The sequence below is a fragment of the Phaseolus vulgaris genome, chromosome 2 (assembly GCF_051622355.1).
Source record: "Phaseolus vulgaris cultivar YP4 chromosome 2, ASM5162235v1, whole genome shotgun sequence".
In the NCBI taxonomy this organism is placed as follows: Eukaryota; Viridiplantae; Streptophyta; class Magnoliopsida; order Fabales; family Fabaceae; genus Phaseolus; species Phaseolus vulgaris.
Window position 1 is genome coordinate 40,564,907 of NC_143499.1, and position 72,089 is coordinate 40,636,995.

Genomic DNA, 72,089 nt, shown 5'->3' on the forward strand with positions numbered 1-72,089 from the left:
TCCCACGGTGGTCTGGTTTGAAAACAGGTTATAAGAATTAAAGATAAAATAGGAGGGATACATATCTAAAACAGAATTGAACAGAACAGAAACCTACATGCTAAACTATTTATAAAAATTGCTGCAAATAGTCAGTAGCTTAAGTGGTTACCAGATCCAAAGAGTGGAATGAAAACGTACAAAATTCATTACACATGAAAAGTTAAAAAACACTAGCGTAACACAAACATTTAATCCTATCATTTTTAGAAGTTATCATAAACAAAAGTAAGATTCAATGACTTTAAGCCTGTTAAGAAGTTATCATAAACAAATGAATTTTTTTGTCTTGCAAGAACCCAAGAATAATGCATTAGACGGTTAAACAAGTGCACAAGACGGTCAAAGAAGTGCTCGAGACAATTAGAAAAATACATCAAACAGTTTGTCTAATCCCCCAACAGAAAAAAAAAAATAAAACAACTTTCTTGCAGGAACTCAATGTTTCTGAAGTATCATCCTCCTTGTGTTGTCATAGGAGATCTCAAGGAAGGAGTTGTTGAGACCCTGGAGGACTAGACGATATGTATTTATACTGTCTAATGAGACGAATGAAACAAGACGGTTCATTAAACGAATGACAAATGGATGGTCAAACAAAAGTTGTGAACAAGTCAATGGTGGTATACTTAAGGTGTGTTAGTGAAGATATGCCCCACAAGTGGGTTGAGTTCATTATCTCTAGCAGAATTTTGGTACAACTTCAAATTCATACATCTATAAATGTAACTCCTTTCAAAGCTCTTTAAGGGTATCTGCCTTCCATTCCAGTTGTGGTTCAGAAGGATGAGTCTTTGGTTGAAGTAGTCAACTGTACTATGAGGACATGGGAGGAAATCTCAAAACTCTTCGCACAAATTCGAATGAAGTGGTACACGAACTTGAAGCGCAAAGACAAACAATATGTTATTGGAGATATGGTTTGTCTACGGTTACAACCTTACAAGCAGAACTCATTAGCAGCACAGTGTTACAGTCCATTTAAGATTTTGCACAAAATGGGGAGCAATGGCTTGTCAGTTAGAGCTGCTAGCAGATTCAAAAGTCCATGATGTTTTCATGTTTCGCTATTAAAGAAACAGCACGAGGATTACTCAATATCCACCCACCTTCCTTTTCTAGATGAGGAAGGACAATTTCTTCCCCAACCTTTAGCAGCCTTGACACGAAGGATGAAGAAAAAACGTAACAAACCCATCACTAGTTTCAAGCAGTGGAAAAAAAACAAATCCGGAGGACTCTGTGGCACGAGTTACCGGTGATGCAACGACAATTTCTTGACTTCGATTCGCAGCAATCAACTTAAAGCCTTGTGGACAAGTCCCTTTTTTATGGGAGGGAAATTTTTCATAACTCTTTTAACAGAGTTAGGGTTTTTTGTTTTTGTCAGTTAAGGTTCGTGTTTTGTAAAGTGGTTTGTATTTTGTAAAGTATGTTTTAAAAATAAAACAGAACCTTGACATACTCTAGGGTTATATATAACTCTCAAGAGTTGTCATTGTTGGTTAACGAGAAAAGAAATTCAGTTTACAGCTAAAGAAAGTTGTGTACCTTCGAGTGAGAGTGTGTCACCGGAGTGAGTGAGTTACAGTGGAGACGTCAAGAGAGTCCTGTGAGCAAAGGCATGTAGGAGCCTTGCAGGGAAGAATAGCATCTAGGGTTTTTGACAAATAAATCATAAAAAGGCATTCAAAATGTTTGGAACCGTGTATTAAAAACAAGGGCATTCCTATAAATATATTCGAATGTAGTAAGAAATTTATTCAGTTCCTGCGAAACCCAGCACGTGTAATGTGCCCTAAGTAATAACCATTTCTCATGTAAGAAACCAGGTGTTTCAAAAATGTGGCATATTGAGGTGGAAATAGACGTAACACTTGAGGACAATTCCTCCACAAGTAACAGTTCAAACTCTGATGAACTGAAAAGTTAATAATCCAGGGAAGGGGAATTGCAACAAACATGCAGGCATATAAAACTTAATCTGAAAGAGAATAGAGGAAATGACACTTGCAGCAGCACTATTTGTCTCAGCCTCAATATAATCAAAGCATCTATAATGTTTACATGTTGGAAAAGGTGCTTATTTGCTCCACAAAATCTTGAACAAAAGCCAAACGAATAGTATGCCAAAATATGTATTCAGGCAACTACAACCATATCCCAGTTGAAAGCATACAACATTTCCTGTGCTTTTTATAAACGGCCCCGCTTTTGCATAAAACATGACCCCATTAACCCAAATACTCACAGTCCGTATATGGAAATTCAGTATCCAGAAACAACTTAAACTTGATTCTGATGCAACTTATATATCTGGTTGCAGCTCAAGAAGAACAAAGATCCAGCTGAAATATTACAAGAAACAACCCAACCCATTGCTTTTTCATATAATTCTTCTTTACAGTGGCATCTTTTGTAGTTTCAACTTTGCTTCTGCAAGCCAGTTTTCTTGTAGAAAGTCACTTCTTAATTTTGAGCTTTCCTCCTACTGATCCCAGTAGTTTCTTAGCTGAGACATGTGCAAGAGGAGTTCATCTCTACCCAGTCCAGTGACACTGCTGGTCATAATCCATGGGGGATGTTGCTTATAGTTTTGTTTGATTAACTCTTGAAAATCCCTTATGTTCTCGTCAGGCCGTTTCCCCTTTGCCACTTTCATTTTGTCACATTTCGTGAACACAAAAGTGATTGGTATCTGCAATTCACAAAAGTTTTCAATGGAATTCAGACTTGTTTCAGTACCTCGACAACATTACTTTAGGGACTGAATACACAAGAGGCATCATACGTACTGCAGCCAAAAAAATACAAAAAGGAAGCACCATACATTATTTCGTCCAAGCCAATTTGCACAATCCAAGTCAATTTTTTGAGGTGGAACACTGGCATCAATAAGAAGCAAAACAGCCACCAGAGTATTTCTGTTCAAAAAGTACCCTTTTGTGAAAGAGGACCAATCCGTTTTAGCAGTTTCAGATGCTTTAGCAAAGCTGCATAAAAAACAGTATTTCATATGATTAGTTACCAGCAATAAGACCAACCACTTGCCCTAAATCCTTTCCAATCTAGGAGGGCGGTGGAAATACAGGGTAATGCCCATATATAAGGAATGTTGTATGTTTCCCTGTATAATTTCATTCCAAAGGCAACGTAGTAGTAAACTCTATATAAACTATAAATTTTTGTACCCAATGTAAAATCTACTTAAAAGTTAATTATAAAGTCAAAATCAATTCCTCAGCAAGCATGAAAATGTGAATTGAAACATGCACTTAACTTGGATACTGAAAGCATGTTTGACTAGAAGTGAAAAAAATAACTTTTATGTTGACTTGAAAACATCATACTCCCTCCATTCTAAAAGAATAATCCTTCTAGTTTTTGAAACTAAATTATACAACCATACTGCTACATAGAATTAAAAGTAACTAATGGCTTGGGCATGCTTGGTTAGGCTTGTAGGATGTTTCTTGGTTGGCTCTTGGATAAGTCTTGGAAGGTTACTTGGATGGTTCGTTATTCAGGTTTGGCGGAAGCTATAAAGTAGAAAAGGTTTCGAGATCTTGATGGTGTAAAGGCAATCATTGTTGAAGTTAACTTCTTTTAGAAGCTAACCACGATTATCACTCAAGAAAGGGCAAGGAATTAGAAAGAACGTAGTGTCACATATGATATAAGCAAGTATGGTGATTTGCCACATGAAAGCTAGCTCTCAAAATAAGAATCCTAAAGATAGAAGCTTTCTACCTCCTCCAACAATGAACTTTGAATCTAATGTGATCCTAAAAATAAAAATATAAGTTCATTTCTTTTTGTTTTAAACCTAGAAAGAATAAACTAGCAATCCCTAGTCTTAGTCTATTCCATGTTTTGTTTGGATATAGGACTAGGGAAAGAAAGCTTTTGCCTAATCCCTTTTCATCACACTCTGCTTATATAGACGTACACATTTCTAGAATTTTTATTGACTGAGAATTAGAAAGTTTTGAGAAGGGTGTGGTTCTTCTACTTTCTTGAAGAGTTATTACCTTGAGTATTACTCATACTCAAGATAATTTTGATTGAATGAGAATTATAAAGTTTGGAGAAGAGTGTGGTTCTTCTTTCTTGAAGAATTCTCATCTTGAGTATGTGATACCTCAACTGATGATCTTCCATCTCCATGGCTTATCCTTGAGCGGGGCTCTTTATCTTATCTCATGAGTGGCGCATTGGTATCTAATCAAAGTGCAAGGCAGCAGACAATTTTCTCTCTTAGGGTCTCTTATCTTGTGAATTAGGTCACAAATGGTGATTCGCCATAAAAAGGAAGAAGGATCATCACTCGAGTCTCAACTCAGGATAAGAACCATCTAAGAAAGAAGAAAAATCACACTCTTCACAAATCATTCTAGATTTTATTATGATCGAAGTTATGTACAATATGGCCCAAGCTCTCCTTATTTAGAAGGAGAGAGGAGAGTGTGGAAGAAGTGGTCAAACACTCTCCTTCCCGCCCTTATATGTCCAAACAAATCTAAAGGCTAAACTACCAAAAGAATAGCCAAGCACATCATAGGCCATCCATGTATCCAAACAAAGATCTATTGCATGAAATTTTATTTTCTTTTCTCTTGAAAAGATGAAGAGATTCTCCTCATTCTCCACATTTAGTCAACCTTATTCCATGTTCTTCTTGAAGTGAAATCTTCCTATCCATGATCACATCACTTAAAATGAAAAAGCCACATGAGTAGTTATAATTTTTTTACATGGTGACCGTAACCGCCCAAAAGAAGCATAAAAAGAGGAAACAGAACACATCGACTGACCCATAACCAGGCAAGTCGACAAGGTACCAGCTTTTGTTCACCAAGAAGTGATTAATGAGCTGCGTCTTCCCTGCAAGCATCAACCACACGTTATTACGCAAAAAACTCGAAGCAGAACAAGAATTCCTTTTAAAAAGGGGGATAAAAAAAAAAAAAAAAAAAAAAAAGAAGCTTAACCTGGTTTCTTGGAAGTGAGTGCAATTTCTTTCTTGCGAACGAGGGAATTGACGAGGGAGGACTTGCCAACGTTGGATCGACCGAGAACGGCGAATTCGGGTCGGTCATCTCTGGGGCAATCCTTGGCGCGACTGCTGCTCTTGACGAACTCTACGTCCTTGATTCGGGAGTCGCCGGCGTAGGGTCCGACGGCGATGTTGGAGCCCGGTAGGACGGCGGAGTCGTCAACCTCGTGGGGTAGAATGCCCGGAGGAATGAATAGCTGCGTTTCGAAGGAAGCGTTGGTTGAAATTGAACGGGAAATAGGGTTTCGGAAAGAGGGTTTTGGAGGGTTGGGAATGGAGAGGGAAGAAGAAGAGAAAGAGAGAGTGTGCGAGAGAGAAGGTGAGAAGAACCTCAGCATTCCACTTCTCACCACTGTTATCATCGCTTAACTATCGCTACACTGTGCCAATAAGATGTGAAATATATGTGTTGAATAAGTTTTACCATGTTTTTCAAGTAATGATTGAAAAAGGAGATTTTTTTTAGGTAAGATTGAATAAAAATGTTAATTGCTATTGGGTCTTTTTTATGTTGCATATAGAAGCTGACAAACACTTCAACACATAGTCTCACTCAATTGCTGATGTTATTATACTGGAGAGAAAAAAGATTCATGGTTATGGTTTTTGCCATTGTTAATGGAAGATCTTGGGTGTTACATACACATCCATACATGATCACTTGAAGGCATGTCCTTTATTTTATTAATTATTTTATTTTATTGTAGTTAATGTGATTTATTTCATTAGTTGATAAACAACAATATTTCTCTTTGACAAAGTTTATTCTCATATAGGGAGAAATAAGATAGATTAAAGAAGTGAATGTAGACACTTTGAAAACATTTTATTCAAGTTGTTTCAAGATATACACATTTGTCCAAATAGGTTTACAATATTAGTAAGTTATTAACATTTTGTGTAATTGAAATAAGTGTTGGTTTAAATCTAGATTCATGTTTAATCTTAAGTGTGACACACTTAATAATATGAGTGAAGCATTTACAACTTAAGTGCAAGGAGTATACCAATTATAGCAACATTAGAGGATATAAAAGTATACATGATGGAGAGATGGGGTGAGAACATACAAGAGATTGTTTTATTTATAGGAAGCATTATGTGAAGAATTCAAGTTGAACAAAGAATTAAACTAGGTACTTGGTACACTTTTTGATTTATTTGGAGTTTTTTTTACTTTAATCATAATTTCTCTGATTGAATTTCATTTATTACTTAAACATTCTAAACTACTTGTTTTAATAAATAGTTGGCCTCATAGTTCTTTCTTGTTCAAGGGGTGAGGCAAGGAAATTTTCTATCCCTTTCTTTTATTGATGGTTTAAGAGGTATTGAGTAGGAGCATCGCAAAACTTGTTAATGAAGGAATCTTCTTAGATGGTAGGATTTAAATCATTTATTTTTTTCTCACTCACATGTTATGTTGATAACAATATGACCTTTTGCAGATATTACAAGGAATCTGGTCAATATCAAGATTGTATGAATATGGCTTAACTTCAAACTAGATGGTGAAATGTGAAAAGTCAAAGTTTTATACTAGTAAAAACATTTTTAGAAACAAGATTGATATATTCAAGAGCATGTTTGATTTTTAACAAAGAATGTTTACCTTTTGCTTCCTTAGGTGTACAAAGTCAAAGTTTTATACTAATAGACTAACGGATTTAGGAGTATACTTGATTTTTAACAAAGATCTTAGCTTTTACTTACTTGGGGAAACTATTTTGGAATAAGGTCATTCTATCTTCTAAAACCTTCAATTTTTTAAACACTCTTGCATAAGAGAATATCTACAGAAGACTTTATTAAAATTTGTGGAACCACAATTATTTCCTTTTGCTCCATTGGTACAACTTTTATTAAACTACTTATCACTTATTTTTTTTCACTGTCATTTTGCAGTGAGCTTCTTAAAGTGGCTGATTAGCATTAGCACAATAACACATCATTCATTCTTACATTCTTGCAACTTAATTGGAGTGACTTGGATCATTATGATGTGTTTCTTCCATAACTCATTTTATAGTTGGGATTTTCAACACCAGGAAAAAGATCAAATTTAAAAATATTGTCACGACATATTAACACATCAAAAGCATCATTTTTTTCTATTGTTAATACCTTTGGTTACTTGTGTACTTGTTGTATGGTTTCTGTTACATCAGAATTTAATATTCTAAAATATTTTACTGTTTCTTGTAAACCAAGGAAGATATAAAAGTCATCCAAGTATGGTGAACAGTTAAGGAACAGATAAGATATCATGAATTTAATAAAAGGAATTAAGTTTATAATTTTTTTAGAGAAGACAATATTGTTAGTTTAGTTATGTTATCATGAGTTTAGCTTCTCTTATCATTATTATATAGAGATAGATGAGGTCTTCCATATATTAGGTTTTAGAGAATTTGATTTAGTCTCCCAATTTTGCACTTCCCTTTCTTTTGTATTTCCCAATTTTATCAATTTTGCACATATAATTGATAAAAGTTTTATTGCTAACCTAATTAGAATAGTATGCTGTATAAAATAATGCTATACAATTCACCTAATCTTTGATGAAACTAAATTATCATTTTTGAGTGACTAAGTAACGGAACGACAATTTACTCAGGAATATAATGACCAACAAAAACTTAAGGAAACAGTATCTTGCATAACTTTCCTTCTATTAATACGAAATACGAAAGAACAAGTCTTGGATATTTCTTTCTAGTATGACAGAGAGGAAGCATATTTTCCTGTGTAGCAGAATAACAGGGTTACCACATGAGGAATTTAGTGGCAACACATACTATAATTATTGAAAATTTTACCATATATACAGTAAAAAATTAACAAAAAATGGGCAATTGCGGATAGTAAAAAGAATGAGAGCATCTGTGTGGAAACAATACAACACTCATCTTGCACATTTTTCCCTCCACTACTGCAACGAATGACATTTTGAAAGTGGAATTTAAAAATAAAATAATAATAATGATGATATAATCACCCAAACAAAACTGTCAACTTGGTTCCATCTCTCTACTTCCAGCTACAACTTTGCGGTGGCGCCGCTGACCAGCTCTTCGTTCTCTTCCACGCCTTCCAGGGCCTCTTCTAATGGGTGAGTTCGCACCCTTTTCAGGTGATGTTTCAAGCACAGGCAATGGAGGAGGATATGGTAGAGGGGGTGAACTGTGACCAAAGGTATCAGGTGGAGCCAGGCGCAGTAATAGATCTCTGTGATATTTCTGTAAAAAGGTGGTTGCAGTACATTTTCATAACACAACTAAATTTGGTGGAGTAAAACACTGCTATTATTATAAAAACTAATGCTGGAATATGTCAGATCCATCACAAGCAATGTAATAAATGAATCAAGTACTTTTTTTCTTATCTAGGTGTGAAAACATTAAAAGAAACAAAGAAAAACAATGAAATAAAAAGATTTCATCTGTGAGTAATCATCAATATGGAAAATGTTATCATTTGATACATTTGCTTTTTAAAGGTTGCGCACATGCATGTGCACATCTTTATTGCATTCAGTAAATGGTTTAACTGTTCAGCATCGCGCACATGCATGTGTTAATCTTTATTGCATTACTAAATGTTCGTCTGATCAGAATCAGTATGTACCTTCTGGAAATCAATGCAATAGAAAGATATTGAAATCCTGGCAAGATAGAATAATTACCTGAACTACAAAGTTGCGTCGTTCACAATCCAAAAACATGTGAAAATGAAAATCTACCCTCGACAAAATTTTGTCCCTGACTGTTGAGAAACTAATCTGGTCCCTTGAAGTAAATCGGTCAACTTCATTGAACCAAAGACAAGTAAAGAGGTTGCTTATAGGAACATGTTCTCGTACTATCACACATCCTTCAGGAACATCTGCAACTCAGACATGATGTTTGGAGTTTGTAAAAAGTTTAAAACAAAAACAATGAAATAGGAGCATCTCATCCCAGATAAATACAGGAAAGGCAGTTTAACCCACCACTTATAAGAGGAAGCTTGGCCTCTGTATATGGGGTCAATCCCTCTTTCTTGTAAAACTCAATCTGAAAGTCAATGGAGGCATTTTCATACTTTCCAGCAGCTTTATTTGCCTCAGCCTCAACCAATACATCAAAACGTCTATAATGCTTTGATATTGCAAAAGTAGCATTCTTTCTCCACAAAAACCTAAACAAGGGTGAAGGGTAGTTTAGGTGTCAAAAAATGTATGATGGAAAAAGAAAAGCTAAATATAGGTTGTAAAAAGTCAGAAAGAATATAATATAAGTATGAAATATGACCCCAAATTAATTACATTTTGGTCAACACTCCACATTAACATACATATAAATCTAGTAAAAGCTCAGGCTTGATTTTCATAGAACAAATACAGTATATATCAGTATTTTGTTCATCCAGAAACATATTATAACACCTTGGCTAGCAACTCAAAATGGAATCTAAACTCGGCACGGAGCTGTGGTAAGAGAAGAATTATACAAAACCAATTGCAAAACCAACAATTTTGTGCAGAGTGGATATACCCTTACTCGTATACTTCAGAGACAAATTCAATTTAAAGGATAATTTCCATAACTGACAACTCCTTTTACGCCAGCTATCTATGAGCACTAATGTCAGAAATATCAATTTGAAGAAATACCTACGCCACATGACAATAATTATCCTAATTTATACAATGCAAAGGCAGAGATCAAGACTTCTGATCCAAAATTATGTACAGGAAACATGTATTGATTTTATAGCCAGTAATCATGGGATTCTAGTATCTGTTACCGTACCTCTGTCACCCCAAAACAAACAATTTTACACTGAGCAGTCATGGATGGTATTTTGGGATCTGCTAGCAGGTATATCATGCAGACTACATGAGAAGTTTGTGAAGAAGGAAAATGGCTCATGTGTAGTATCAAGCTTCTGTTTCTTTTATTTTGTTTCTCTTTAGGGTTATTCTTAAAGGACTTCTGGCTCATGTGTAGTATCAAGCTTCTGTTTCTTTTATTTTGTTTCTCTTTAGGTTATTCTTAAAGAACTTCGTATTCTCCATTTTTTTCCCGACTTTCTCAATAAAAAGAAAGGGCACATAGGTTGGATTGGTGCATCAGGTGTGTCTGGACTGGACCCATGCTGCTGAAAATGTTGAGTCCCAAGTACAATGAACATACTATGTAGGGCTTGTGTTGGGTATAGAAAGTTACACAAGCAGTCCATAGGGGAATTGAAAGTGCGACTAGAATAGAATTTAATCTAGTTGATGATTAAGTTAACCTTAGTTTCCACTGCTATGCTCTGAAAAACACTATTTTATTATTGGCAAGCAACATACAATAGTAAAAAATCTACAGCTTGAGTATTGGCAACCATTACACGTCATCTATGGACAATCTGAAGGAACTTTCTGTCTCCATAGATTAAGATGTTACCTTGGGCAAGAAAGAAATTCCCTGCTTGGATTTCCAGGATTTTCGTGTTAAGCTATAAAATCCAAGAAACGTATTTTTGGAGCAACAAGTACATAATAAGGAGATATATGTGAGTTGCACCTTACATCTTTGAGGACAAACCATACTGGATTGTGAAGAGAATGTCTGTCTATGGACTTAGAGAGATAAATTGTGACCACAGCAAAACTATGGGTAGCACTCTAGTTAAAAGCAAGAGATGCATACTGATCAAACTCATATCACCTAGTCCCACGGTGGTCTGGTTTGAAAACAGGTTATAAGCATTAAAAGATAAAATAGGAGGGATACATATCTAAAAGAGAATTGAACAGAACAGAAACCTACATGCTAAACTATTTATAAAATTAATCATAGGAGGGATACTTACATCACTTTCACATATACAATGAATAGGCATAGTGGTATATTATATACAATATCAAAGAGACTCCCCGGACTATACCTTTCAAGAATTTGATATGGATCCACAACAAGCTCAAGCTTCCCATCAAGCCATATAGAATAGCGAGCATTTGGAACCATTCTATGCAACAGAAGCTTTGGAATCTGTGGAAAAAGTAATAAAATTTAGGGACGAGAAACATAAATGCCTATGCAAAATTTTGGTTTTATTCAATTCATACACAAGATCTAGCCTATACTAGGAGGTCTATTGATCTATGCATCTACCCTTCCCTTTGTGTGTATGCAAATAAGTATGGCAGTATTAAGCCTCAGAAGGTAGATTAACCAGAGGTGAAACCACAGCCAAACAATATTACTTTCCAACAGCAATGACCAGATCATACTGAACCACATAGCTATTTAAAAAAAAAAATCAGAAACAATAATGGTTAACAACCCATGTACTAATTTCTATTTCACACATGATGGTACTAGTAAAATGTAATTCTGACCTTTCCTGTCCGTCTTGCATCTGCGTAAGGAAGATTCCGAGCAACAATAATTCTCCATAAACCAATCTTCTTGCTGCTTCCCAGCCTGCCAGAACTGCCCAGATATTTTTCTGTTTCTTCATCTACGAACATAAGGAAGCACACGGTCTTCCTTGAATAGTCACTGACATTTTTTGGCTCGTTTATCTCGTCAAAGTTTCCTGAACAATAAATTTCATTTACAATCAATTATAAGCTTATAAACAAGTGAATAAATTCAGAAATCACGTAATACAGACCAAATATGGCTGATGCAACAACCACTCCGTTACACTGCTCCATTTCAGAAAGGTCAGCTTCATCAATGTCAAATCCTGTTTTGTGGCCAGGTTTAATTCCTCTTAAAAATCTGATTGGTATACACATTCATCATAGAAGATGGAGAGTGGATCCATGTCAGTGAAAAGGAACAAGAATGTTTTATTACTAGCACAAAAAACTATAACCACAAAAGAACATTCTTTGGTAGGTATAGATGTAAATTATAAGGGAAAAATTCAACAAAAAGTAAAACATACCCACAGTGTACACTCATTGACTCTCGTATATCAAAAGAATCATTTCTCTGCTTCAAAGTAGGATATCCACCAAATTCAGAACCACCAAATTCTCCATCTCTACTTAAATTTTCCTCATAGACATATGTTAAATTCCTAAGGACCGGTGATGGTGAGGGAAATTTTGGCATCAGTCCAATGGCTTCTTCCACAGGAAGGTAACACACCGGGCATGCTAAAACATAAATCAAGCCCGGATATTCAGGAGAAATACCATAAAAGATAAGCAGTCAAAAATATATCAATCACAAATTTTCGAACAACTAATTTATCTATACAGGGATGATGGGAAGAACTATCAAATTATTAAGTGTCAAAAGGTGTACAAAAATATTTAGGCATCAAATTAGTAAACTGGAACTTACGACGTGGCCCAGTACGCTTTTTATCCGCAGGCGGGGGAGGAAGTGTAAAGCTATTACACGGATGCCCTGGAGGAAGATAGTAGCCCAAAAAATAGCCAGGGGGTGGAGAGCTCAATTTTGTAGTTAAGCCCATTGCCTTTGTCGTAGAGATCTCAGATGTAGAATCACTTGTAGACATGCTTGCATTATCACTAATGCTTGGTACTGTGTTTCCTTCCTGAGAATCTTCACCTGAAAGCAAGCCACACGACCACCATCATGCTATGTTCTGAATAAGGTCAAATTCAAACGACATATGAAATCACAACTCACAGCACATTCTAGTATACCCAGTTGAGCCAAACAAAAGAACTAGGTAACAATGGCATATCACCACATAAAACATTAATGATAAAATTGAAATCCCCCTCCCCACAGGTATCCGACCAGTAATTCTGTTCAAGATAGTATCAGATACTAAATACGGACATTTTTTTCAGCAGGTGATCGAACTAAGCTTCGTTGCATTGCGGAAACTATTACCTTCCACTAGACCAACAACTAGGTGCTTAAATAGTAATAAACACATAATTACAATTTACCACAGCAACCATAAATAAATAAATGGAAGGAAAAAGGAGAGAGTGAGAGAACCTTTTCCAACATACAAAACCCAGATGAAAACTGCGGCAGAGATGAGACAGAGGAAGAGCATTCCGACCTTCTTGCGACCAGCGAACTTGCAGATCCAAAGGAATAACCTCTCCTTCTCCTTCTCCTTGAGCATCTTTGAAGCCTTGCGTGCAGAGCCGTTCTGTACCTGTTTATCCAAAGACCCATAACTTCCAGAACGAATTCCAATTCCCAATGGAGCAGACATTTATGCCCCACTCATTCCTCACCCTTCTCTTTCTCTCCACCCAGATCACGCATTCATCAACATAACAAAACCCAACGTCACCAATTCCCAATGCACTCACACCAATCCCACTCTCACTTCCAACTCAACAATGGGAAAAACAAATAAACAATAACAATAAATCAAAATTGATTTCCCTTTGTGGGTATTCAAGATCCCGAAATAACACAAAGAACAGAGCCAAATGAAACTCGCGCCTCCTGAAAAATCAACTGAAATACGTTCATATTACACTGAAAAAATCTTCCAAAAATGGAGACGAATCTAGGGTTTCTGATTGGTCCTGTAGGGTTTTCTGAAATCCGACACTAGGAAGAAATCCGGGATCGCAAAGTTCAAACTGTAAAAGAAATTATTGTTTATTTTTCCGCTGATCCGAAAGTAAGGAAGATGATCTCAGAGTCGGAGAAAATTTCCATTGAATATTATTTATAAGAGAGAAAATTACCTTATTGGGGAATAATCTTTTTTAAAAAAATAGAAACCTGAAAAATTGTGAACTCTGAAAGCTGGTCTGCACAATATTTGCCTCTTTCAGACACTCGTGCCTCACAAATTATGACGTGGAATGCAAAACTGGCACTATCCCTCCTCATATTTTGACATCTGCTAACTATAATCAATTATTGTCGTTAACTCCACAGTGCTATTATTCTTAATTATTATCATTAACTCAATGCTATTATAGTTCGATTAACTAAACAAAAATGCATCTGAAATCTCAACTTAATAATATTTTTTTAATTTGTTTGTCGGTATTCCATTTGTCCAATTTCTGGACAGTCATGATGCTCTGCCTCTCCCTATTAACATGGTGATTCATCAACTCATTGATGTTTGTATTAATACAAGGAACTTTATGGTGTTTTCAGAAAATATTCTGTGCCTACAATTTGGAAGATTGATGATAATGCAGAGAAGACCATTGCAGAGAGATTATCTCCACTCTTGTTATAGATATTGATGGATATGGATCCTGATAGCCTTTCTTAATCACTGCATATGATTATTTTATCATCATTGTAGACATGTTTGAACACCTTCATAATAGGCATGACAGAAACCATTTTTCAAGTATGAAAAAGTTTATCTTGTTCATAGAATTTTAGTGGGTGATTTTGGTTTTAAATTTTTCACAAAAATTTGAAGTGCGACAAATGTTGATCATCAATATATAGTTTCACACACGAGTTGACAGTCTCGGCATGAGGGTTGTGTCGGATATCTCACATTGACTAAAAATTAGAGTATTTTATAGTATATAAATAGGTGCAAATTTCACCTAATGAACCAGTTTTATGAGGTTGAGTTAGACTTAAAATACACTTTGTAATAATAGATGTCTATAAAAAAAAGTTGTTAAGATCATTTGTCTTTCATTTTGAAGTGTTGCATTGTGGTAATTATAAGTGGATGAGTGAGTGTATGATTCATAAACAATTTTTTTAATTCACGAATTATAGTTTCTATATGAATTGTTGTTTTTGTTTCAAAAGTTAAGGATGGCCATAAACTTTTACAAGGTGATCAATAACTATGTGTTTCTGTCCTCTTATTATATTTTTTTATTAAGGATAACATGTGTTTTTGAAATTTGCATTAAGACATTTAACTCGTGAAAGTTTTCACTTTAAGTGTAATATTTCTTTTTTAATTAAAGCTTTTATTAGTTATTTCATCGTTTACTTTATTAAGTATTTTTCGTTTTCATCCTTTCTTCTTTTTATTCTTCTCTCCCTCTTTATTTTAGGGTTATTACTCTTTCTTCATTTTTTTTAAACCACACTTTTTCTTCCTAGTGATTGTTTTTAAGCAATTTTTATGACATTTTTTTTCAAGGACTGTGATGAAATGAAATAGTAGTTCTTTCAATGGCTGGAGAAGGTGATTTAAAAAAAATACTTACTATTAATAAAAAAAATTAGAATTTTTTTAAATATTGAGAATTTTACATTAGATTATAATTAAAAAATATATTAAAATAGAGTTATTTTAAAATTGTATTGATAAATCATACATATCTTAAAATTGTATTGATAAATCATACATATCTCAATAGTTGTTAAAGTAATGTTTCTTTTAATAAATTGATAATAAAATTAAAAGAAAATGTTTTAAAAGAGAGGTAAAGTCCTTCTATTTATGAGTGTTGATAAATGTGAGTTTTGTTAGAGGTTTATCTCAAAGACATAATTGTATTCCATATAATTATTCTTCATTTACATTGTAATAGGCACGATCAAATGTACATCATTAATATGTAATTGTCTTTAATTTGAGACATAAATATTTTTCTTTGTTGTATGGTGCAATAATTTTATGTCATAAGATTTTTATGTGAGGCAATTAGTTCATGCACCTGAGTAAATATGAACTTGCACCATATGATATAATGATAAAAATGTTCTAAAATAATAAAAGGCGAAGATAAAAATACTTTCAGAAATTATTTTTTGAAATTCGTTTTTAGATTTGGATTTCTGAAATACTTTTTTCAATTCTTCTGAAAAATCCTTTTTAAATGTCTTTCCACATTTTGTTTCCTAATTATTTTTTTTCAAAACATATGTTTTGAATTTTAGATTTATTTTTTTAATAAAATTTTGATTTGTGAATTTTATTACAAAATTTAATTTATGAAACACAATAATCTACTATAGATTTATTTTTTCAGAAAGTATTTTTTGAATTTCATAATAAAGTATAATTTTGAAATTTTAAAAGTAGATAAGTGCAGGTCACAATTGCTAAGGTGTTGGAGGGATTTGTTTTTATGTGATTGTGAATAGTGGCGGGTATCAAATTAAGACTAAACGAAATAATTAGTGAGTTCAACAAAGATTAATATTACATCATTTAAAAATATTACGCTAATAATTTGTTATAATTCTGAAGAAATTATTTGTAAAGGTAAAAAAATAATATATTAATTAATAATTGTAGGAGATACTAAACATATTGTGATTGTCAGCATCCAAAATCTAGAGATGAAACAGCAGCATTGAGTAATTTGTTAGTATTAAGCTGAAAAGGAAAAAAAAATATTTTTCCCAATTTTGAGATCTTTCCTCTTAGGGTTTGGGTTTCCTTGAAACTTGTTAGCATATAAAATGATTAGGGTGTAGTTTTGAGATGAGGCTTTCTCTTCAAGATCTATCATCCAAAAGGTTGGTTTAAGTTAGTGCATCATCCTTTCATTCCTTTTCTGTGCAAGTTGCATCATATTTATCTGCTTTTTCAACATTACATTGTTTCTTTTGCAAATTGGTGAAACGTATTCTTCATCATATTTTGCTTCCTTAAGCAGATTTGGTTTCATTTTTCCTTTATGTTCTCTCCAAAACAACTATCAATTAAGGGTTTGAACGCAATAATATATATATATATATATATATAATCGGTCAAAATAATTGATAGGAGATCATTCAAGTGACATAACCAACATAAAATTAAAATATCTAATAAATGTATCTAGACACAACATGTTTAATATAACTACGATATAAAATTATACTTTAATTTTTAATTTAGATAGAGTATAAAAATTTAATATAACTTTATAGTTATGCACATCAACTAAAAACAAAAATATATATTAAACAATATTTATTATTCTCACATTGAATTTTAACTTAAATGTAATTTTTTACATAATTTCACCGTAGACAAAACGAAATACCTTGTTCATTGGCTATGACCGTTCAGTAGAAGTTGAGTATTTTCCGACCCTAATGTATGTATGGAAATGTTGACTAATAAGAACTATCCATTTTCAAATAATTTATGGTAAAAAAAGAGAGTATATTTTACACTTTTTCCATGTTTCTTGTACGTACATAAACGTATACTGGAGTGTACTGAAAAGCCTCGAAGTATATATTTTATTTTCAAAGTACAAAATTTAATTAAAATAGAAAGTTATTAACATTTGTTGTAATTTGTTGTTCTTTTAATTACGCCCAAATGTCATTTTATTTTAAGTTTTTTAAAATTATTTAAGTATTCACTAAAAAATATTATTAAATAAAAATCAATTTAAAAAAAAATTAGTTGTTATAATGACTAAATTAAATATTATTTTAAAGACTAAAAAAATTATTGATTTTTAAATTAGTTTCTATTATCGATAAATAGTTTTTAAATTGAATTAGCTAAAAAAAAAAAATTCTAACAAATTTAGAAATCAAAATTTTTTTAGTCTTTATTGACTTTAAGCCTGACTCAAGGCCATAAAATCAACTCATAGGATTGAGGATTGCACCCACTTATATATAATGAAATGTCATAATCTCTAGTCGATGTGTGTGATCTCCAACAGTCTTATTATTAATTTAGTCCTATTACTACTTTTTTTTTTTTACTTAAAATCAATAAATTTTCGTTCCATGTTCAACAAAATTACAAGTTGGATCAATTCTTCTTTTTTGTTTACTTAACTCAGCATAATTTTTTTTTCTCGAAATACCATAAAAAAATCAAATCCCTCTATCTATATCATAATCTCACATTTTACACTTTCAGAATTTATAGTGTGTCTTAAAATCTGTAATATTTTTTAATCATGAAAAATAAAATATTTGTTGATTTAAAATAGAAAAAAATTGACGATATGATTATTTTCTAATTTTAAAGACATGTTTATTTGAAAAAAAGTCTTATATTGTATTTCCATACATTTAATAAACTTGTATCAAAATGAATGTGTGATTTATCCAGCATAGGATTTTTATAAAACCATTATATTTATAATACACATTATATTAAAACTTTTCTTAAATATCTCTTAATGTGATCCTAATAATTCTGTGTAAGAGTATTTGCATACCAAAATATAATCATAGCAGTTACGCAAGTAAAAACAAGAGATAAATTAATTTAAATTGATATATATATATATATATATATATATATATATATATATTAAGAATGACCGGAATCACTTGCTCTTAGTTTTAATTTTTATTTTATTATAAATTAATTGTTCAGATTAAATAAATAATAAATGCACTTAATTTCCTTTTAAAGAATTATTAATATCTCATATGTGCCTCACATGAATATTATTGCAATAACCTCTCCTCTTCATTAATATATATTATGAAAAATTGTTTTAGTGAGAGTTTCACTCATTAAAAAAAGTTCATTTTCAAGATCTTACTTTACTTTATAATATATATATTAAATATAGTTTCATTATAATTATTTTAAAATTTAATTATAATATTATTATAATTAGACATATTTGAATGTAACTTGTTATAATATTCACATTATAATTTATATAAGTTACAATAATTAAATATGAAAATTTAATATAATGTTATAGCAACTCTAATATTTATTTATATTTTAATTTTTTTTTTAACAATACAATGTTTATTTTATTATTAATCTAAATTTTAATTCTTTAAAATATTAATTGGTTTTTCATAAATAGTTGTATAATAAATATGTGTACTATTATATTTTTCTATCATTACAACTATTTTTTCTCAACGTTAATTAAATTAAAAGTATACTTAAAAATAAATTATTCATATTAAAAATAAGAAATAAAAAAAACTTAATAAATAAAAAAGGAAGAGATCCGTAGTTAATAACCTCACGTATACGTATTGACTGACTTTTGGTATTTTAAAATTGAACTATTTCTTTTAACAAGAAAAATCAACCATTTTGATTAGTCAATTCTTCATACTAATTGTTAATTATATACTTTATCATAATTAAGCATATTTATGTCAAGTTGTCACCAACCTAACCCAATGGTTTTTTTGCAATCAATAAAATGATAAATACTTCAATAGGTTTGACCGGGTTGACTCAGCATGACATTATTGACATTGAATTCACAATCCAATTTGCATTAAAAAACACAAAAACAAAATGCATTTAGCCAATTTTGTACGTTTTTTTAATCTAAAGTTTGTGGAACGTTGATTCATTGACTGCCCTTGCATAGGATTTTATAAGAACGTTCATCCGAATCTAATATGATACAAATTTATAAATAATAAATATATGTTTGGAAGAAAAATATTTTATTATTGTAACACTCCATGACATAAGGATTAAGTCATTTTTACGTGCATTTTCAGATATATCTCTTATTTCTTAATTACTTAATTATATATATTTATAATATATATATATATATATATAAAAGGATTTACAAAGAAACTAATGTAATAAGGATTTACAAAAAATTAATGTATACAAAATGAATACTATATGATTTTGTAAAAATTACTCAATATATCTAAATTCAATATATCACAAGTTTTGTGGTATTCAATTTGTTTATAATATCTTTAAATGTGAGTTTTGAAAGACTCGTTTTAGGTATGTTATGTTAGACACTACCACTTAAAATAAGATTTTGATTTACAAGTAGATTGTAAAATAAATTATGAATGTAAGTTAATTGCATTCAAAGTCTATGCACTTACAAATGTTATAGTGTGCAAGAAATTTTCTTCAATTTGTCATCATTTGATGTCTTAATTTACATGATTTAGATCATCAAGAAAGCATGAAGATTTAAGTTAGTCACATATTTGTATACTTAATAGATATAATCATAAATTAATTAGCATATCATTTTACATATGTTAGTAACTTCAAGTGAATATATATCATATAATGCGAATTCACACAACATGACAATGCTAGTCCAATCATTACAATGTTGCCCCAACTCATAACATCACATTCTTACATTAGTTAATTGAACATAACAAATTATTAGACTTTTAATAATGTCACTTCAATTAAACTATGTTGTTTGAGCAACTCCCAATATTTTAGAACAAAAGAGATCACAAAATCTCCCTCGTTCAAGCTATAATGTATTGCTTAAGTGATAGGTGTCATAACTTTAGTGTTTAATAATTGAGCGATATACCTCTAAAAGAGAGAAAATCAATTTGTTGTGTTCTTCGCTTAAACCAAGAATCAGTTGTGTTTGAATAATAAAGCACGTCACTTGAGCAACATAGATATCAATTAAGCGATATAGCTCTATAAGACTTAGAAATCAAAACAAAAACTCACCAAATATCTCAAAGATCCATTGCATATGCGACTAGTTACACTAGACTGATGAGCTTCATAGAGAGGAAATGATCATTACAGTCTCTCTCTATCAAGTTTTGGCTTTTAGCTTGAGCAATTAGTGATATTGCTTAAGTGGTTATTATCTAGTCACCCAAGTGTAGGGATGACAATGTAGATTGGCCCACCCCGCATTTGACCCATCCTGCATAGAATATGTGGGTTGATTTTACTAGCCCGCCTCACATAAGGGTTGGCTCGCGGACCAGTCTGTATAAGAAATATTTGTTTAAAAAATTAATAAAAAATAATTTTTTAAATAGAAATTTAGATTGTTTTTATTTAAATGCATTAGGTAAATGGTCTCATAATATTATTCTCACGACACATACATAATAAGATGTGAGTAAAAATTATGAAATGTGAAATATAAGGTTGCATGAACAAAATATGGGGGTGCAAAAAGAAATTTATAGATTTTAAAGTTACGTGGGTCATGTAGGCCAGCTTGTCTTGCCCTGCAATTGGCCCGCGCAGGCTGCGAGTTAAGTGGGGGCGGGCCTTAGCATCTCAACAGGTTGGAATAGATAACTCACCCCACGTTTTCCGCAATGGGTCGTAGGCTAGCCCGCACTATCCGTCTCGCTTTATCATCCCTACCCAAGTGATATTGTTTTGCGTTCAAGATGTTCAAGTTGATAACTCTCATTTAAGTGCTTAAGCAAGATATGCAAAAATATTTTTTTTAACAAAGTTCAAAATGTATCCAAATCTAAAATTTCCCTATTTAATTATCCTAACAAGTTTAAAACACATAATTGAACTCAGTAAACACATCATTTTACTCACTTTAAGCATCACACCTCATTTTAACTCTCATAACCATTAAGAATGTTCAAACTAAAATCAATCAAATTCAATTTCAATACTCAATCCAATGATTCAACAACAATTACAATCATACACAAATCAATAAATTCATTATAATTTAAGATAACTTTCCTTATTTGACAGTTACCTATTCGTCCAACTATAATTATAAAAGAGTCAGATGACACCAAAATTCTAAAGTCAATAAATTCATTCTTTCTCAACCGTTCAACTCATTATATCTCAACCAAAACTACTCAGATATCTAAGGCCCTTTCTTTATCAGCATGTGAAAAGGTACAATAGTACAATAGACGTAGTAGTTATAATCAAATTTCAATTATATGTAATTTTTTTACTGTTTTCTATAATTACTTGACATTTATACTATTGTTATTTGATACTTTATTTTAAGATTTATATAATTTTATTCCTTAATGTATGACATTTTAAATCTTTAACAATATTATGTTTTTTTTTATAAAAAATAATTTAATGTATAATAGGACAAATAAATATAAGTTTTTATTTTGTAAATAAAAACTAGTCAAACTCACACATCCTCTTGTTATCCTTAATCAACATCCTCTAATGTACTTTAATTAATTGAAAACTAATTTTATTCATTTATTTAGGTAAAAGGAATTAAGGGTATTTTGATAAAGAAAGAAAAAAGTATTGAAAGAAACAAACAAGTTAAGAAAAAAAAATGTCTTAGATATAGACAAAAGTGATATATCATGACTTAAATGGATGAATGAATACATAATTTATTGATTCATTAGTGAGTGCACATAATTATGTCTATCAATACCTAACTTTAATGAGCACTTATGAGCTGATAAGGGTTGGTGATTAAGATTAGTGAATAAAGCATGTCTTTAGAAATTATAATGAATAAACTTTGACATAGAGGATTGGTCTTTGTTGGTTTTTGGTGCATGTTTTGGGAAGGACATTAAATAGGTTAGTTCAACCGTAGCCTAATTAATCTCAATCCTATGCCTATTATAGATCCATACATAGTCCCTGGAAATAAGTGAATCAAATCTACAATAAACACAAAATAAATATGTATTTTAAAGTAAAAGTATTATTATATATATGCATAACTTACATTTTATATTAACTTTTAAAATTGTATTTATTTAATGTTTTATTTTAATTAATAATATTTTTATAGTAATGATTCTTTAGATATGTTTAAATTAAACTAAAATAAAATTATTAATGATAAAATCATTAACCATGAAAGATTTTTTTAGAGTGGATTTATATATAGATGGTTTTTATTTGAATTTATGAAATTAAAGTTATTTTTAAAGATATTAGCTTTAGTTTAAAAACCTACACTTGCATTATAACTTATTTGATTTTTTTTAGAAAGACTAATTTTATTTATATTAGTATTTTATAATGTAACTGTAATTGAATTATTTGAAGATAATCTTTATTTAACCAATGTCAAATAACACTTTTAACTTTAGTTAGGATTAAATCAAATTTGATCAACTTTGTTTCACAAGTAATTTTAAGACTTAAGATATATTTTCCTTTTACTTAACTCCTCAAAAACAATATTCAATTTACATGTGTTAAATATATAGTTAGTGTTTCTTTTTGAACCATTATGAAACTCTTCTTTTGAGTATGATTGAGCCATTTAGTGGTAAAACTTGTTGAACTAGACATATTATTTCTCATCCTCTTCGAATAAGAGTGTTTTAACGTTTTAGGCTTTTACGCTAGTGTGTTAATTCCTTTGTTGTTTATGTAAAACATATTAAAACCTTTCTTGCTTTACTTCTTTTATTCCTTATTTTTTTGAAAATAACAACACATATATAGATATGTTCTCCTTAGTTACCTTTGCAGATAGCATGAACGACTCCACTTACAAGATCCATATCTACTTGTATTGAAACACTTCTTACTAGAATCATACGTCCATTTGGAATATTAAGAACCCTTAAGCGAGATCCTATAGTTTCATGAGATTTATCAAGACACTAAGTTAATTTTATGTGAAGTTACTAGACAATGATGATTGAACAACATCAAAACATCTAATTTTGAATTTGATTATAAGATTACAATATATTTTATGAACCTTAACAATAATGGATATCAAATACTATATTTGTGAGAAGTGTTTGGAATATTATTATTTTTTTTCACTTGTAAATAAACTATGAGGATAATAATTTTATTTATATTATGTACACTTCTTATACTTTTAGAAATTCAAGTTAGATGCTCTTAATAAAATATCTGTGTAGTAAATTTAAATGTAATGTTCTTAATAAAATGTTTGCGTAGTATAAAAAAAAGCGAGTTAATGTAATTTTCTTAAATAAACAAAACAAATGTATAGAATTTTAAAAATACTACAGTATTACTTCAATTCAAAACAACATTTGAAAGATTAAATATAATTTAGTCAATTATTAATAATTCATAACAATAATGTACTAATTTAAGATCTGTTTGTTTACACACTTTAAAATACATGCTTAAACTTTCCTTTAAAAGATTTTTGCTTCCCTTTCATCAAACCAAGAGGCACATTATGTATCGGCTAGATAAGTCAAAGAATAATGTGGACCCCACAATAATGTGAATAGTTGTTTTGTATGCATCTTGTTCTTTGAGTCTTTTGCTTAATTAGGTGACTTAAGAAAAAGTGAAGCAAAAGAACGTTGTTTAGTACTATATAGTTATTTATATCATGAGAAGCATCAAGCACCAGTGGTCTAGTGGTAGAATAGTACCCTGCCACGGTACAGACCCGGGTTCGATTCCCGGCTGGTGCAATTTTTTATTTTTTGCTTGATTATCTTAATTTTATATTTTTTAAAATAAATTAAATTAAAAACGTTTATTGACTGTTTTCCAAGTTATAAAAAATAGCATAAAATATACCAACTTTAATGAGTTGGTAGACTTTATACAAAATTAGACTACGTCATAATGCGTCACTACTGACGGAAAGAAGGCACAAGTACAGTGTTGATTTTTTTGTTATCTATTTTCGATTGAACAGTGAGTATTTCTTATATATAAGGTATGTATTTGGATGATTTTTTTTAACTTTTAATAAATTAAAATTAGCTTATGTATATACAATTTAATTCGTAAATGTTTAAGAAGATTATAAGAGAAATGTTGTGAAAAAGAAGGTATATTTGGTAAAAGATGAAGAATAAAAGGGAGTCAAATGCGAAATTCACATTCCGTTCCCATCTTGTGTTTGTTTGATGTGAGGCGTGAGTCTTCGTCCTTCAATTGTTGGCCATAGAATTTCAATCTTTCTCTCTCCTATCATTCATAGTCAAATTCTTCATATTCTTCAAACAAAATGCAAAAATAGCAATCCTTCTTATCCATGTCACGAGAAAAATGTTAGACCCAGAGATAAAAATCTTAGTTCTAAGTTCTTTCATGTCTCCTTGCCTTTTTATTTTCAATTACAATTTTATCATTGTAACTCAAAAATTTAATATTAATCATTCAAAGACCGTACTATAAGGATGTTTTGTTTGGTCAGTGTGAAATAATATTTGAATATTGCATGGTTTTTAAATTTTTCATTGACAATAAGTGAAAGCATGGTCACCCCATGTCCCCATGTATTTGTCTTTTCTAGCTTAAGTCAATAATACAATTTATAATTGGATTTTTATTTTGTTTTTTTGCTAATAGCTAAGGAACATGAGAGGCCATTAACAATGAAACAAATGGGTAAGGGTGAAAAAAAAACAAGTTGTTTTCCATTTGTTGTTTTTGGGGTAAACAAGGTACAACAAGTGGTGTTGGTTCGTACTTTAGGTGCGAAACTTTAGTGTAAAGGCCAAATGGTTAACTTTAGGAACCGTATCGTACCACGAAAGGAACCGTACCTAAGCCGAGTGGTGTAGTTGCGTTCAAGTATTCATTTGGGAAATAATAATAATATATTAATAAGAATAATAAATAAACATAAATAAAATTGGAATCCGTACCTTATTCTTCCCGATAGTGACACATGGATTCCTCCATTCACTCACTTTTTTTTTTTTTGTGTGAAACAAATAACAAATTTTAAAATATTGATAAAGCAGTGCTGCACTTATTATTATATTTTTGGAAAAATATAAACTTTCATCAATTTTGGAGTAGATTTTACGTAGAATCGTGGAAGAAAAGAAGTGAGAGAAAGAAACATATGATAAATGACAAAAAACGAAGAAAAATTATGAAATAATGTTTACATGTAGAAATTATATTTAGTATTGTGGACGAGTTCGGAAAATTTTAAAACTGACCAAATAACAATATTTACAAATTTAAAATAATTAAATTTTTATATCTATTTTTTTTTAAAAAAAACGGATCCTAAAATTCATTTGGAAATAAATTGACAGAATTTTACTAGTTACTCTATAATAGCTACTCTAAGTTAGATTAAATTGTTGGTTTTTTTGACAATTCTAATTAAAAACTATGTAATCTACTTTAGAAAAACAAAATTGAATATACTGTAGATGTATTTTATTTTATTTTAGTAAACAAGAGAGTTTATAACAGTTACATTACCAAGCAAAAACTTTAAAACTATATTAGCAAAAAAAAAAACCCAAACTTCCTATTTGTTCTCTCTTGTGACTTTTATTTTCTTCCTTTCCTCGCTTTTATCTGATTGATTAGCTTTTAATTTTTTTAGCAATTAGCATACGAATTTCATTTTGTGCACACCGACAGTATAATTTGTTATAATATCAGCCAATAAAATATTACTATTTATATAACTTTTCAAAATAATTTTTACAAAATTAATAAATATAGAGCACAGTTTATGATTAAATTGTAACAATTATTCACATAATATATTCCTTACATACAAGTATTAAGAAAAATTATTCTTAAAAAACTAAAATTATTACATAAACTAATGCGTACGCAAGTTCTTGTTCTTCTAAGAAAAGAAAAGGTGCAAATGCAACTTAGGTAAATCATTAATTACGGTGAGCGTATATTTTACCAATAACTAAAATTATTAAAAATGGTCAAACATTTATTTATTGTTTGGTAAACAAGTATTATGATCTTTAAAAATTGGATTAAAAAATAAAAAAAAATATATTTAACTTTTAATTTAAGTATTTATTATTATAATTATTGTAAAAATAAAAAAAGTTAAAAGAAAATTATGGAAAAGAGTGATTTTGATTATTATTATTATTTGAATGTTGGGAAATATAATGAGTGATAATAAATATTTAATACGCAGAAAGGAAGGAATATAAAACATAAAGTGGGCGTAATAACTGTCTTGCAAGTAACGATGAGCACACCCATCCCCGTCTCTACCCTACACGGTTTCCATTCACCCCACCAGAGGAGCAAAACTCATCATAACCGTTTCTAGTCCAAAACATCATGTTCCAAATTGGACAATCCACGGTCTCTATTTCCTGCGTATGTGATACGAAGTGTTTCACATTCCTATTGACTTGACCATTCTAAAATTGTATTCTCAAGCTAATTACAAAAAAATACAACAACACTTTTCTTCTTCTCTCCATTTCTCTCTCTCTCTCTCTCTCTCTCTCTCTCTCTCTCTCTCTCTCTCTCTCTCTCTCTCCGTGGAAAGTGGTATTTATTAGGTGCAGGATTTTTCTGTCTTTCCCACCATATTATAAGCTCAACGAGTTCTTATAGCAAAAACAAGCACACCCTTTGCAGCACGCTGATTTAATTTTTCTGTTCTTGAGGTAATGCAATTTTAGCATTCTACTCACACCCTTTCCTTCTTGGTATTTGGGGATGCTTCTTTTAAAAGAAAAAATTAAACTTTTATTTCTTTTCTACCATTTGGCTTGCCGTGATGTAATTTCTTTTGTTTCTGTATCCGGGTCTTCTAAATATAATAATAGTTTAATTGGCTTGTCACTCCTTAAAATAATGAGTATTATTGTTATTGATTAGTGTAGTCAATGGGGACGTATAATGATGGTTGTTTCTGCATTATCAACGTAAAAAAATAATAAGCAGCAGCAGAAACAGTATTAACAATCTTTAACTCATGGTTTCTGCTGATTTGAATTAAAGTGAGTTTTTTTTTGGGTTGATTAGTTTATTCTGGTATCTATGTGGGATTTGCAGGCATTTACGGAAGGTGGGGTTTGACTTTGCAGGTTAAAGGTGTCAGCTGTGGAGGTTACGGAAGGTCAAGTTTTTTATTCATTGGAGTTTCTGTTACCCCTACAGCACTGCATGTTTGTTGGCTTTTAATTGAGATTTTTTTCTCTTGGGGGGGCTTCCATCACCGAATGGAATTGGATCTTTCATCTCAGATCAACTCATTGTTCCTGGGTTCTGATTCCTTTGAGTGGTTTTCTCATTCCATGTGGGAAGCTTTTAATTTTTCATGGTTCAATCCCTCAGATGTTGTTGACGAGTTTGAGTAAATCTAGTTAGTCTGAGAAGGTTGTTTAAGGGACCACCCTTTTGGCTTTGAGACTTGTTCTCAGTTGTGGATAAAGTGTGATTTAGTAACTTGAAGGTGTTTCTAGTTTTTTTTTTTTGAAGAAGGGGTTGGGATAAGATGGATGATGATGGCAGCAATTCTTGGCTAAGGAGGACGAAATTCTCCCACACAGTATGTCACCGGTTGGATTATTCCAGTTCCAGATTAGGGTCTTTCAGCATTCAGCCAAGGTCACAGCACAGTTCCAGTGCGAAATCAAGGCCAGATGTAACTTTTGTTTCCAAACCCTCCTCGCAGGTTCTGAAAAAGCCCATAATGAGCAAGCAGAGATCTTTGTCCCCTTTGCCTGAAACCTCTCTCTCTGAAACCTTCAAGGAAGCTAGACATGAGCGGAAGAGGTTCTCCACACCTGGTCCAAGGAGGAAGGAGCATGATAAGAGAATCATGGGGAAGTTACTGAACAAGGATTCTCATGTATCCAGTTCTAAATCCCCTTACAGCAGTCCAATGATTAAATCCCCTTACAACAGTCCAATGACCAAATCCCCTTACAGCAGTCCAATTAGACACCTTGCTTCAATGAAATTAAGCGACAAGTCCAAACAGCGCAAGGATTCAGGATGGACAAAGTATTTTGAACATGGAGGAGGAAAGGTGACTGCTGTGGAAACAGCTGAGGAATGGAATGTTGATCTCTCTAAGCTCTTTGTTGGTGTTAGGTTTGCTCATGGGGCTCACAGCAGGCTTTACCATGGCATGTATGAGGATGAAGCTGTGGCTGTAAAAATTATCAGGGTACCAGATGATGACGAAAATGGAATATTAGCTGATCGATTAGAGAAACAATTCATTAGAGAAGTGACACTTTTATCTCGTCTCCACCATCGAAATGTTATAAAGGTAATCTATAATCCAATCCTTTACCTTGTTTTGTTTACAAACTTTTATTTACTTCATTTTAAAAGCTTGTGGTTCTGTTGTTGTTTTCTGATGAAAAGAAGATATGCATGTGTATTATTTTTTACACCTCAACTTTAAAACCTTTTAAAAGGAGGATAAGGTGGAACAAGAAGCGCAGCATACATCATACTTTTAGTGAAGAACAGCACTGCACGCACCTGATTAACTTTTTCTAAGTTTTGTCCTTGCTTTTGTTCTGATGCGGTCTGTTTTTCTTGTTGAATACAAAGCGGACATAGCCCTTATTTTGTGCTGCTAATTACTGGACTAGACCTTTTAGTTATGTTTAAATAATCACCCGTGAAAGTAAGAATACTGCATTATAAATTATAAATCCTTTAGTCTGATTGCAAACTCATACAATGTTGAGAGAATTTAATGTGATTAGAGTCTGGTACTTATACACTTATCTCATTTATCTTGATCTGATTACACAGTTCGTAGCAGCATGCAGAAAGCCGCCTGTGTATTGTGTTATCACAGAATATCTATCAGAAGGTTCCTTGAGGTCATATTTGCATAAGTTGGAGACAAAAACTATTCCTCTGGAGAAGCTAATTGCTTTTGCTCTGGATATTGCTCGTGGGATGGAATACATACACTCTCAAGGTGTCATTCACCGAGACCTTAAGCCAGAGAATGTCCTTATTAATGAAGACTTTCACCTCAAAATTGCTGATTTTGGCATTGCTTGTGAGGAAGCTTACTGTGACTTGTTTGCTGATGACCCTGGTACCTACCGCTGGATGGCACCTGAGATGATCAAACGAAAATCCTATGGGAGAAAGGTTGATGTATATAGTTTCGGGCTTATCTTGTGGGAAATGGTTACTGGAACTATCCCATATGAGGATATGACTCCCATCCAGGCTGCTTTTGCAGTAGTAAACAAGGTATGTTCCTTTGCAGTTAAGTCATATGGATCTGTAATGCAGATATAACAATCTACTAATACTTGTAACATCATTCTTCATTGCCAGTAACTTTATTCCTTGTAAAGTTTTGTATTGCTTTTGTGCTCTATGCATTGAAATCCTGTCAATGGTAGAAAAAGTTCCAAAGCCTCATTTATCCTACTAAATCGCACTTCTTCTATGGTTTCTTATCTTTCGGTGTTGTTGGTTGCTCAAGGCCACTGGCACATAAGAGTAATGCCAACTATAATTGTGTTCAATTAATGACACACATTGCTTACAGATAGACAATGCATACTATGTTTTGCAATCTTTGAGTGTATTTTATGAAAGTGACTGACCTCTCACATGTAGCAGGCATTTTTTGCCTTGTTCGCCAGGGAAACGTTGGTGCTTTCGAAGTTTCTGATTGTGAGGAAAAGGACAATTTTCTTTTTTTCAAAGCTTCCTCCACTTTACTTATATCATGATTTATCCACTCTTTCGATTTTCAGCCATTTTTTTCTCATATTTACTTGCTTTATTTTAGTTTTTATTTCAATGTTGAGTGATGATTGCCAAAGGAGGCATCATTCTCCTGGCCGAGGAAATCAATCATATTGCTACTGTATAAATTGTTCACACATAACCCGTCTGATGAGTAGTACTCTGTAATTTATAGCTAAACCAAATGTATTTTTGATATGTTGCTTAGGTACCTCCTTTGCTTTGAAAACAATGGCTAAAGTAATAGAAATTATTTTCATCCATTCTTGACTGTATTGCTTGCTAAATGAGAGGAAAAAAGATGTGGCATGGCATGCATTAGTTTATATGAAATCGTTATATGATATATCTGTTTCATCAAGTGATGTGGCACAGTAGTTGATAAGATTTCCAAGAATGGGGCTTGTTGAATTCTTAGGATCATCATATATAGGTTAATTGTGGGAAATATTTGCTAGTGAAAACTCTAATGACACGGTTTACAATGAAATTGTAATTTGTAATACTTTTTGTGATTTTGTATTCAGAATTCAAGGCCAGTTATTCCTTCAGACTGTCCAGCTGCAATGCGAGCTTTAATCGAGCAATGTTGGTCTTTGAATCCGGACAAGAGGCCTGAGTTCTGGCAGGTTGCTAAGGTATTAGAACAATTTGAATCTTCGCTTGCTCGTGAAGGAACCCTGACTCTGGTGCAAAACCCTTGTTGTCAAGATCATAAGAAAGGGCTTCTCCATTGGATTCAAAAGCTTGGTCCTGTGCATCAAAACAATGGTCCTGTGCCTAAACCCAAATTTACATGAGTCTCCGAAGTGGGCTATGTCTTTTTGTAGTATACCGGGTTCATTGTAATTAATATTGAATGGTTTGCTATACCCAAAAGAAAAACCAAAGGTTTGTTTTTTAGGTTCTCTAGCTGTAGTCCTCTTATGGTGTTCATGTGAGAGTAAATTGATTTGTAGGCTTGTACATTGAAGTGGAGACATCTTCTATTTTTATTGTTGTGTATACCACCAATTACAATTAAGTAATTGCAATAGGTTAAAAGTTTTCTTTTTTGGGGAGTGGGGGCACAATTTCTTCTATATTTGTTATAAAAGGTACTGTATTTTTAGTTTCTGTAATGTGAAAGTTTTAATTCTATATTTTTGTGTCATTTTCTTGACTAATGCAATGAACCTTGCACACTCAACTGGTGAGAGTGTAGCTCATAATTACTTATTTTGCTTTCTTTGTAATTCTGTTTTACTCTTCTGGGTCATAAAATTGAATCTAAAGTAGGCTACCATTCAACTTAATGATGTGAAATGGCAAAACTCTGGAACTGTAGCAACATTCAATTGCTAATGGAAAAGGGTGAACATGAGAAAAAGTAATGACATGGATGCAAGACATGATGGTGTATCAAACAGTCATACAAGATATTTGTTGAGATTCAAGGGTATTAAAGTAAGTAACAGGGTTTTAAGTAGCTGATATGGATCAACACTTTTTATTGATGATCACTTTTTCCCATCTAAAAACGTCTCATTATTCATTCAGTGACTTAATGCACAGGTAGTACGTTTTGGAATGCATGTGACGATAAAACTGTTTGCTTTTGGGGTTTATGCAATATATTCTACCTTCGACTACCTGTGGCTTCAACTAACTAACTAAATACTTGTACAATATGTTATTCCTCATTGAAAGCTTAAATATCATAAACTTTATTATTTGGTTGCTGTTTGTTGAGGACGTAAATGAGTCACATTCACAACACTTTACCCATAAATGACACACTGTAGGATGAGGTTTATGTTTGTGTTGTCAAATTATAGCTTTTAGCACTTTTACTACACAGGACTTAAGTATGTTCAATGAATCTGAAGGATTGCATGTGACTAGCTAAATTCTATTGGATCAGTTGGCTATGCTAAGGCCTTCAAATGAGTATGACAATTGTTAGGTAAAGAAAGGCTACGTTTGTTTGTTTGTTTAGGAGCATGTAGCAGTGTGACTAAGCAAGCATGCTAGTTGTATATTAAAATTTGATGTTGCTGATGTAATTCGACTAATCTTTTGTTTTGTCGAAATGCAATGTTTTTGGTGACCTATGCCCTCGGTTAGGTGGCCATGCATTTGCAAGGATAAGCATTATCACGTTATAAATTATTGAAACGTTATTGCAGTAGACCCCGTGATATATAGCTTCTTTTTGAAACTGGATTCTCTTTCATTGGGTTTTTTCTGTTCCAAATAGGACAAGAGTGAGTAGTTTTTGGGCTCTTTGGCAACTTGTTCTCAGGGTTCTCATGATCATTTTCATTGTTTGTTTGTTAATACAGAGGATGAAGATGCCACTAGTGACCCAAAAGTAGTTGCAGAGTGTTCTTGCATTTAATTATAACTATCATTTAAGCAGTGTTTTGTTGGCATCAATGAATCAAAGTTAAGTTTACGTAAGCAACATAATTTTATGCTTCTTTTCCTTTCTACTGTTTTCTTGGTAGTCAATAACTCATGAAAAGTTAGAAATACACACTCAGTTTTATAAATTTTAACAAATAATAAATGTGTTAACAATTATTCTATCAGTTTCTTCTATTTGTAGTTTTTTTTTAAGTTTAATATAATATTAATTACTACCTAATCTTTATTAAATTTACTTTCAATTTGTCATATAAGAGTAAAATACGAAATTTTATAATTATTTTATTAGGATCAAAAAAATTATTATATGTATTAGTTTTTACCTATAAATCTTAGGACAGACATCAAATATAATGGAAGAATATTTTTAAATTTGAAAGCATCTTTGTTGTAAAAGTTATTTTATAATATCTTAATTTAATTTTTATGAATTATTTTAAATTTTCTCTAAGTTTTTTTAATTTGTACTTCAATATAAGAGTCTTATAATTTACTTGATTGATAGCAGAAATGTATACTTTTAAAATAGAAAAAATATTCTTTTTATTATTATAGAAAGGTGTTCTAAATTCAAATCTTTGTAATTACTTTATTAAGCAAAAAAAGTTACATATCTTCGAATATAAACGAGCATATGATTATATCTTTACAAATGTAAAATGGAAAGAAAAAACTTTTCTAAACTTTTTTTACTAACTGGAATTTGGAATAATTTGTAATATTTTTTAATTCTAATTTTATATATTTATTTATCATCTATCTTGAAATATTTATTAACTTTTAACATAAAATAAGATTTTATTGTATTCTTTTATTTCTCTTCATCCATTCATAAAGTAGAATTTTATCATATTTTATGTAAGAAAAAAAAAGATTAATTTTATCTTTGCATCTTTTATATTACCCGTGGGTTTTAACTATTACATTATTTATAATTTTAATGTTATATTTCAAGATAATTGATACACATGTTTATTCACTAGTGTAGAGTATTTTGAAACAATCAAAATTTGGTTTTGGTGAGTGTACTCAATCCTATATAAGTTTTAGTCCTTTCTTCTTCTTTTCTTTTGGGTATTTGTTAAGGGAAAGTTTTACCAGTATAGGATTGAACTTTTGGAAGCTTGCCTGATTTAGTGGAGTTGTTGGAGATGATTTTCTAAGAGATTATTGCAAAAAAGAGTTGGTGAATTTGTAATTGTATATTTGTTGTTATAAATTTAAAATAGCATGGTTGATGAATATCGAAAAGAAATACTTAAAATCTTTAGAAACTTTCAGAAATGTCAAGTTTATGGTTTGAGGTTGCTTTGAGATTAAGTATTAGTCGAGTAGTGTATTGTTATTCGAATGTATACCAGAATGGCGGTTTTTTCTTCAAAAGTCACGTTCTGCTAAGAATTAAACGCTTTCAACGGTTACATCTCATCTCGGAAACTCCATCAATTGTTTTCGACTATTTAGAAATTAATCTTTTCGAGCTTAGAGGCAAGTGTATCGGTCGGTATTGGACGAGCTAGTAACGATCGTCTAAGGTAAATAACATCATAAAGAACACAATAAATAACGGTTATCATTAGTAGTACCACTAGCATTGAATAAATAACGGTTATCATTAGTAGCTATCATTAGCACTAAATAGTTAACGAGTATCATTAGTAGTAATCATTAGCATTGAATGAGTCAAGATGCAGCCCAAAAGATATGAGAAAAATTCCCAACGGAACAAATGGGAAAAAAGGAGACATTTGTATAAAAGGGGGACAGGACAAAGGAGTAAGGTACGTTTTTAGATCCCACTATAAGACACCCTAGATAGAGCACTGACTTGAGCGTTGAAGTACAATCGCAGATGCTCTCCCCAGTCGACCGAGTGCCAACATTAAAGGAAGGAGACAAGAAGATTACATCAACCACTCATCAACAAGCATAACTATTGTCTGGGTCCCTCACAGTCCTCACAGGTATAATTGGCTCCCACTGTGGGGTCAAGACAGTGCAATTTCCAGCAGCACGTCGCAAACAACAATGGTGCCGACAAGGAACAACGTCAACCTTGACCGGATGGCAGAAGAACAAATGGCCCTGATCCATGCCCTCCAAGCACAAATGGAGGAGTTGCGGTAGAAAAGTATTGCTGACCAACAGAAGAACAAAGAGGATCGACGTCGACATGAGGAAGATCGATGCCGACAAGACGAAGAAATACTCCTGCTGAAAAGGAAAAATGAGAACTTGTTACTATGAATCGGAAGTCCCGAGCAGGAAGAGCAATCCCGGACACCTCACCCTAAAACCAATCAACCCAGAGCCATATCACTAGGTCTGTCAACTCACCCAAATCCCCAGACTCACCAGAGCTCTAAAAACAATTTTGCCCCAACCGAGGAGGAAGACCAGAGAGGACACCCATTCACAGATGAGATAATCAATGCTCTACTCCCTCCAATGTGGAAAGGGTTAACCATCAAACCTTATGATGGTTCCACCGACCCAGATGAGCACCTGAATGTCTTTAAAACACAGATGACCTTATACACAACTGACAAAGCACTGTGATGTAAAGTGTTCCCTACCTCTCTCCAAGAAGGACCACTCGATTGGTTCACCAAAATTTCTACCAATTCCGTGGAGAATTTCAAAGACCTGACAATGAAATTCATCACACAATATGCCACCAACTGATCGCATCACACATCGTCCTTATCCCTCCTCAATGTGAAGCAAGAAAAAGGTGAATTCCTACAGACGTTTATGAACAGATTTAGCAAGGTATGTATGGGTATCAAAAACTTGATGCCTGAAATAGCCATTCATCACCTAGTTGGGGTCATCCGTTCGATTTACAGAAAGCTTATCAAGAGATCGGCCAAAGACATGAACGAACTAAGAACCTGAGCCACGAAGTTCATGCAGATTGAAGAACATGTCCATTACCAAAGGCACACCAAACTGAAACCACCGATAAGGAAAGCGAGAAAGAAAAAGATAAAGGTAATCGACCCGGACCAAAACGATCCGACCGATTTAGAGAAATTCGCAACCCCCGACTCCATAACTATACACCCTTCACAGTTCCTACGGGAAGAATTTTAGACGAAGCGTTACAAGCCAAACTCATCCTGACCTTAAAACAGTCACAAACCCTGCGAAATGCCGATACGTCCAAGCATTGTTAGTACCATCGCAACTACGGCCATACGACGGAAGGATGTTAAGCCTTGAAGGACAAAGTTGAAGAACACTAGGTAAACCCTATAGCAATAAGGAAGAAGTAAACCTCACTTAGTTCAAATGGAGTGCTATTTATAGAAAATTGTCGAGGAGAGAGGTTATCACATACATCACTCGATACCGTTAGATTCATCTTCATCCAATGGCTCAGGTCATTCGGCCTATGAAACGACACTTCATCCTAACCGTTGGATTTCTTAGATTAAACGGTGTCCATCAAATAGGCAGCTTAATTCCAAAAGGCAAACGTCAAATCACTAATACACATTTAATGCGTCCAACCATCACATCTGACATCAGGAACTCCAACAGTTATCTTCGGCTCTTCAGAAATTAACTTCTTCAAGCCTAGGGGACAAGTGTATTGGTTGGTACCGAACAAGTCAATCTCGGTCTCGTTTACCGACCGTCTGAGTCAAAGAACATAGGAAATACCATAAGTAGCGACAATTACAAGTAGCGTTGAATGAGTCAATGTGCATCCCGAAATATGCGGAAATAACTAAATAACTGAAAGATACACATTCCTGATATCAAGGAACCAATGTACATATAAGTTAATAATTGATGTTCGGTCCATCAAGGTCAAGACCCATAAAGTTATGCTATAAGTAGAGCCATTTGTGAATGAGTAAGGTACGTTTTTCATATTCTACCAGAACACACTTAAAATAGAATACTTACTTGATAGTCAAAGTGCAATTTGCAGGTAACTCCTGACCAACCGAGCATCAACATTGAAGGAATGAGACTTAAAGGAATCTGAAGATCACTGACACGCCAGCAATTGTACGCCTAGTCACCCCTCAACCTATACAGGTACAATTCTATTTACTTATTTTTTTAATTTATAAATATTTTTATTATTTATGCTATTTAGTTTTATTGTATTTATATACTTATTTATTTACAACCATTTCTGCTGAGTCACGTTCGTGACACTATCTTAGTTATTTATTTGATACTTTTATAATTATATTTGTTTATTAATATACTTATAACTTCATTTTATTTATTTATTTATTTGATTATTTTATGATTTTAAAATTATATTTCTCATGCGTTTCTAACCTCATTGAATCTTATTTAATGATTATCATTAATTATGGAGTATTTCCTAGTTAACCTTTTCTTGTTATTTAATATATATATATATGTATTTCATAATGTTAATATTTATTAATTTTATTTGATTATAAATAAATATTTTTTCTTCTAATTTTTTTTAATTTTATACAGTCATATATAAAATAATAATAATAATAATACTATTAAAAAAATAAGGATTTTTTAAAATTATTGTTGGAGATTTAACCTATTTTTTTATTAACCATGACTAGACTCATTAAAGCTATTAGTCACTATAAAATTATAATCAAATATTTTTAATATAAAATAAAATATAATATATTGATAAAATTGTAAAGATAATATATATATTATTTTTATTAATGTTCAATTTTTTTATACATGATAAAAATGGAAAATATCAATTTAAATATATAAGCACTAAATCTTTCAAAATAATTTTCTGCAATTATCACAAATTTTTTTTCAAAAATGTCAATTTTAATTATTTTTAAGAAGAGATGATTATGAACATTAACATTTGTAAGAGGCATGAGTCATTTTGAAAGAACAAGTAATATTATTTTTTACATACATTCCAAATTTACACCAATTCAATCAATATTTTGTTATAACACTACAAAAAAAATCATCACACATTGCAACTAATTTTAGAGATCAAAATAATTAGTTACTATTGAATTAAATTTAAGACTATGTTAGAGAACTAAAAAAATCATTGGTATCTAAAATAGTTTTTATTACTCATACAACTTTATAAGCAGTTTTTAAATTGGTATCTAACCATTAACTACCAAGTTTTATCTATTAATATTTTAGTAGCTAAAACCTTAGTAACAAATTTAGATACCAACTTAGAAATCATTTTATAAATTTTTATTAATAATAATTAATTATTTTTGTCTCTAAATTTAGTTGTTATTTAATAAATTTATTGTAGTGTAAATTATATAAATAAAGTAACAAGATAAAGAAAATAAAGATTGTAATTAAATAAAACACATGTTTCTTTCCAAAATAAGAAAGAAAAAAAATAAAAATAAAAATATATATATATATATATATAATTTTATCTCATATCTTAATTTTGTTAAAATATTGAATAAAATAATTACTTTTAAGATATAATTAAATTAATAATCAGGATACAATAAGACTTTTAATATTTAGTTATTTAACTTTACATTTATTAATAGATATTTTGATTCAATAATTATAATTTGACGAACTATTTCAGTTAGGTGTTATTTAAATTTACAAGTTGTAGTTAATTTTCGACTATTTTATAATGTAAATAAAAGAATGTGATAGATATGCACATAAAATATAAAACTTCTGTACAGAACTAAATTTGAATAATTTATTAACGATGCATTCAACTGGAAAGAATGTTTAAAAAAAAAGTGGATTAACACATGTTTGGAACTTAGAAAAGTCATGTTAAGTGGATAAATTATTAGGTGAGTCCAATCATCATATGTATAATCTTGATTACTTTTTATAACACGTAATTATATTATTAAATACTTTTATTTTAAATTTAAAATCTAAAATGAGACTCGTAGATTTGTAGAAACCATTGTTTAGGACCACTTTATAACTTTTTTTTTCATGAAATGAGTTTATGATGAAGCTAGAACTTGGAGTTTCAACTTCAACCTTGAAAATCACATATAGAATACCATATTAGACATGCTATTACTTGATCCCATCCTGATCCTGCCTGTTGACCGGAACGCTGGAAACTGCCTCGTCAAAGGATCGTCGTGCGCACCGCTTCAAACCTCCGTTCTTCTTCGAGATCCACCTCAAGAACCTGCAAAGGAACAGAGCGGCGCCGCTGCGGCCGATCGCACTCCAACGCCCAAGTCAGTGACCGAATCACCAAATACTAAGAGAACAGGAACCGTGCAAATTCTCTCTCACAGTGTGCTCTATAACTCGCAAGCGTAAAGAGTATAATCTGAACGCGGGTACCTCAGAAAGTTCGTTGAGAACTCTTATATACCTGGTTACTTTCTCTCTCCTGACAGTTACAGACTTGGACACGTGGCTCGCATCCAGTCGTACACGTGCCTTCATCTGGAGCCTCCTTGACTTGGGCGCTGCTTCTGACTCTCTTTTTGGCTAAGTTATTTATGCATGGTGCTGCCCAGTACATAGCTAACTTGGGAGTGCGATCTCTACTGGAATTGGCGAGTTAGGGTGCCTTCGTACACCTTCCCTGTGGTCTCGTCGGCCGCCTTCATAATCTGCACCACCTTCATCTCTGGCGATGTGCTTGCTCTGGCGATCTCCAATCACTAGGTCGCCTGAGTTTACATCTGGCAACTTCATCTTTAACCCGGTGATCGCCGATTCTGGGATGCTGGAGATCGGAACACGCCAACTTAATAACTGGCGACTTCACGAGCCCCCGACTTCCTTCCCTTCTGCCAACCTGGCGCCTTGTCAACACGCCTATACTGTAGCTGGATGTCACGTCATCACTTCCGACTACCAGGGCGGTACACATCCCAACTCAATTTTTTTTGTCATCCATTTATTTCAGTAACCAAATCACATAAAAAGAATTCTTGTGTTCAGATTCTGATTACAATTAAAGGTTTTTTCTTCTTACAACTCCATAACTTCTTCTCACATTCTATAAATTAAATTAAAAGATTATTTTATTCTTAAAAAAATTACATTTTGAATTTTACAATTCAATTTTTTTTTCTTCAATTTACACCTCTCAACTTGTAGAACTCGAAATGTATTTCTCTGAATTCTACAGTCTAAAATATATATTTTTTTAAATATTATGAATTAAAAAATTTAAAAATTATTTTTGGATTTAGAAATACATTTCAAATTCTATTTTCAAATTCTATAATTCATAAATATCCAGATTTCATTTCTGAATGTAATTTAAAAAAAAATTATTATGAATTATAGAATTCAAAAAATATTCTTAATTTAAAAATATCTTTCCGATTCTGTAATATAATTTTTTTCTGAATTACTCATTCCAAAATATAAAAACATCAATAAAAAAAATACTTTTGATATTTAAAAAAATATGGAATGTCACAAGAAATTATGAATGTGTAGAAGAAACCACCACAATTAAAATAACAATGAATCCGAAAGAAGTTGTTAAACCCCTAGATCTTCAATGGACCTTCAACGGGCCCAAGGTTAAGAACCCTTTTCAAGATATATTGGATCTTGGTGATAAGAGAAGAAAATAAATATGTTTTTTAGAAAAAGCAATATTTTGACACCCATGTATTTTAAAACAATTACTTGACAACTGGTGATAAGACAATGTAATAATTAAAAAAAAATATTTTTAATTATAAAAAATAAGAGAGAAAAAGGTAAAAAAGTAGTGGATATAAAGTGGTAGTGTTCTTTTTTAGTATCCAATAATTATTGGAGCTGAATATAAGACCTTTGTGGCTTATTAAAGTGAAGAAAATGAGATGTGAAAGGATTGAAAAAAATCCAGAAAGGTAATTGAATTATTAGTTGGGATGATGTTTGTAGTAATGTTTCTTATCTAGCCATATGCTAAAAACAAGGAATGATGAAAGTTAAAGAGGCAAAAGTGAGTAGCAATAAATGGCCTCTTGTGTTTGAAATCAACAACATAACATTCCAATTCTGCGAAGAGTCGTTTTCCAATGTTGTTTTTGGAGTGAGTAAAGCCACTTTTATATAAAGACCGTTCCTTCTCATTCACATGGGGATATCATGAGATGCGTGCACTTCTGCATGCAAAATCTTCACAAACACCCCCCCAAAAAAAGTTACACTATAACTTTGAGAATACCCCACTTTTTTCTTTTCTTTTGGGTCAAAAAGTTGAATAAGATTTTTGTAATTAGTTTGGATTTGAAGAGATGGGGAAGAAAGTGAAAAATCCGATTATTTGGATCAAGAGAAAGAGAATGGAAAGTGAATGAAAATGAAAGAAAATTAGGAATATTTATAAGTGATGTGATGAATGTAATTGATAATCGTAAAATATTCACATAGAAATAATTGTAAAAGATATAAGTAAAATTGTAAGTTTTGTAAAAAATCAACTAAAATTGTTATAAAAGTTCAACGCCATAATGATATTAAATATATAACCATACAATACATTATAATGGAAACATAGTTAAATTAAAATAATTAGGTGTAAAAACAGAGTTAAATTAAAATAATTAGGTGGAAAAAACAACAATATGAAAGTCATCAAATTTTTGATCAATTCTTTAATAAAACATCTCAAAACTTTTATTAACATTGACTTCACAATATTTAATCATTACTACAACTCCTAAATATCACCATAAATTTGTGAAACCATTTATATAAACTTGACTTGAACTCAAAATTTGTATAAACTCCTATGTATTTTCATTTTAGTACAATGAAGTTTTATTCAGTATGAACAGACTTGAATTCAAAAAAATCTTGTGTGTAGATTTTTTTATGCAATTTTCATTCTAATTTTGGCAAAAATTACAATTAAATTCTTAAATTTAAAGAACATTTATAGATTATTTTTTATACTTTTATACAATTTTTTTGTATGAAAAGTATTATTAAATGTACTTTTTATTTAAAATAAAAGCATGAAATTTGGAGAAGTGGTAAAAGAAAGTAAGTTGAGAAATGTTATCAATAAAATAAATATCATAAAGGGTAATCAATTAAGAGAATAATTAAAAATGGATTTTTAAATAATATCATTAAATATCCACACATATCTACCTATAAATGATAATTTTAGCATAAGTGTTAGGTGTTGCATTTAATTTATATATTTTAATTTTATTTATTTTGGTCTACTACTACACTACAAGAAAATCATGAAATAGAAACTCATTTTTAGATACCAAAATAATTAGTTGCAATAGTAACTAAATTAGAGACCATTTTAGAAACTAAAAAGAAATTTGGTTTCTAAATTAGTTTCTATTATTTTTTATTATTGTTAAATAGTTTCTAAATTGGTATCTAATTAGCAACCAAGGTTTTTGCTACCAAATTTAGAAACTAAATAATTGGTAGTTAAAACCTTAGTTGCTAATTAGATACCAATTTAGAAACTATTTAACAATAATAGAAAATAATATAAACTAATTTAGAAACCAATTTTGTTTTTAGTTTCTAAAATGGTCTCTATTTTAGTTTCTATTGTAACTAATTATTTTGGTTTCTAAAAATTGGTTTCTATTCCATGATTTTCTTGTAGTGTTAGTTCACAATATTTCACACCTAATCCGGAGCATAACACTAGTGGAACATCTTTCAATAAATGACGTTTCTATCTCTAGCAAGTTGCATGTATTTTTTTATGTCTATCTCTCATGATGTTCTATCTACACCATACTGTTATAATTTGATTATGTGAGATGCATAACTGATTATGCTTTGAAACCAACTATATAATTAATTATGGGTCATAATAATCGATTATGTAATCTAGTTAATCGACTATGTCTCTTTTGATAATAGATTATGCCTCTTTGATAATAGGTAGTGACTCTTCATAATTGATTTCCTTTGCTTGGTTCACTATTTCAACGTTTTAGTTCTTCCACGTTTAAAATAAATGGCAAAATAATATGTTTCATGTTTGCCTTGATCGAAACACATGTTAAGTGCTTGTCATTTATGTGTTATTGTTTTACGCACACATCTTGAATACTTGAAATACGGAGGAATACGAGTAGCGTGAGTTTATGTATATATTTTCATTTTTTAAGTAAAAAAAATTGTATATACTTTTTCTTATTAAGTATAAAATTTGTGTCTTATTCTTGTTTGTGTTGAATAGAGGATATCTTACCAATCCTATATTATTCTACTTATTAATTAAATAATTAAAAAATAAAATTGAAAGTTAAACATTTTCATAGGACAAAAATAGATAATAAAAATATTAACAAGGAGTAGAAATGATCAAATATGTTCTAGAAAAAAATTCAATGAAATGAAATGTTTTGAAACAAATAACACTAAATAATCGAGGTTATGATGAGATGAAAAATACTTTAGAGATATAGTGAAGTTGATGAATATCAAATAGTTAATCATTGAGAGAGAAAATAAATAGAGTAATGATTTTTTTTTTTAAATAAGATGAAACTAAAAGTAAAATAATAATACAAATAAGTCTTTTAGATTATCTAATAAATGATGATTTAGTAATTTAAATTAGAATGAGTGGAACAAATAAATATATAGATACTTATCTTCATTTTTATATCTAATTAAAATTTTATTATTTATCAATATTCATATCTATACTTAATCAAATCGGGTATTACCTGGTCAAAGTTTAGATGAATTTAAACAACAATCACGAATGTAAATTATTTGTAATCATTAGGTGGAAGTCACTCCATTTCTCAAACTTGCATATCTTAAATTTGACCTATTGTTATGCTTAGTATTTTGGTTTCAGATGAATTGTCAATGATTGGAAACTATTAGTGTTGTGTCTCTTATTTAATTGGTTTCAAATTTAAATTTTGATCATTAAATAATCGATACTCTATTCCCTTTTCTCATCTTATTAAACATTAATCAAATTAACTATGATATTATTTTCTTCAAAATCTTAAAGTGTTTTTTTTTCGATATATTTTAAGAATTTGGTATATTGAAGAAGTTACATATTCGAAATTCATCTCTTTTAGACCAAAGGTAAGTTTTTTTTCAAAAAAAAATTAACGTAGAAGAATTTTCTACCTTGAATTAAGATATCATCCCTTTTACTTGAGAGGAAGTGAAAACATTCTTCATCCCTTTTCTACCTTGATTTTTATTTATAAATTTAATGAGATATTGGGTTTTTACTCTTTGTAAGTTTAATTTTTGCAATAGTGTGGTTGTTGAAGAGGTGCAAAAAAGTCTTGAGGATGAACATCTTTAATTAAAGTGATTTTGATGATTACGTTGTTACACTTTATATCATAATGATGCTTAGATCATAGGGATTATATGTGTGAAGTTGGAGATGGAGGAGTGGGTGGTGGAAATAGTAATGGAGAGTGCAAAGAACTTACTGTGGAAACTTTTGGTTGTTGAGGGTTCAAATTGTAACGGAACAGGATGAGCTCACTCTACTTACTGGTGACATTTTTGTTTTTTAATTAAAATAATAAGAAAACAAACATTGTCTAAAAAGAATTAATGTCACTTTTATGACACACAGATATTAATATGAATAAAGTATATAGGATGAGAACCAACAATTATATATTTTTCTATGGGTTAAAATTTATTGAATATTATGATTTTAGAAGAAAGAATTATTGTAATAAAAAGCTAGTTTTAAATTTTTATTTTATTTTTAATAAATTTCTATTAATGGGAGAGTATGTACAACCAGATGTGTTTTAAATATTTTTCATTTCTATTTAGCATTAACCTAATATTTTTCCATCGAGTTGATATACAAAGTAATATTTCTAGTTATTTTATGATTAAGTTGAAAACATTAATTAAGATATCTAAACAAAATCTTCTTTATAGCAATATTTGGACACAGGGAAAGTATTAGTAATAACTAAAAATCTTCTTTAACAATAGTTTTATAATTGTTGTTAGTTTTATAGTTGTTGTGTTGTTAGAAAAATGAGATTTTCAATAATAACACTACAATAAAATCATTAAATAGAGAATAATTTAGAGATAAAAAATAATTAATTATTATATTAACTAAATTAGATATTATCTTAGAGACTAAAAAAATTATTGGTATTTAAAATAATTTTGATTATTAATAAATAATTTCTAAAATTAATATCTAATTAACTATAAAAAATTTAGCTACAAACTTTAGAATTTAATAAAAATATTTAAAAAAGAAGAAACTATTTGAATTAATGAAATTGAAGTTTGTGTTTCTTAAATGCAATACATTATTTAAATGAAACTACACAAATAAAAAAATTGTGTAAACAAGATTTTGATAAGCGAGAAAGTACTACCATGAAGATTTGAGTTAAATTTTGTGGATATTGAATAAGTAGAATAGTTGAGAGAAAAAATGAAAATTTGCAAAATAAAAGAGGAAAAGAATATTTCTTTTTAATAAAACAAAATCTAAAGATCAAAACTAAGTAAGATAAATCATTTTGGTTACCTAAAATATAAGTGTTTTAATAATATAAAACGAGATGAACATGAGGATGGGATGGATATGCGGATGAGGACGATATGTTCATCATTATACTTATATCCAATTTTTAAAAAAATAGAGTATTATCCATACTCATACCTATACTGAATCATTATGAAAAAATTTCATTAAAATTGAGACAAGTTTAGAGAATACTTATAAGAACGAGTTTATCTGTCACCCCTAATTAACTTCAACTTTTTATTTTATTTTTATCTTAAATCATTGAAGTTTAAAATAAAAAACATTGATTAATTTACTAATAATTGGTAATAATTTTTTTCTCATTGAAATTTAACATGCTATAAAAGCTAAAACACATTTGCAAGAACCAATTACTTTATATTATGAAGTTTGTAGTTAAAACCTTAATAAGTAATTAGATACCAATTTAGAAACTAGTTTATAAATTTTATTAATAATAAAAAGTATTTTAGATAATAATAATTTTTTTAGTCTCTAAAATATTATTTAATTTTGTCAATATAGTAACTACTTATTTTTTATCTCTAAAATAAATTTCTATTTAATGATTTTTTATAGTGTGGAAAATAATTTAATGAAAATAACCTTAACCTTGATGGAAAAATAATTCAAAATTATATAAATTAAAAATAATCCCTATTAATTTCGACTGGAATTTTTTTTACTTGATTGTTCAATAACTAGTCTCATTTTCAATAAAAGAATTAGTTAACATCAACAGAAAGTAACACTCTCAATATTGGTAAAGAAAACATTGTCTAGTATTGACAAAAACTAATTTTGCTTAACAATTATCAAGAAATAACTAAAAACAACTCTACTTAATGTAATGAAAATGAAAGAAATTAATGTTTGAGGTAATTTAGAAAACACTTTTGATATTAAGAAAGAAAAATCTTATTAATATCAATTGAAAAATAACCGCTATCAACATCAATATAAAAAAATTATTATCAGAATCAATCAAAATAACAATGTCAAGTTGTTAATGTCTCGACACTGGCCAAGTCGATGACATTTGAGTCTCAACCTAGTGACAATATCTTAATGATGCATACTAAGAATAGTGTAAGACAAGAAACAACATAGATAAAATAAAATAAAATAAAAAGAGGAAAGGTATTAAAAAAAAATCTGAATTATTATATTTTTAAGATGAAATTTAAATAAAAACTATTATTTCTTTTCAATTTACTCACCAAATGAACCTATTTTATGATCAAATATTTTAAGTTCTTTACGATATTTAATTATCTCCTAAAATTCTCCATCAATGTACTATTAAAATTGGGTTTAGCCCATTTAAACAATCAAACCTAATTCAACATAGGTTGACTTTGTTAATTTAAAAAATAAATAAATAAGTAATTAACAAGTCAAATTAAAAGAATTCACAAATAGCTCACTTTAAGTATATAGATTATAATTAAGTAATTTCATTTTTCATTATAATTAAAGATCACATTTTAATGAAATCTTAAATGTATAAACCTAAAATATCTAGTACTAAAAATGAATTAGTTTATTATTTAATAAGTTATACTCGTATATATTGTTGCTATGTTTGTATATTAATTTCCTTAATATTATCGAGAATGAATATTAACAAATCTTGATTTTGATTAAGGCATTTATATCTAGAGTTAAACTAGTGTTTAATAAATAGAGAAATCCAAAGGAAATATATATACACCTATTAAGTAGAAACATCAAAAGACAAATAGCTTAAACCTAAAATACGACAAAATAGTAGCCCCACCACATCCCATATCACAGAACCTTTAACAGTAGCATCTAATCATTGTAATTTGCTTTTCTTAAAGTCACTAGAAACTCCAAAGTACGTTGCAACCCTTATCTGGTAGTGCCTTTAGCTTCATGAAATCATGAGTATTCTTAGCTCTAGAGGTTGTTGCATCCTTAAGGGACATATTCATGGAGAACAACCCTAGTTCATCAAAAAGTGATAGAAAATTCGTTGAGAGGGATAGAAGAAGCCAAATGAAGGATCTTTTCTCCAAGCTCAACTCAGTACTGCCTCATCAAAGCTCAAGGGTATGACCCTCTTTTTTCTCTTCATAAATCTCTCCCCTTCACTGCTTAATTACACAACCAAATGCTCCTATATGCTCACAAACGTCTCAATTTCATTTGAATCTTTGCAGGAGAGAATTTCACGGCCAGATCAGATAGGTGAAGCCACAGACTACATAAAGAATTTACAGATTAAGTTGGAGAAAATGAAGGAGAAAAAAAGCAACCTAACAGACATTGAAAGGTCAAGAAATGATAGCATGAATATGGGGGTGAAATCTTCAGAATTTAAGATCCAACAAATGGGTTCAACCTTGGAGGTTGTTCTAGTAACTGGGTTGGATTGCCAATTCATTTTCAATGAGACCATTCGTATTCTTCAAGAAGAAGGATCAGACATAGTTAATGCCAGTTATACAGTTGTTGAAAATGCAGTTTTCCATACAATACACTGTCAGGTGAGCTATGAATTCTCCATAACCCCTCTGCCCTATTCAAAAATTGTATTTTCTAAACAATCATTTATCATATTCAAGATTGAACTTACATTTAAATTAACTAAAGAGTTTTTTTGTAAGAATACCATTTAATAAGGTGAATTAGCTAAATTTTACTTATATTTCAATTCATCAAAATTATGCTACATTAAACATGCAACTTGTTTGCATTTTTCAGGTAGATGAATCTGCCAATGGAGCTTTTAGGATATCGGAGAAACTGAAGAATTATGTCAATGGACGGTAGCATTAGTTGTTGGTGGAAATCTAAATTGAATTATTTGAATAGGATACCATTGTTTTACCTAGTAAGCACATTCACAATCGCTGTCTTGTTTGCTTTCAATATTAAGATTCAGTTTATGCGTCTCTGTTGGGCACACAGCACGTACGCTTGTATGTGTGTATATTGATGTTGCAAAATCTGATGACAAAGGTTGTTTTGTTTGTTTTATAGTTAGAATTTTACTCGTTTTGTTTGTTTAATGTTCGATGTGATTCGAAGAACACTGAGTATGTTTGGGAAAGAGAAAAAAAAAAAGGCGAATGACGAAGGAATGGTCGTTCACAGTAATGAATCCAGAGAAGATATATGTATGCATATTAATTCATGAATCAGTGTTTTTTATCCAGCTATCTTTCTGATATTAAACCAGTTAGAGGGTTTTTGCATGCCAAATTTTTCTTCTGGAAAATGTAGCATCTGTTAAAAAAATCTCACTGTTTTATCAATTCAAGTAGATAAATTATTGATGGAAACATTTACAATAGGAAACATTTACTATATATGACTACAGTTTTGTTTTTTATAGATTTCTTACCATTTTAGTTTATATATGTGTTCATATTAATTTTAATCTGTATAATGTATAATAGGTCAACCCTAGACATGTATAAACATATATTTTCCCTTGTGTGTTCAGTCATAGTAAATATTTTTCATTAAGGTCACATGGTTCCTATGTTTTACTTATCGACAAAATTAAATTGGTCTCAAGAAAATCCAACATGAATAAAAATATAGAAATTAGCGCAAATAAGTCTTTTAGCATTGCGAGGAAAAAATCAATGCAAATGGTCATTTGAGCATTGAAAATGTGTGAACTACAATACAAAATATCTGAAACAATGACATGAGAATTCATTTTTTTCTAAAATATTTTTAGTTTTTAAGATTTAATCAAGAAAAATACACAAATATAGAAGTGGTTTTTTTAGTCTCACTAATGCAGAAAAAACTTTTAATAACGATTAAAATTAACATTTTATATCAGCTCTTGAATCATCATAGATACAGATATAGAAAGTTTAGATTTATAATTGTATGAACTGTCATAAAAACTCTAATTTGGATGTCAGATTTATAAAAATTGTCACAGAAAAAACATTCATATCTGTCATCACGTTATTTTCTACCCGTTATAGAAAGTGAGACTTTATATAATAGATGAAATTTTAGCTGTTATAACATAAGTTACTTATGATACCAATGTTATACTGACATAAAGAATAACACTTCCAATAATATTTTAACCTTAACCGTCATAAAGAAATGTATGTTTTTCTAATTATTTTGATATATTTATTTTTCCAATTCCATAATAAATTTCTTGCATAACAAAAGCAATTTTCACGCTTAAATTTCTAAATAAGATCTTAATGATCTAGCACATTAACGATTATTAAATATATAAATCATCAAGAATAACAATACTTTGTTTATGACACTCATTCAACTTCTCCAAACAACAGGTTCCTATAAAGATTACAAACTCTGCAATTACTAATATTGAAGATAGCTTCACAAGGTATTACAGTGAAACAAATTTAACAAACAAAAGACAGAGACACTATTCTAGGACTTGTATTCATAGACAACGTCTTTAATAGCAGTTGCCATAAAAACTCGACACTTGACTATTTATACCCTAGTTTTTTTTTCAAATCTCATATCCAACAACTTCAATATAGTAGACAAAACGCACTGAACACTTCAAATTCCAACTTTCTATTTCTGGATTTTTCCAAGGCCCTTGAACTTGTAAAGAAGATAAAAACTACTTAAGCTTAAATAAGAAAATTGGTTTTATCATTGAGTTACAAATTAGAAGGAAACAAATGTTTCAGCCAACTAGATGAATTGTTATTGTGAGCATTAGTTAATTAAAATATAAAAATAAATGTATACAAAGTTAAAAATTTGTTTCAAAATCATAAGTATTCTTAACTTGTTTCAAAATCACAAGTATTATAAAATTTGAAGACTAAAATTAAAACCAAATAAATAAAATAAAATCATGGTTCTGGAATTAGAGAGAATTAAAACTTTAATTTTGTCAAAAAATAAACAAATAATATAAATATTATAAGATTAAAACCAACAATATAAGTTATGTATTTTTATAATTCATAATACATTTTTTCATTTTTAGATTGGTCAATATGAAAATTTGTTTTTATTTCCTGATTTGATGGTGCATCTGATGTGTTGCTCCTATAGCAAGACAATTCCTACACAGTGAAGTTGGATGACAGAAATCCGTGGGACCAAAGATCATATGATATGTGACTCTAGAGTTGATAATCCACATCTTCATGGGATTAATACATTGTCTCACATGATAACCATGTACATTGTAATATTTTTCAATTTTTTTGTTACACATATAGGTTATCTTAAGTTGAACATCATAAACTTATGAAGTATGAGAACCATTAGAATGTGTGGCAGCAATTTCTTCTAAAAGCATATTTAGTTGTTGGGAAGTAAATGCTATTTTTCACGATTGAAAAATTTATTTAGTTTGTTGAAGATCTTACATCAACTTATTTGTAAAGCCTAACAAGTAAAATAAAAAACTTATAGTAATAAACAATCATGCACATCATCATCTTAACGATCTTACAAACTATGATTCTCACTCATCATATTCAATTATAATAGAGATATACACTTATCTTGATCCATGGAAGTCCCTATGTGAGCATTTTCTTTAATCTCATTTTCTCAATCTATCTCTTGCCAATTATGTTCTTGTCACTCCCTTTATTGATGACCAACAGTGAGACAACCTTTTTTGCAGAGACAAAACTCTATTTTTATTCTTTCTCAATCTCCATAGATTAGGGTTTCATTAGGTAATATAAAAAATATATATATAACTTCTCACATTAACCAATGAATCTTTTATTTTATTAAATCATATTCAAATCCAAAGTCCAACATCTATTTCATATGAGTCACATTACAAAAATAATTTACATAATTTTCTAACATAACATTCAAGAAGAAAAAAAAAGACCTCAACTTATAAGTCAATTGTGTAAGGTTGAATTAAACTTAAATTTCACTTTTTTATTAAAATATATCCTAATCAAGATTGTTGGACCTCGTCTAGTGAAAGAATATTTTCTGTTTTATTCAATCTGTCTTTCATCTATAGCAATGATACATATATATAACCATAGCATTAGAACCGTACAGAACCGTACAGATTCTTTTTCTAACATAACATATGTAATTAAGACTAATTATAGACCCATTAATAGTGATTATATTCCTATAATTAAGTCTAATTATATACTCATTAATAGTGATTATATTCCTGTAATTAAGTCTAATTAAGTCTAATAATGATTTTGTCCGGTAATATCCCCTCAAGTTGGAGCATATAAGTCTTGAATGCCCAACTTGACCAAGATGGCTCCAAACTTTTTAGCACCGAGAGCTTTGGTGAAAAGGTCAGCTAGTTGTGTATGTGTGGGCACATAGGATGGAAGAAGGCGCTTGTGAATGATTTCATCTCGAACAAGGTAGCAGTCAACTTCAATGTGTTTGATGCGTTCGTGGAAGACCGGGTTTTTAGCAATGTGAAGTGCTGCTTGACTATCACAATAAAGACGAATTGGGTCAGGATGAGGAACATGTAGAGAAGCGAGAATGTCTTTAATCCACTTTAATTCTCGGGTGGTCTTAGCCATTGATCGATATTCAGCCTCAGCAGAGGAGGCAGAAACCGTTTGTTGTTTCTGGGTTTTCCAAGAGATTGGGGAAGTGCCGAGTTGAATAAACCATCCGGTGAGAGATTTCCGTCTCAGTGGACAACTTGCCCAATCAGAATCACACCACCCAAAGAGTTGTAAGTTGTTCTCTCGAGGTAGGAGTATTCCTTGTCCAGGATGCCCCTTTAAATATCGAACAACACGAAGAGCAGCTTGCCAATGCTCGGAGCGTGGATTTTGCATAAATTGAGATAAAGCTTGGACACTGTAGGCAAGGTCAGGTCGAGTGAAACACAGATAAATTAACCTCCCAACAAGTCTACGATAAGTAGCCGGGTCAGAAAGAAAAGAACCAATAGCGGAGCTCAATTTGTGATTTTCTTCACATGGTGTAGTGGCGGGCTTCGCACCCAACAATCTAACTTCAGTAATGATATCTAAGGCATATTTTCTCTGACAAATGAAGATTCCGTTGGGGGAGCGAGCAACTTCAACCCCCAGGAAGTACTTGAGGCAGCCTAAATCTTTCATATGAAAGCATTGATTTAAGTAGCCTTTAAAACATTGGATGGCAGTACCATTATTCCCTGCAATCACAAGATCATCAACGTAGACTAGCACAACCAACTGTATGTCATTATTATTGAGAGTAAACAGGGAATGATCCTTCGGGGATTGTTGGAAGCCGTAACGAGTGAGAGAAGAAGATAGTTTAGCAAACCAACACCTAGGGGCCTGTCGGAGGCCATATAGAGACTTTTGAAGCTTGCACACTGCCCCTGGTTGAGATTCTTGGAAGCCAGGAGGGAGTTTCATATAAACTTCATCATCACGATCACCATGGAGAAACGCATTGTGAACGTCCATCTGATGAAGCTCCCAATCTTTTGCGGCTGCTACTGCTAGAGTTGTGCGAATGGTTACCGTCTTTACGACAGGAGAAAACGTCTCGTTGTAATCCAAACCCTCCACTTGATGATTGCCAAGAACTACCAATCGAGCCTTGAATCTTTCAATTGTTCCATCCGAGTTGTATTTGATTTTATAAATCCATTTACACCCAAGTGCCTTCTTTCCAGGAGGAGAGCGGTGAGTTTCTAGGTGTCATTGAGTTCGAGAGCATGAATCTCCTGTGCCATAGCATCACGCCACCGGGGTTCTCGGACCGCTTGAGAAAAGAACAGGGGTTCCTGCTCGGTGTGTAAAGAGGCAAGAAAACTTTGATGATGTTTAGAAAAGAAATCACAATTCACAAAATCATGTATAGGATACGAAACACCTGAGGATTCTGTTGAAGGAGGTGACGGAACAGAGGAGCTTGACGGTATCGTGGTGGCTGCGACAAAATCGCGTAACCGTACGGAAGGCAGCTTCGCGCGATGCCTTCGCCCAAGGGGAACCGCGGTCGTCAGCGGTGGTGAAGAAATCGACGGTGCCGTCTCCGTCAGACGCGGCGGTGGATCCGCGGGTAGCGTCGAGGCTTCTATACACGGATCGGAGTCGTTGATAGTGTGGTCGAAGTCATCTGTGAGGGTAGCATCCTCCTTGGCTGGGATGGGAGATGCAATGGGTTGGTTGACGATGCATTCATCTAGGTTTGAGGAGGCAACTTCATGAAGAAAATGTGGGTCCGTTCCAGTTTCTAAAGAGTTGGCAATAATTGGGTTTTGCAATGGTGGTGCAGTGTCCATCTTTTTGGCTTCAAAATATGGAAATTTATTTTCGAAAAAATGTACATCTCGAGAGACAAAGAAAGTTTCTGTTTCCAAATCAAATAATTTCCATCCTTTTTGGCCATATGGATACCCGACAAACACACATTTTCGGCTACGACTATCAAATTTATCCCGCTGTCTATTTTGATTATGAGCATAACATAAAGAACCAAATACTCGTAAGTGCGCGTAACTGGGTACACATCCATGGATCACTTCATAAGGGGTTTTTCCTTTTAGAATGGAGGATGGTGTGAGATTGATTAAGTAGCCTGCAGTCAAAACGCATTCCCCCCAAAATTTAATGGGAAGATTGCCTTGAAACCGTAATGACCGAGCAACATTCAGAATATGCCGATGCTTGCGTTCGACGCGTCCATTTTGTTGCGGGGTCCCGACACAGGAAGTTTGGTGAAGGATACCTTGTTGAATGAAATATTGTTTTAGACACATGAATTCGGTTCCATTGTCAGAGAGAACCATTTTAACACATTTGTTGTATTGCCTCTCAACGAGTGTGAAATTTTTTTTTAGAGTCACTGATACCTCTGTTTTTTCTTTTAACAAATAGATCCAAACTGCCCGTGAACAATCATCCACAATTGTCAAAAAATATGAAGCACCACAGGATGAAAGAGTTTTATAAGGACCCCATAAGTCACAATGAATTAAATCAAAAATATTCAAAGCTTGATGCGCACTTAAGAAAAACTTATCTCTCGTTTGTTTCGATTTTTCACAAACATCACAAACTTTATTCAACTCATCACGAGTACATTTCCCACTTATATCAGGAAGCATTTGCACAATCTTAAATGACGGATGTCCTAATCTTTGGTGCCAAAGTGCTAGTTGATTTTCCATCTTGACATGACATGCTTGAGTCATCCGTACCCCACGATACCAATAAAGCCCATCTTTCCGTTCACCTGCTCCAATCAGCGTCCTCGAAGTGCGATCCTGTATAATACACAATTTATCAGTAAATGTTACAACACAATTTTCTTCATCCGTCAATTGAGGTACTGAAAGTAAATTGCATTTTAATTTGGGAACATAAAGGACATTTTTCAATTCAAGTCCTTCTTCAAGAGTCAATGTTCCCTGTTCGCAAGCTAGAACACGTTCACCATCGGGTAACCCTACGGGGCACCCTTGTATAGTTTCCTTTTCACTCAAATTTTCCAGTGACCCGGTCATATGGTTTGATGCCCCACTGTCAATAATCCACAAATCCCAAATGCTCTTACCAGTCATTTTCTCTGATTCATTTGATTTTTGTTTGCTGATCATATCAACCAGTACCTTCCATTGTTCATTGGTCAGACCTGCCATCTCAAGTTTCTTGTCGTATTGTTGGCTTGACTGTTGCTTCCACTAGCGTGTGCCACATTTGCACGTGTCGGGTTACCTTTGTTTCGCATCCCTTGGCGTCCCCTGCCGTTCCATTTGCCTTCACTTTTTGGTCTGTCACCCCACCATTCGGGATATCCGATCAATTGGAAGCATCCCTTCATGTCGTGACCATTTTTACCGCAATGACTGCACGTCATTAATTTTTCTACCATATCTCCACACCCTTTTTTTTTGTAGTTGGCCTGCATCGTGAGACCCACGACCAATCCCCTTTCTTCCGTTGATTTGGCCATCATTCTCACTCTTTCTTCTTGTACCAACATAGCATATACGCGGTTCAGAGACGGCAATGGGTATGAGGCCAGAATGTTTGATCTTACTGTCCCATAGCTTGCGTCATCCAACCCCATAAGGAGTTGATGAACCTTCTCCTCCTCCCTTTGTTTTTCCAACTGAGCACCAATCCCACACTTGCATCCACCACACGTACAAGATAGAATTTTGTCACGGTTAGCAAGCTCATCCCAAAGGACCTTCAATTTTCCAAAGTAAGTTGCCACCACCATTCCCTCCTGCTTGCATCTCGACAAGTCCGACCTTAGTTGTTGAATTCTAGGTCCATTCACGACCGAGAATCTTTCTTTAATGTCTTCCCACAAGTTATGTGCAGTCTCAGCATATGCTACTGTGGATCGTAAGCTTGGTTCAATGGTGTTTAGAATCCAAGAGACAATCATGGACTGCACGGTCCACCAATCTTCAAGGTCGGGTGCCTCATCCTCTGGTTGGATATGTGTTCCATCAATGAAGCCTCATTTTCTCCGGGCACGAAGCGAAATCTTTACTGCTCTTGCCCATTCGTCGTAATGTTCTCCGCGCAATTGGACTTGCGTGATTATGTTTCCGGGATTGTCACTCGCGTTGAGATCATATGGCGAGTAGGTCTTCTTAGCACCTCCTCCTTCGTGCTCTGCTTTGTTGGCATTATTCTTTTCTGGTGCATCTGCCATGGTTGTGCTTTGTGTTTGTCGGGTATCAGAGTTTTGTGCTCTGATACCATGAAAGAATATTTTCTGTTTTATTCAATCTGTCTTTCATCTATAGCAATGATACATATATATAACCATAGCATTAGAACCGTACAGATTCTTTTTCTAACATAACATATGTAATTAAGACTAATTATAGACCCATTAATAGTGATTATATTCCTATAATTAAGTCTAATTATAGACTCATTAATAGTGATTATATTCCTGTAATTAAGTCTAATTAAATCTAATAATGATTTTGTCCGGTAATATCTAGTGAGAGATTTCTCTTTAATCTCACATTTGAGATGTCCAATCTTTAGCATGAAAAGCATGTTGAAGAGTTGACATTATCTTTAGTAGTACAAACCTCTCAACTTATAGAGGTTGAATTGAATTAAGCGTAAACTTCACTTTCTTAAGATTCACATCAACTACTTTTTACAATAACATTATTAGTTTACCATTTAAAACAATATAATAGAATACACTCTTTAATTACATATGATCAAAATTTTGAACAAAAAATTGGAAAAAAAGAAATTATGGATTGTGAATATGAAAGTCTTATTGGAACAACGTAATCCAAGATAAACTTCTAGATTACATAATAATAAATCGTTTGAGATTGAATAATACAAGACATTTCACACAAAACCAGAAATGTGAAAACACAGAAGAGGAAGACGAAACCCAGGTGTAATTTTGAGTTTTCCCACATCCATAAAAATGCAAAAGAAAAATGAGATACCGGAAGCAGAATCCTTGCGTGAGTAATTGCAAACAATAGGCCCAGGAAGAATCAGCCCATGCAAACATTTGGGCTAGTCCAACTTTTCAATTCTCTAGTTTACAAATAGCTTAGGGATCAACCTGAATTGATTCAATGCATTCCAAGTGTAATGTGTTTACTTGAGAAGATTAAACAATACATCTACAAAAATAACATTGATTGCTTCACGTGAAGGTTTTAGCCTAAAATTTTGTGTCACTGATTTCTTTTTATTATGCTTCCCTTCATTAACTTAGTCTTTGGATAACTTTGATTACATTCCCACAGCAATATCGGAAGTCAACCTGTTCAGATTCTGATTATCAAAATTGCAACAATCAATTTTACCCATTTATGCCACTTTCATCTCACCAGCTTATATATAGGCTTCAATAGCTTTTACATGACTAATTTTGGCTTATTTTTCTAATTTTATTCGCGTGTATCGATAAAGGGCAAGCTTTCATGCAAACCGCTTAATTAAAGAGAAGTGTCTTAATTGTTATACTTATTACTTTGCATTGTTTTTAATAATTAATAAAGTAATATCGAAATTCTTTTAACATCATCTCTATTGTAAAAGATCATATATTTAATTTTATTTTATAAGTTTTATTATGATCATAACTTATCAACATTATTCAATGATAATATTATGTAAGATACAAATCTTAAACGTATATATCCCTCTTATAAATAACTCAAGGATCTATGAAATTATTTGAGTTCACATAAGTTTTAAACAAAGATAAATGTCTAATCTTGTTAAAATGAATGGTTGGGTTGTTCATGATGGTAAAAGTTATACTCAAAATATTTAGATGAAGTATATATTGTAGTTGTGCGTCGCCTTATGTGCAAAGTATATACAAAACTCAACCACAAAAATAAGTTAAGGGTAGCTAAGATCAATCTTTAAATGGTGAATTTATCATAACAACTTATGAGCTACCAACACCAATTTGAAAAGTTGACTTATAGATATTATACAAGCATGATGTAGGATTGAGAGTTTTTCGAAGAAACTTTATAAGAATACTATTTCCAAAGTTGGAGTTGGAAATTGAGCAATATCATACTAAAAGTTAAAAGGAAAAATAGAAATTAAACGTATTGGAGTTAATGTCTAATGCCTTATATATGATGTTGAAATGAATCAAAACCACTTAAGTTTAACATGACTATTAAAAAAACAAGGTATTATTTGATGTCATTGACTTTCTATGATTTTTGTTATTTTTTTATTTTTTTGTGTTTTTATCTATTTACTTGATTGTAGTCATTAATATTATTTTTTTGACAATAAAATTGTAAGGAAGAGCAATTAAATTGAATCAAACTCTATATTCTAGTAAATGAAGGTTTAATGTCTAACAAAATAAAGTAAATATCAACAATACTTGTAATGAATCAAATGATTTATAAAAAAATTAATGTAAATAAAATTTGATATAAAACATTGATCACCACCAATTTTAATTCTAAAAATGTGAGATTCATTTTTAAAAGTACAAAAAATAAACTAAAACCATGAAATTCTTTTCTAAAAGTACTAAAAATAAAGATGAACAAGTTTAGGGACTCAAAAATTAATCCGTCCTGCCTAGATGAGGACAGACTAGTAGGTTGATCCGCTTTGCATCTGTAATTTAAATTGATGAGTGAAAAAATAGAAAAGGAAAAAAAAGTATTATTTCTTGATATTGAGAAAAAATGAAAAGTAAAACCAAAGAAAGAAAAATATGAATTATTTGATTATATAATAAATTAAAAATAGAAATTGATATATTTATAAAATAACTATTTTTAATATTATTATAAATTAATTTAATTAAATATTAAATTTAGTTTATTTAAATAATTACTACTAGTTTATTAATAATAATAAAACCATTAATATTATATTATTTATTTTAATTATTATTATTATTATGTTACATAATCGTATCATAATTAATTATCTTTACGCTGTATTAAGTTATATAACTAAACATCATCAACTATGCTACATTTTTCAGACATTGTGCAAAAAAATTGTTTTAGTTATCATTTATCTTCTTTTCACCTCACTCACTTGGGTACAGTTAAGGACACACTCCACATTTTTCTTTGTTATAAATTAATGACAATCAGTAAAAACAAACATAAATAACATTAGCATTTCAATCCACTTCCGAATTACATTAGCGAAAAACAGACAAAACATTTTATTTTTTTTGTTTAATGATTTTTTCCTAGAATGTGTAAATGCATAATATCATATATCAAAATTATATGAAATTATAAAAATAATATTTTTATGATTTATTTATCCATTTAGGTTTTTTTTTTAGTCCATATACTTTTAAATTCTTTATTTTACTTTCTATGGATACAACTGTCATATTTTTTTATATCTTTTTAATTGTTGTTATCTAAAGGCAAAATACATTAAATGATATTTATAAAGATTAAATGAAACTGTTTTAAATATAAAAATTTAATATATCCAAAAAAATAATTAATTTATATACAGATTTAGATGTTTCCTAAGGCAAAACTGAAGGAAATAAAATAATAATAATAAGAGCAAAAGACTTGTATTTATGTTTCGTTTCTTGTGGGGTGGACAGGATAATGGTTTGTAGACGTAGAAACGGCTTTATTTTAGACCGTTTGTAGCAGAACAGTTTTTGTCCATATATTAACGTCCTTTTCCATCAAAAATTACGGAAAAAAAGTGGTCCAGAAGATGCAGAAAAGTAAGAATGATTTTATATAAATTCAACTTTTATTTTTATTTAAGTTCTTAAATAATATTTTGGTTATACTCACTAAATTATAACTTATATATTATAGTCCCCGCAAAAGAATGTATATTGAAATCAAAATAGTTTAGAGTTGAAACAAGTAACTTTTGTCTATAATAAAAAATAAAATTATTTTTGTTACTTTAGTTTAAAGTATAATCATTAAACACAATTTGTTTCGTTCTATAATTTTTTAATATATTTTAATTAACACAATAAATAGTAGATTTTTCTCGACGATAATATACAAATTAATCACAATTTGAAGTAATTATTGATAAAGTTAAACGAGTCACGAGTTGACCAAGTCAGCAGAATTAATCCATAATTAATGGTTGTTTAACACAACATTAAACATGAACTAATCCAGTCCATCAATGAAGACCCACTAAAATAAAGAATTTAAAAGTATACTCTGGAAGCTTTGAAGTATAGTAACCGATCGAAGGTAGAGACAAAAACAATCGTTCTCTAAACTTCAACACCCATTCAAGAAGACATACCATTTTAATCTCACAAATTTTAAATTTATTACATTTTCTTAAAATATCGAACAACTATAATTTATCAATTCAAACATTAAATTTGTATAAATGTACATGTTAAAAAGCTTAATTAATCAATTATTATAAATTGTACTCTTATGTATTCTCATATATATTTTTTCATCTTCTTCCATTCACATGAGTAAAGAAATAAGAAGAAAATCTTTGGATCACGTGTATTTTATATTGTCACTTTTTACTTTTTTTAAACTAAGTTGATAGTTAAGTGTGATCCAATGATGGTTACATTACGTTATTATGATGGTTTGGTATTATTTTGATGATGTTTTGAATATAAAATTTCATAAATGATAAGTTAACATTTGCAAATTTATCAAGCGAAACAAAATAAACCATGAATGAAATGATTTCTTTTCTACAATTACAAATATTAAAATTTTATTTGAAACAAAAAAAAATCCAATAGTTTTACATAATATATATATATATATATTCTGAAATCAATTCTTATAAAATACAATAAAATAATATTTTAATTACAAACAATTAATATATATTAATAAATAAATCACATTTTTTTTAACATACAAATAAATTTATAAACTTACTTTTTTTATAATTAAAAAACAAATAAAAATTTGAACGATACTCGTCATATCACTTATAAATTCTTCACAATTTTTACTCAATTTTTATTAATCAAAAGAACCTTAGTCTCTTCTGAGACCAATGCTTTGATACTCTCTTAAATCCACTTCCCAATGCAAAGAATCTTCTCTTTCATGCTTCAAAATTTGAACTTTTTTGGTGGGTTGGATTTTGTTTTGGCAGAAGTAATTTATTTTTCATCCCTAATAAATGCATTATGAGAAACTTGACCCACATTGTTCGAAGTGGGTAATATAAAACGCAATACTATTACCGAAGCCTTGGAAACTTCTATATAGGTCTTGAAAGAAGTGCAGAATTCCAAATATCTTATATGCATGTGTGTATTCATCCTGCCATTCCCGCATTCTTATAAACAAATTGCCACTACCGCTACTGTTACACTTCGCTTTAACTTTCAATCAAATTTTTAACTCATACAAGGAAAAGATAGCTTTTATTTTTTTACTATGGAATTCTTCAATCGATAACGTCTTTTACACTTGTATAACACATTATCACAATATATTTTAAAATAAACTCAAAACAAAAATAAGACAAATTAAATATTTTTGAAATTTTTAATATAATTTTAGATTTTAAGAAATACAATCACAAATATATGAATCATCACACTTCATCCTTTAAGAATGCAAAACAATCACATGTCCACAATTAACTCATATTCAATACTAGAAATTCATTGATATATATACATAAACATCTAAATTTACTTTCGGGAGACTTGAGTATTGAATTTGAATTAAAAATTTGCATTTATCATATTACTACTCTTGTGATAACTCTCCACACAATGACGTACAGACGGATCAAGTCTCTTTATATGACATGATTAATCCATATGACCTACTAAATCAATTATTTTTCAAATTGCAAACTCAATCATATGAACCTCCTTCAACTCTCTTCGCCTCATAATCTTCATTTATATGATTTTAATATACTAATAGAGTCATGATATCTCCTTTTAGATGCATATTTTATTCCATATAGATCCTAAACAATATTAACACAGTATTTTCTTCTCTTGAAAACATCATGTCTCGATCACATGATTCATAGATCATATCACACATTCATATCCTTCAATTACACAAAAATTTAGATTTTCAACACTATACAAAAATCTTAAAAAAAACACAAAAACATATAAAATCAATGTTTCAAATATATAATTTAATTAAAACAATAAACAACCATCAAACAACTTTTATATTTTAAAAAATTTAGCTTGAACAAAAATATTTTTGGTTGAGTGGAAGTGATATCGATTAAGGAAAATAAGGTTGATACAAAGTTCAGTTTTAATACTATTTTCAGTTGAGCGAATATCATTTTGCTTGAGCGAAAATGAACCTAAGAGCAAAACAATTTCTATTCCATTTTCGTTGAGCAATGGTCATGTTGTATTTTCGCTGAAGCAAGAAAAATAGAAGAAAAGTATATATATATTTCATTTTTCATTTTTTCATCCAAAATCATTACCTAAATTTGTACTTTACATAACCTAAAAGGTCAATAGGATACCAATTTGCTCAAACTTTGACTTGTACATATAAACTCTAAATCCTAAACAATCATATACACACACTTAAGATTTCTAAACAAGATTCAACTCAAATTCAAAACTCAAGCAATCAACTTTTATTATTGTTTAAACTTTAAACAATTCAAGGCGTAGCTAAACAACATGCAAGAAGATTTTCAACATCAGAAACAACATTTAAATACCAAATTATCAAAATATACCATCTCTATACTTTCAAAAGATATAAATTCAAACAATTTTCATAAGATGACATCCTTGCAAGATTGGAACTTGTGACCATATCACTTCACATCAAGATCCTATAATCTACAGTTTTATTGAAAGATAAAATTAGTTTACCTTACATGACTAGATGTATGAATACTCACAAAGAGTTTAATCTCCCAAAAAACAGGTATAACTTAACCTACACCACAAAGTTCTGATGAATAATTTGAACACATTATTAGGACCTTAAACTGATAAAGACTAATCTTAGAGCCATAAACACTACATGCAAGACACGTCTATCCAAATAAAGAGAAAAACTCAAAATTAACTCAAAAGAAAAAAAAATAACAAAATTAATTTTACTTTAATAAAAAAAATTGACTGAACAATATGCATTGACAAGAAACAAAATGACATTCGATTATCAATATGATAAGTGCTGAGACTAAAAATATAGAGAAAAACAATTATAATAATTAAATATAAAACTTAATAACTAATTTTTTATTTAAATAAATTTTCACTTTAATAATAAAATATTTAAATATCATTTTAATTATATTATCTATATTTTAAAACTATTTTCTATTTCTTTGTACTTTGGATTTTTTAATAATTTTGATTAGAAATATATATTTTTCATATAGCGTTACATAAAAACATTAATTACTTAAATTGCAATGTTAAATTTTTAATTTAAACTACACAAAAATTTAAATAAATAATAAAAACAATACAATCATTAATTGTCTTTTTAAAACTAAAATAAATAACAGTAAATAAAAAAATAAAATAAAAATAATCTGCAATTAACAAATATAAATTATAACTTATAAATTAAAAACTTAAAAATAAAGTATTTTAAAACTCTTTTCATATATTTATTGTCTTGATAAATTAACTTCTGATATAATAAAATGTGGTAAAGATACTGATAGTCTGTAATAAATGAGTAACATATAGTGTGGTATTGTGTGAGAAAGTCAGAGATGAATTAATTTAAGCCGTACATGAATTTTACCTTCCTCACATAGCGAATTTCCTAGTTTCCCCTCTCATCCCAACCCACAAACCTAACAAGCTAAGCTACACACCATTCATAAGGAAACACTCACTTTCCTAATCTTCTTTCATAATTTTTGTTTACATATCAATAAAAACCGCAGAGAATCCCGGCATCAGCCCCTATAAATCAACCCCTGTCACCACCCTTACAATATACTAACCCTTCTCTCTCTCTCTCTGCTTGGAGCAATGGCCAAAGCCATGGCATTAATGCTGCTCATGCTCTTAGTCACTGTGTTTTCTGAAGAGCTTCACACTCTTCCATCAGCCCCACTTCACCCCCCAACTTACCCACCTGCAAACGCCCCTCACCACCCCCACCCCCACCACCACCACCACCACCCACCAGCTCCAGCCCCTGCACCTCTCCACCCTCCTTCTCCCCCTTCCCACCCCCATTACCCTCCAGCCCCTGCTCACCCTCCAACCCATCACCATCACCATCACCCTTCTGCTCCTGTTCACCCTCCTCTCAACCCTCCGCTTGTTCCAGTTCACCCCCCTCTTAAGCCTCCGGTTCCAATTCACCCTCCTCTTAACCCTCCGGTTCCAGTTCACCCTCCTGTCAAGCCTCCTGTTCCAGTTCACCCTCCGGTCAAGCCTCCTGTTCCAGTTCACCCTCCGGTCAAGCCTCCTGTTCCAGTTCACCCTCCGGTTCCTGTCCACCCTCCTGTTCCAGTGCACCCCTTCCGTAGAAGCTTTGTTGCAGTTCAAGGAGTTGTCTACGTGAAGTCCTGCAAGTATGCTGGCGTTGACACCCTCTTGGGGGCCACACCACTGCTTGGTTAGTCTCCATTAGCTACTCGTTAACCTTGTTTTCCTTTTCTGCTGCAAGTTTATTGTATACTGATACTGCATGTTTAGATAACTTAATGCTATACTATCCAAGCACATGTTTTTGCTCTTTGGGAAATATTCCCTTTAAAAAACATGTCTTGCAGATTTTGTATTATATTTTTAGATCTTGTCTTTTTAGTTGTTCTTCTACCTTTTTTTGGCTATCTAATTTGTTCTGCTGTTTGAGCCGTTTGTAGTTCCAACAGGTAGGTAGATAAATATAAGTTTATCTCACTTTCATTTGATTTTATTTCTGTGTAATTCCAGACCTTTTTTGTAATTTATATTTCCTGTGTATGCATGTTGTTTTCAGTTTGAGAATAGTCATATCCACGCGCCTTAAAATGTTCTATTTTCAATTTTCCTTTTTCCAATGCATGGCTGTGGCTTGATTTTAGGAAAGGAAAATTTCCGAAAGCAAAACCCCAGAGAAATGAGTGTGTTTTTCCACATGGTGTAGTGATTTTTATTTACGCATATCAAAGCATAATAAATTCATGATGAATTGGGCACAGTTGTTGGTTTGTGTGTGTGTGAGAGAGAGAGAGAGAGGATTGCAAAACAGCAATTACTTTATGGTAAAGTTGATTTGTCGTCTCACGAAAGCTGCACAGTTTCTGAGAAAATGACTTTGTTTGTTGTGACTCTTTTCACCCTAGAGTAATGGTGACACTTTTTACTGTGGAATGACACTGTTATCCCCGTTTGGTAAACGACAAGAGATGAGTGTGTTGATGGTTTGAAACTGCATTGCAGGTGCCGTTGTGAAGCTCCAGTGCAACAACACGAAGTACAAGCTGGTCGAAACCAGCAAGAGTGACAAGAACGGTTACTTCTACTTCGAAGCCCCAAAGAGCATCACAACATACGGAGCTCACAAGTGCAATGTAGTTTTGGTGGGTGCACCGTATGGCCTGAAACCCTCAAATCTCCATAGTGGTGTCACTGGTGCTGTTCTCAGGCCAGAGAAGCCATTTTTGTCTAAGAAGCTTCCCTTTGTGCTCTACACTGTTGGGCCTCTTGCGTTTGAGCCAAAATGCAAAAATGCCTCTTGATGGTCTGTTGTGTCCCTGTATCTTAATATTTATGTGTTTTCCGTTTGTAGTGTTCTGAGTTTGAACTGATCATACACAATAAGTGACGGTATGAAACAGATAGTTCTCGTATGAATTGTTAATTTAGTGTAAAAGAAATGTTGTTTATGGCTTTTGCTTAAGATGCTGCTGTGTCTATATTCTTCTGTTGCTCTTCATTCTTTCATTTTTCCTATATTTTCGGTGCAGGGATTTTTCACTTCCAACAATGAAAGAAAAATCATTTTACATAACATCATATATTAATATTCTAACTTGAAAATAAAATAATATATTTATACATTAGATTATAAATAGTTATTGTATATACTTTTGGTACATCGTTTTATTGTTTTGTTTAGACAGGGGAAGGTGGGGGAAAGTGAAAGAAAAGAATCTGAAATTTATGTGCAAACTTAATGCTTCCTCCATTTTTGAATGAATTTTTGTAATGAATAATCTCTCACTTGAGGGAGGTTTAACGAAAAGGTTTTCCAATTAAATTATCCCATAAGATAATAGTTATGTACACTATTTTTTTCTTCCTTCCAACCATGCTTCTTGAAATTTTTTTCTCCAATCTCCTTCATGTCTCAGTATAACTTGTAAGTTGTTGAAAGTAATTTATAAACTATTCAAATGACTTATCAAACAAGCTTTATAATGAATAAATGTTAGATATATTTATACTTTAACTATAATATATAGATATATTACAATTACTCATTATTGAAGGACATTAACCAAGATTAATCGGAGAAAATTTTATTCCTTTAACTCACATGTATCATTAGTAATTATTATGTCATATCACGCCAGGTATTTATTTAAAAGTGACAAAATATGTATATCAATGGGTGTAATGATTTATGTGTGGAGTTATGAAACATGACTTTTATAAAAAATAATTAGATTGAGTGGCCTAAGACTAGAATTAGAAGAAAAAAAAACTAGCAAGTGAATTTAAAGAAAACAATTATTTTCCTTTTGTTTACATATATACCTATTAAATAATTTGTCCTATGCAAAAAAATGTATGAAGAATGGAAGGGAAAGGGTTAAGGATTACTTGTTTCCTTTGTTTGGAATTGGAGAAGAGTAAGATTGAGTAGATAACTTATAATTATTTACGTGGGACACGCTATTTTCCTTTTTTTCATCCTACTTTTGTCACTACTTTACCCTGTTAATTATCATTGTCCGTTTTGAATTTTTTTCCTTTTTTCATCCTACTTTTGTCACTACTTTACCCTGTTAATTATCATTGCCCGTTTTGAATTTTTGTACATTCAGAAACGTTATTATTGACGTGGACAAAAATTCAATCCAATTTCTTTTATCACAAAAATGCTTTTATTTATTAATTTCTCGTACGAAGAACTATAAATAGTCCGCGGGATCTTAAGCAAAATTTATATTGGATCATATTAATTGGATCATATTAAATAGACATTCTTTAACTAAATATAGACAACTTCTAAAAAGCCTAAAAGATTAATTATAATATAATATATAAATATTTTATTATTAAAATAAAAATTAATTATTTATGTTCCAGAATCACAATTACGCAATTTAAAATAAAAAGTCTAATCCTAAATCCATTACCAAAACGTTCACATATAACAATTACTTAATTTAAAACATAATATGTTATATGTTAAATACAATATAATAAAATTAACCTGGATGGTGAACGTGAACGGAGTTGTGACAGCGACAACAGTGATAATAAAATAGTAGAGAAACGTAAATGAAAGAATCATATTCGGTATGGATGATCTCATGATAAAAAGAACGAAATAAAAGAGAAATAACGAACAACGAACGAGGAAGCAGTGAAGGCAACGATCGAATAATAACAACGTTAACAAAAAAAATGAATTTTAAACAAGAAAAATTAAAATAACGTAAACAAAGTGAGAACACGATACAAGAAAATATAATAAAAACATAAATTATATGAGAATTAAATTTTTTTCTTCCATTAGGTTTAAGTTGCTTTTGGTTCAACATATTTAATGTACTCGAACATGGAAATGTATGATGAGAGATTGTTTGATTCGGCTGATATGCAACGACATGGAGGCGAAGAAAATTATAAATTGTGAAATATCATAATCTCACTCATATCGTGGAAACAATAGTAAAATCACTTATGTATATAAGTACAAAATTAACCTTATATTTTATTTTTAAACGACAACTTGTTTTTCCATTATCGGTTCCTGAATGAAATACAGTGATTCCTTGACTAAAATGAACATGTATTTTACATTAAGTTGGATGGGCCCATGTGTAAGGATAGGGTCCCCAAAAGACGTGATAATTACAGCATGTAGGGTAGGATAGGGTAGTGGTACTTGGATTGTCATCAATCCTTGGATTACTCAAAGGTAACCAAAATCATTATTAGTGAAAATGACTCCTTCTCCCATCCCTACATTTCTACACCTTTATCACTACACTTACAAACTCCCTTACACCACTTTCTTTTTTATAACTTTTCTCAACAAACTATTTTCAAACATGTTATCAAGATATAAGAAGGAAAACAAGTTGAGTAAGGGAGTTTGTAGAGGAAACACAGTACCAGAACATCGAGGGTTGAATACCAAAGTGTCCAAGTATTTTATATCGGTATCATCCGAGTTAGAGTCAAAAAACCGAGAGACAGAGTAACAAAAGACGAAAAAAGAATTCATGCATAGAAGAAAAAAAATGCAAAACAAGAATTGTTTAAACCGTTCTCTTGTTTCAAATCCAATTATGTACAAATTAAAACGAAAATAGATTAAAGAAACCTGCTATCTTTATGTGTGGAAATTGATTGATTGTTTTTCCGGCTTTTAAAGGAGTGTAATTTGTTTTCCTGTTACTAATATATCTAATTGACTTAACTATATCTTTTATATACAATTTTATACAGTCTAATTTGATTTGATTTATGTGTATATTTCGATATTATTATTTTAAATAAAGGAACGATTATTCAAATTTATTAATTTCATGAATGTTTATAATTTTATAAAATAAACTTTGCATATTAGATTCGACAGATAAAATTATAGTAGTTCGGGATTTAAAAATAAAAAAGAAAATTACAAAATGAAACTAAATATTTAATTATTAAACCAAATCGATGGTCAAGATCCTAATGATTATTTTTGAAAACTTTGCTATAAAATTTCCAGACAAAAAAGAAATATCATGATTAGAGAGCTTCATACGATTTAGCTGGACCACCCTTTTTATTTTTACTTAGCCTGCTACTCTTTTACGCCTACACTCACTTGCATCAAAGTATTAAAAAATTGATAGATATTTCATTCTAGTAAAACTTATGCTATCATATAAAATAATTTATCACTTAAAAATCATTTAACACAATTTCTCTGCTCAAAATAATTATATAACTTTAGAAGTTAATAACATTTGTGAACCCATAAACAAAATAATCCATGATCTAAGTTATACACAGAAAACATAGTCAATTTTTTTTTTTCAAAAGTACGAGTCATAATGAATTATATATATTTTACAGATTATCCTTCTTGCATGGTCAAATGTAATATATATTTTTTAAATTTTTTTTCCTAAATAAATAAATTGTTTATGAATATATAAAATAAATTATTTACATTATTAATTCAAATTTTATATTATTATATAATATATAAATATATAAATATATATAATATAATTAATTGTAATTATATGTTATAAACTTAAAATATAATCCGTTATATATACATAAAATCGATTATATCTAAATAACTAATTATATAATATAATATGACAAATAAAAAAATAGTAAAATTTAAAGAAATTTATGGAATAAAAATATTTAATAATATTATTTATAAAAATGAATAATAATAATAAAAATAAATATAGTTATTTATAATAATTTTTTAATAATAATATAATAATTATAAAAAAACATAAAAATAATAATATTGTTTAAATTTAATGTCAAAATAATTTTAATTAATTTTTTTATATTTATAAATATTTCAATATTAATTATTTTTTATTAATATTTTTTCATATATTAAAATGTAAAATAATTTTTTTTAAATTGATATATTTGATTGTAGTAAAAATTATATTTTAATCTAAATAACTTTTATCGACAAATAAGTAATTTCATATTTAATTTTTAATTAATTTATATAGCAAAAATACAAATTTTATCAATTAAATTCGCTACATATGTATTTTGTGAAAAAAATTACTTTAATTTATTAAAATTTACTACCTTTTATATTTTTGCAAATATTTTATACAGTTACTAATATTAATTTTTTAATTTTTTTTAATTATAATTAATATTAAAAAATATAATTAAATTAAAAATCTTTTTAATTTTTTTTATGTTCCAACAATTTGATAAAATTTCTATTTTTTTACACAACACCACTATATATAATATTTTAATTACAAATAACTAAATCACATAAATTTTTAATTATCTTAATGCGAAACTTTGATAAATCTTCTTCATTTACAACTTTATTTATATTATTTCAAACTACCTTGTTTTTTCCTTAATCTCTTCTCAAATCATTAATTTTTCACTCACTCAAATGAAGTCATCAATGTGTCTGATTTGTGAATCTGGAACATGTAATTTTTTTATCACTCTTTGTTAATGGTTAAATAAAGATAAAAACGAGTTATTAGTTTATTAGTATAACTTATTCTAATTAAGTAAAATTTTAATAGTTGAGATTTGATAATACTTTTTTTTTTTAACTTTTTAGTAAAACATTTATTTTATCTTTTCTCATTTAATTTAATTTTTATTTTTATATCTTCTTTTCTTACCTATCTACTAAACCTACCGTTTGAAGAAAATTTCAAAAGACGAGGTATATGCAACAAAATAATTTTTAATACATATTAGTACAAAATATCAAAATCATAATCCATATTTAAAGTGTTTTATGGTCAGGCATTATCATTCAAAATACAGTAATATTTTTGAAATTAACTTCTTTTAAGAGTGATTTTTTTTTTACCCTAACACAAAAAGCGTCGCTTACAATAGAAAATATAGAATCTAGATTATCCAACTACTCAGGTATAGTGAAGTGGTACGTGAAAAAAAAGAAGAAAAGAATCAAGAAGGTAAAAAAATGTAAAAAACTCAAGGAAAAAATATTGAATGAGAGAAGAAATTTTGAGTACTACAATCAAGGGATCATAAAATCTTTTAAGAACACATTTTTTTAAGTTGTCTTCTTAATTTTACGTGGCATTACTATAACATTAATTTTTCCCTTTTTCAAATGATGTTTCATACTTATAAGAAATATTCCATTGTTGCCATTTACACATTATAAAGTGAATTAAATCAGACACATCCATGCCAATAAATGACCTTCATGTTTAAATGAAAATATAAATTACATTTATGCATAGCATTTCTGCTTGAACTTGGTATAAGTCTCCACATAACTTCTTTTAGTTTAGTTTATGCATTGATTTTTTTTCTTGCATGATATGTTTTAGATTAGATTAATCAAATCCATTATTTTGTATCGAGTATTCTTAGAACACCTCGTAACTCAGAATTAGTTTTGAATTAAGATAACTTCTATTATATGGAAGTTACCATTCAAATTATTAGCTTTTCTACTACATGTATGACCTTGAGCCTCATAACATAACCTTAATTTTAAACGTGGTTTATCATTATCATCATGTAGATACCATGTAGATACCATTTGCATGCTTTTCCAGCAAATACTGTTGTTAATATGAGAGGTTTAATGATGCTTATATATATTTTATTATAAAAAAATACGTTAAAATTGATATGTAAACGTCAATTAAAACAGAATATTTCATAATTTATAAATAGATATAAATAGTGATTCTCACACCCTTATTTGAACCATTCCACCTACCTACGACTTATTTAGCTATTAAAAAAAAAAAAGTTGACTAAAATATTTAAAATTGTAAAAAAGAAATAGACTTATTTATGCATATTGGGCCGATCACGCCCATTATCAACAAACTCCCTATTTCGTTTAGGGCAATTTCTCCCTCCACCATATCAATTTCAGCATGCACCCAATCATTTTAGAAAATGACAAAAATACTTCTCTTAAATGACGAAAATAACCTTACACAAAAATGGAAAAATTATTTTTGAAACTTCTATCTGAAATATTTTGGATTTCAATTTTCGAAACATATTTTTGAATTCTGAAATTTTTTAATCCAGAATGTATTTTTAGTTTTGTGTTCAGAATTTTTTTTCCAGCATGTTTTTTATTTATTTCTCAATTATAATTATTATTTTGTATTTTTTAATTTGGAATAAGGGTAATTTTGGAAATTTAAAAAATTGATTTGGTGGAGGTTAAAATTGATATGTTGAAGGTTAAAATTGATATGGTGCAGGAAGAATTTGCCTTCGTTTAGTTTGAGCCTCAGAAGGCCCGGATAGGATCAGGCCTTTTATATGGAAGCAAATTGAGCTTGGCAGTTTCTCCCTGTACCCCTACATATTTCTTCCTGCACCCTCATAATTTTGTAAATCCCGAAACTGACCTTCACATTTTATTTGAAATTGAATCTAAGAGTGTGCTACGGATTCATCAATCTGAAAGTGAATCATGTTGCTTTCCGGATGAGGGGGTGTTCCAAAAAGCAAAGTTTGCATAAATTGTTGATTTCTCAATTGCTGAATTCGGAAGTCTAATTTCAATTATGGATTGGTGGATCCGGAATGATTTTTTTTCAATTATGGATTTTGGAATCCGTAATGCATATTTTGACTTACGGATTGGCAGATCCAGAATGCATATTTTTTAACATTGTCATTTATGTACTACCGGTAACACCATTTTAGAAGGTTACCAGAAACACCAATCCAGGAGGTTACCGTACATGCCAATTTGAAATTTCACCAGAAATGCCAATCCAAAAAATTTTGGATTTCATAATTTGGAATAAAAAAAAGTAAATGTACAGTTTTTTTATATAAAGACAGTTTTGTCTT

General features: G+C 30.6%; 5 protein-coding genes and 1 non-coding gene across 12 annotated transcripts; 4 read left to right on the forward strand and 2 right to left on the reverse strand.

The window, feature by feature from the left end:
* Nucleotides 1–2,049: 2,049 nt before the first annotated feature.
* Nucleotides 2,050–5,706, reverse strand: EMB2001 (P-loop containing nucleoside triphosphate hydrolases superfamily protein). 2 transcript variants are annotated; one of them, XM_068613923.1, is made up of 4 exons: nucleotides 5,031–5,706; nucleotides 4,854–4,923; nucleotides 2,870–3,032; nucleotides 2,050–2,737 (listed from the first exon to the last, which is right to left on the reverse strand). In XM_068613923.1, exons 1-4 carry the CDS (start codon nucleotides 5,455–5,457, stop codon nucleotides 2,528–2,530), a joined length of 870 nt encoding a protein of 289 aa, XP_068470024.1. In that variant the 5' UTR covers nucleotides 5,458–5,706; the 3' UTR covers nucleotides 2,050–2,527. The 2 variants fall into 2 exon arrangements, with proteins under 2 accessions (XP_068470024.1, XP_068470025.1); XM_068613924.1 differs by having other exon boundaries at nucleotides 2,835–3,032; nucleotides 5,031–5,638.
* Nucleotides 5,707–7,844: 2,138 nt separating this feature from the next.
* LOC137812048 (strawberry notch protein (DUF616)) lies at nucleotides 7,845–13,984 on the reverse strand. 4 transcript variants are annotated; one of them, XR_016518749.1, is made up of 11 exons: nucleotides 13,776–13,910; nucleotides 13,063–13,667; nucleotides 12,430–12,660; nucleotides 12,026–12,239; nucleotides 11,747–11,856; nucleotides 11,469–11,668; nucleotides 11,015–11,118; nucleotides 10,651–10,810; nucleotides 9,087–9,274; nucleotides 8,781–8,980; nucleotides 7,845–8,334 (listed from the first exon to the last, which is right to left on the reverse strand). XR_016518749.1 is itself a non-coding variant. In XM_068613926.2 (10 exons), exons 2-10 carry the CDS (start codon nucleotides 13,286–13,288, stop codon nucleotides 8,107–8,109), a joined length of 1,701 nt encoding a protein of 566 aa, XP_068470027.1. In that variant the 5' UTR covers nucleotides 13,289–13,527; nucleotides 13,776–13,984; the 3' UTR covers nucleotides 7,845–8,106. The 4 variants fall into 4 exon arrangements, 3 of the variants coding, with proteins under 3 accessions (XP_068470027.1, XP_068470026.1, XP_090154947.1); XM_068613926.2 differs by lacking the exon at nucleotides 10,651–10,810 and having other exon boundaries at nucleotides 13,063–13,527; nucleotides 13,776–13,984; XM_068613925.2 differs by lacking the exon at nucleotides 10,651–10,810 and having other exon boundaries at nucleotides 13,776–13,919.
* A 10,008-nt stretch (nucleotides 13,985–23,992) lies between these two features.
* Nucleotides 23,993–24,063, forward strand: TRNAG-GCC (transfer RNA glycine (anticodon GCC)). The gene has a single exon. It is a non-coding gene; the product is annotated as a tRNA-Gly (tRNA).
* A 2,607-nt stretch (nucleotides 24,064–26,670) lies between these two features.
* Nucleotides 26,671–31,219, forward strand: LOC137812049 (serine/threonine/tyrosine-protein kinase HT1). 3 transcript variants are annotated; one of them, XM_068613928.2, is made up of 4 exons: nucleotides 26,671–27,003; nucleotides 27,427–28,619; nucleotides 29,117–29,572; nucleotides 30,607–31,219. In XM_068613928.2, exons 2-4 carry the CDS (start codon nucleotides 27,837–27,839, stop codon nucleotides 30,877–30,879), a joined length of 1,512 nt encoding a protein of 503 aa, XP_068470029.1. In that variant the 5' UTR covers nucleotides 26,671–27,003; nucleotides 27,427–27,836; the 3' UTR covers nucleotides 30,880–31,219. The 3 variants fall into 3 exon arrangements, with proteins under 3 accessions (XP_068470029.1, XP_068470028.1, XP_068470030.1); XM_068613927.2 differs by having other exon boundaries at nucleotides 26,749–27,003; nucleotides 27,395–28,619; XM_068613929.1 differs by lacking the exon at nucleotides 26,671–27,003 and adding an exon at nucleotides 27,181–27,339.
* Nucleotides 31,220–46,823: 15,604 nt separating this feature from the next.
* On the forward strand, nucleotides 46,824–47,983 carry LOC137809768 (transcription factor bHLH162). The gene is given in 4 exon segments (XM_068610852.2): nucleotides 46,824–47,021; nucleotides 47,132–47,458; nucleotides 47,676–47,724; nucleotides 47,727–47,983. Coding segments are annotated over 4 exon segments (543 nt in total). The 5' UTR covers nucleotides 46,824–46,901; the 3' UTR covers nucleotides 47,774–47,983.
* Nucleotides 47,984–63,052: 15,069 nt separating this feature from the next.
* On the forward strand, nucleotides 63,053–65,214 carry AGP31 (arabinogalactan protein 31). The gene is made up of 2 exons (XM_068613943.2): nucleotides 63,053–63,945; nucleotides 64,755–65,214. The coding sequence occupies exons 1-2, from the start codon at nucleotides 63,351–63,353 to the stop codon at nucleotides 65,051–65,053; spliced, it is 894 nt and encodes a 297-aa protein (XP_068470044.1). The 5' UTR covers nucleotides 63,053–63,350; the 3' UTR covers nucleotides 65,054–65,214.
* The last annotated feature ends 6,875 nt before the right edge of the window (nucleotides 65,215–72,089 follow it).

Excerpts from the sequence above, each read along its gene's own strand:
- LOC137812048 (XM_068613926.2), bottom strand. The coding sequence starts at position 13,288 with ATGTCTGCTCCATTGGGAATTGGAATTCGTTCTGGAAGTTATGGGTCT. Across the intron at positions 11,857-12,025 it reads TCAATGAGTGTACACTGTGG|ATTTTTAAGAGGAATTAAAC; the intron begins GTATGTTTTACT and ends TATACCAATCAG. Across the intron at positions 9,275-11,014 it reads CCATATCAAATTCTTGAAAG|GTTTTTGTGGAGAAAGAATG; the intron begins GTATAGTCCGGG and ends ACCCTTGTTTAG.
- EMB2001 (XM_068613923.1), bottom strand. The coding sequence starts at position 5,457 with ATGATAACAGTGGTGAGAAGTGGAATGCTGAGGTTCTTCTCACCTTCT. Across the intron at positions 3,033-4,853 it reads GTCGACTTGCCTGGTTATGG|CTTTGCTAAAGCATCTGAAA; the intron begins GTCAGTCGATGT and ends TTTTTTATGCAG. Across the intron at positions 2,738-2,869 it reads ATTGGCTTGGACGAAATAAT|ATACCAATCACTTTTGTGTT; the intron begins GTATGGTGCTTC and ends TGTGAATTGCAG.
- AGP31 (XM_068613943.2), top strand. The coding sequence starts at position 63,351 with ATGGCCAAAGCCATGGCATTAATGCTGCTCATGCTCTTAGTCACTGTG. Across the intron at positions 63,946-64,754 it reads GGGGGCCACACCACTGCTTG|GTGCCGTTGTGAAGCTCCAG; the intron begins GTTAGTCTCCAT and ends ACTGCATTGCAG.
- LOC137812049 (XM_068613928.2), top strand. The coding sequence starts at position 27,837 with ATGGATGATGATGGCAGCAATTCTTGGCTAAGGAGGACGAAATTCTCC. Across the intron at positions 28,620-29,116 it reads ACCATCGAAATGTTATAAAG|TTCGTAGCAGCATGCAGAAA; the intron begins GTAATCTATAAT and ends CTGATTACACAG. Across the intron at positions 29,573-30,606 it reads CTTTTGCAGTAGTAAACAAG|AATTCAAGGCCAGTTATTCC; the intron begins GTATGTTCCTTT and ends TTTTGTATTCAG.